Raw genomic sequence first — 72,089 nt, 5'->3', positions numbered from 1 at the left:
GTCACCTCATTCAGATTCAGAACCATAATCAAGAAAATAATTTGCTGTGTGTGTGTGTGTGTGTGTGTGTGTGTGTGTGTGTGTGTGTGTGTGTGTGTGTGTGTGTGTGTGTGTGTGTGTGTGTGTGTGTGTGTGTGTGTGTGTGTGTGTGTGTGATCAGCACTAACATGGCTTCATTACCTTGAATGGGTTACATTATGTGAAATGAATGCCACGATTAATGCTAATGCGCAGTCTTGACCTGTAGTTAATGTGTTTGGTGTATTGTGACCACCATGTAGAAAATAGTGAAGGTCATCCCCCTACACACCATTTACACTAATGCATCCCTGGAGCTGAGCGTGAGACTTTAATCCAGCTCCAGGTTGAGCCTCTCCAGCGCTAAAACAGCACCGGGGGCTTTACAAGCATTAAATGATGCACATTGGCACCATTTCTCTTAAATAACACGGCGATATTTCATCAGAATGTGGTACAAACGAGAACCTCGATTGTCCTCCTGTCGTCGTTTTATTGTTTTGTTTCTGATTAATTTAATCTTCCGGACAAGCCGGGCAGCCTTGAGTCGCACTCCAGCTGAAAGGTTTGACGATTCTTCTCGTCCTTGTGCTCTGACGCAACCGAGGCTGTGAACGGGTGAATGAAACGGAGAAGAGTGAAATGATTTGAGACCCACTGAGGTGCGATGATGAAATACACTCTTGAGTCCAGCTCTTGTACCAGAGGGTAGATTTGAATTTATTTATTTAGTTTGACGAGTGAATGAAATCTACTGCTGCTCAAGTGGACTCAAACATTCCTGGACTATCGATTACAGCTTTTGAAAAAAAATAAACTTAAATATATATAGTTCACTAGTGATGCACTGATACCGATACTAGTATTGGTATCACTTTGTTCAGTAACAAGTAATGTAAGGCGTCCCTAATGACTGTTTCCCCCCTACTTCTTCTTCTTCTTCTTCTTCTTCTTCTTCTTCTTCTTCTTCTTCTTCTTCTTCTTCTTCTTCTTCTTCTTCTTCTTCGCTTGGGTTCAACGGCAGTTGGCATCCGTGAAGTTGCACTACCACCATCTGCTGGTTCCAGCGAGTCCACACTATTGCCACTGCTCAATAAAAGAAAGCTACATCACTGTGAAACACTGAGCAGTAGCGTCTCCATGGCAACAGACGCTGATCTCCTTTGATCTCCTCCATGAGGTGCCTCTCTCACCCGCTTTACATGGGACATTTTTTTTGCAGTTTTTTTTTAGGATTTATTCGGAAACGGTTCGTTGTTAACGTCCCAAAATCTAATGGATTGGTCCTTGGATGTTGACAAATCATCCCTGAAGATTTCATGCAATTTGGGTTAATAGTTTTTCTGAAAAGTTGGTAAAATACAAACATACAAACCAATAAATAAATAAAAATGCGCAGACGAAAACATAACCTTCTTGGCCAACTTCTTTGGTCGCCCAACTCAGAAAAAAGAAAACTGATATTGACCCGCGATGACAACAACCTGACAAAGTGTCTGAGGAGGTAGAAAAATAAACTTTACTTTCAGAAAGTGTGTTTACAGCATCTGCTGTACAACTCTGCAGTTGACTTACTATTTATGTGCCTCTTGATGTCATTATCAAGACAGAAAGGTAAAGATCAATACGCTCTATTTTCTGCCCTATCAAAGGATGCATGTATCTCCAAAAAAGCGATCACAGGCTCTGTTGATCTCGGTTCGTTATAGTGAACAAATGCCTTTTAGACTATTGTCGTACTCTGTGATCCTGCAAAGTCACTGAGAAAGGCTCCAGAGTTTCAGAACAAGCAAAACAATAAGAAAGGCTCTGCACTGATCAAAGCAACACACTCATAAATAATGCATATCGTTGTGCAAGGAGGCACTAAAATAGTTGTAATAAATCTGTCATTTGGGGAAAATGACACGAAACAGACACGTCAGGTTTAATAATGGATTTTTCTTTTGTTGTTGAATAAAATGGTTCTGATGTTTCTTTCCCTTAATTAAGTACAAGTGAGAAGTGACGGAGCGTACTCAATTAAAGCAGAGCGGAGTTCTTTTGTTGTAGTTTGTTTTATTAATTTGAGTTGGAGGTCACCTGCAGTCACACTTTTGTCATCGTCACACTAAAAGCCTTTTTCCTCCTCTTTTTTATTTGGTTTGAGGGAAGTGCAGGGTGTGACGGCTACAGGGTGTGACGGCTACAGGGTGTGACGGCTACAGGGTGTGACGGCTACAGGGTGTGACGGCTACAGGGTGTGACGGCTACAGGGTGTGACGGCCACAGGGTGTGACGGCCACAGGGTGTGACGGCCACAGGGTGTGACGGCTACAGGGTGTGACGGCCACAGGGTGTGACGGCCACAGGGTGTGACGGCTACAGGGTGTGACGGCCACAGGGTGTGACGGCTACAGGGTGTGACGGCTACAGGGTGTGACGGCCACAGGGTGTGACGGCTACAGGGTGTGACAGCTACAGGGTGTGACGGCCACGTCGTGGTTGGCCCTGCGCTGACCTCTGTTTTGTTCCTCGTGGCCGGAGTCTCCACCTCTTTTTGTTTTACATTATTAACTTTTCTTTGCTACTTTTTCCACCCAAAGCCAGAGAATATAAGATTTACTGTCTTGGCAAACCTGAATGTCTCGTGTGGTGTCCTTTTATATGTTCTGGTCTCATCTAGCCCAGACAGTTTTTCTGAGGGGTCATATTTTATAAAAATTCACTTCCTAAAGGTTCTCCAGCAGTACTAATCGTCCCCATACCTGGAACGACACCCCAGAAGTGAAGACAGTCTGTCCTCTCTCTCCCTGGCTTGTTTCAGGTTTTAAAAAGTGTGTTGCTCCAACCAGCCAATCAGAAATCAAACCCTATATAGTGTCATCGGGGGTTTAGCCAATCCCAATCAAGGTAGGCCCTCCCTTTGACTCCTCCTACAATTAGGCAGCTCTGCTCTGGCACATGGCACCACGAGAGGAAGTACTTCCTCCTCTTCCCAAGATGGGCATGTGTGGGCGGAGCCAGTCCAGCTCACACAGACACAGCAGATTCCGAATGCAGCTCCTATGATCCAATATTCAAATGGAGGAAAATCCAGAAACTTTGAATACGAGGTTTCTGGACCAACCAGACCAAGAGAAACTGCAGCACGTGCATGTGGTTTTATTACTTTATTAAAAACAAACAGCACCCACTAGTGGCCCTACATAAGAACTACATGATTTCAACCTTTCTGCCCTCTCTGTATAAAGGGACATTTTTTTCAAAAAAGGCCAGAGGTCGGCCCAGGACCCAAACCTGTTGGTCTGGGAGCAGCTTGGGGGTCTCCACAGAGCTGGAGGAAGCTGTGGGTAAAGGAACCTGCAGACTCCCAGAAGAACAAGAAGAACAGGAAGAAAAGTTTTGCCGTGACGTCGGTAGGGGAGTTCATACTCCGAGAAGAAGCTGCTGACCTTGCAGGCCACGCCCCCTTCGCGGCCAGCACACTTCTGTGACGGGCCGATTTCACTTTTCAACTGCATTCACTGCATTTCTCGCTTCAAATGTTTTCACAAATACGTTTTGCTGAACTGTTTCAGTAATAAAAGAGAAAGTTATTGTCCGAGGCGCCATGTTAGTCCGGTTCTAACCGCAGGAGCTGAGTGATGCGTTCAGGTGCATTACGTAAACCCGCCCGCCCACATGTTAATGAGCTGCGGGGCTCATACAGTAGGGAGGGTACATGCTAAATATGATTAAAATATGACCGATAGTCATTAGTGAGCTGGAAAGTGCACGTGCAGGGCGGCACCAACATACTTCGGCCCAGATGGCTGCCACAGCCGAACGTAATTTTGTTCGGCAAGACCGCAGAGTGCCAAATTTTCTTTTTGTTCTTATGGAGGATGAATCTGCTTTAACAGGCGACGTCTTTCAAAACCGCCAGCGTAAAGCAATGTGGACTGAGCTGCAGAGAAGATTGATGAAAATGAACAAAACGAGGTGCTGTGATGCTTCAACTTGGACCTGGATATAAAACACAAACACTTTATTACTGCATTGGAAAGTTGATGGCGATGCCCTGAATTGTTTACTCTTCCTCAACAGTTACATCACGGGAGGAATGTGACTCGTGGTTTATGAAACGACGTCTCTGCTGGGAAATCAGCGTCGGAGTAAAAACAATGAAACAGCCTTCTGGCCGAGTAGCTGCCGGGTATCAGGCTCCAAACTGGAACTCCGCTCCGGTCAATCAAATGTATTCCGCTCATTCAAAGGTTTTGTTCAAGGAAGTCTAGTTGTTTGGGCTGGACTAAAATCAATCTGTAAAGTTAAAGGTAATTTAGGTGTGTATTCCTCTCTCTGTCACACACACACACACACACACACACACACACACACACACACACACACACACACACACACACACACACACACACGCTCAGAGTTAAGAGTATAAACTTATTTTACGAGAGTTGTGCTTGATGCGGTGTCATCTGAAATGCCACCCGCTGCAGCTGACACATCACTCTCAGTGTAAAGAAGAAATGCTGTTGGAGGGTAAAAAGAAAAGAAAAAATAAGTATTGGTGGAAATATCTGCCCACCGGTAATATCTGCCCACCGGTAATATCTGCCCAGCAGGATTTAGGACGTGTCCTCTTCAATAATGCAGCAGGAACTCTGCTTTGACGCCGATCATTGGACATTTGTCATATTCGTACAGGTTGTTCCTATTGTTCTAGTGCAGGATCACAGTTTTCATGCATAATGTAGACCGGTGAAAAGAGAGAGAGAGAAAAAAAAACTAGATGGAGTGAAGTTTTTGACGGAAAAAATCATGAGGGAAAGTATTTTTCTGATTGACGACAAAGTGCTGACCCGTGCCTCCCTCTGGACCTCGTACAGGACAGAAACTCTGGCTGACATATTGCAGCATGGAGCTCAAACACACTGCTGAGTTTGCATGTTTCCTCATGCGCTTTTTCTCTGGGTGGTCCTGCCTTCGTACAAGTTGGACCAGGCGAGATAGAAGACGTATGGATGATGGCACACGCTACAAATGCATATTTTAAATCTCTTTATTCGTATTTTTATTTAATTGTTTGGATGAGAACATGTATATTGGGAAGGGGTACACAGTCTGTATGAATGTGTATGAATGCAATACTTTACCGTATATAATTATTTATAGATGTATTTATGTCTTCATATATATATATCTGTGTGTATATATATATTTAATACATCTTCGACATTATATGATATTCTTACTGTATACCTATTGATATATAACACTATATTTTTAAATACAGGAAGATAAATAAGAGTATTGAATATTGTAGAAGAGGTAGAATTATAGAAGTTTTACTTCTGTCTTCCCCTTTTCAGGCATATATATATATATATATATATATATAGAGAGAGAGAGAGAGAGAGAGAGAGAGAGAGAGAGAGCGAGAGAGAGATAGATATAGATAGATAGATAGATAGATAGATAGATAGATAGATAGATAGATAGATAGATAGATAGATAGATAGATAGATAGATAGATAGATATGATATTTAGATATAGATATAGAGATATATTTTAGATGTAGATGTAGATGTAGATATAATATAATATATAAAATCCAAACTTATTTATTTGTATTATTTTTTGTATTATCAATAAGGATTTATTTAATTATTTATTTTACATTTCTGTCGCATGACAACGCTAAAACGATGCGTTTTCAATGGTAACGTTGTGTAAACGGACCTAAACTCGTTGTTTTTCATTGTTTTAATTGTGAGCATCTTTATACAACAGTAGTTAAAAACAACCATAGTGGCTCAGGAAGTTTATGCTTCGTAATTCATGACCTCAGTTTGGATTGTTTGAGATTAAGCCCAAACATTCTTCCGATCAAGACCAGATGTTCTGGTTTTTTAAGGCAGTGAAACTGAGTCTGTGCCACATTTCTAGTCCTGCTTACTGCAAGTCAGAATACAGCAATATATTCTGAATAGTTAAAATGTGATTTTTCTTACCCGCTCTGTGAATCCAGGCAGTAATCGTTCATAACGATGCCCTATCTCGCCCAGGGCAACTGCAACCCGTTGCTTAATAGCTGGTGGCTAATGTGATCGCATTCTACTTTGCTTCATTCCGGTCAGCAGAAAAGTTGGGACTGTGGATCCCCCTGAGAAACGGTTGACAGCCCTCCGCCATAGTGTGAAAAACAAATCCCTACTGGGATAATCCAAACCTGATCCTCAATCTTTGGGGGCCAAATATGCAGGTTATGTCATTATACACCGTAATGGGTTTTAATTTCTATTTCCATCACTGTATTTGTTCTTGAGGGGCATTTCAATGAAGACCGATTTAAAGTATGGATATACTGAATGCATAAAAGAAATATCATCTATATGTTTATTCCACAATAATATTTGTATTTGCATCTGTATTTGGAAATCTTTCGAATTTATAATTTCTGATATCCATTGTTTAATTTATAACAGGAAAACAGAATGGATTATTTCTATTATTGATAAAACTAATATTCTGTGCATATTACTTGCACTTTCGTCTTTTATTGGGCACTAAGACAATCCTGAATTCTAATTGGCCGAAGTCAAAGAAGCTCCGCCCCTTTCAGGTAGCTCTTTTAGATTTTTAGATAAAAACCAGAAACAAAACAATCATCGTTGCAGCCATGTTGGTGGGTCTCCGCTTTGCCTCATTTCTATTGAGGAAGGAGGTCTTTACACTATTAATTAATTGTAACTCACTGAATTTTCAACATGGTTTCTTTTGTTAAAAAGTAGACACGTAGTTATGATACAAAATACAGTAAATAAATTTGCTTTTGATATGCAGTTTCATTGATATATAAACTATACTATATATTATTTATAGTATATAGTATCTCCTGCCTCTTTTTAACATTTCATTTCATTTTTCTCTTTTTGTTGTCTTTATTTGTCTTTATTTCCTCTTATTACTTGTTATATTGTAACATAGTTCTTTACTTTTTTACTATATGGTGGCAAGTATTTTGTTAATGTTTTTTCCCTGGAATATTTTAGAAAAATAAAACAGTTTAATGTTTGGGGAAAGCATCCTATGTTAGAATTCAACCAACTCAAAGCATTTTCTTTCCGAGTCCAACCTGTCCAAAACAAACTGGCAACCTGCAGAATCTGGCAACACAGTAACTTAAGGAGACTCATCCAATATGGCGGCTCCGGCTGTCAATGAAATGGCGAACGACGGTGTTTAAATGGAGAAGTTGAATAAAATTCAAAGTAGGAAAGTTATTCAGCCTTTGGAGAAGGTTAAACATGCGTTGGGCCGACAGGTTAGAAGTTGCTAAGCCCCGCGGCGGGATAACCTGCGGTTACTTCCGGGACTGGACGTCATGATGGGTGAGTACATGTACTAGTCTGTGAATATTATAACAATAATAGTTGGTTTTTCGACAATAAACAAAGGATAAATCTACAAAAACTATCATATATATGTAAATGGTTTGATAAACTATTTTAATAATTGGTTAGTTTTCTTGTTTTTATTTTTAGGTAAACATTACATTGTTTTGAATTCAGCAGAATAATATTTAACCAATGTTTTGTTTTTTGTTTTTTAATATGGCCTCAAATAAATACTGGAAAACTCTGTCCCACACACACACACACACACACACACACACACACACACACACACACACACACACACACACACACACGCACACACACTCTTTTGGGGTTTTTGCGTTCCAACATAATCCTTGTTAAAGTTAAGTTTGCTTTCTCTCTTGCATGAAATAGGATGTGGAACCTTGGTTGAGGCTGATCTCCCCTCCAGTGTGAGGATGAAACCATCCAGCCCCTCGTTTCCATGACTCTTGAGCACCAACATGGTAGGTCTTTCAAACACCAGGTCTTATTTCTGACTTCTCACATTATTTAATGATTGTTGCTGCACGTTATAGTCACTGTTTATCTTATTTTCTTCTGTTTGAGGCTGATGAAAGTGCTTGATAAACTGCTGAGGAGCTTGTTTAGATATATCTCCTAGAATTTCTCAATATACCTCACATGTTTATAAAGAGATGACCTCATGAGGGGTTTTTTGTAATCATTTCCAGGATGTTTATCTTTTATGCTGACATCCAGAGATAGACGGTGTTGTTATTCCAGCAGTGTGTGCCAGTTATTGACTCTGAGAAAAAGCTCTGTTTGGATTTTCTGTTTCACCGCCTGCTCATATTAGAATGAGATATTTGCTTTCAGTGTCAGAGCTGCACATTAAGAGGACACCTCGCATGAAATAACAAATAACCTGCAGCTTCAGCTTTGAACTAAACAAACTTTACTTTGTGCTTCTTCTGACTGAGTCCCTGTTTCACGTGACAACACAATGGCAGTTTAAAAAAAAAAAAAGTATTGCATTTACACTGCAGCAGCCGACACACCGACAACGATGTAGTTAGTATGCCGGGCCTCCAGGGGGCACTGTTGCCTGTTTTCGAAATGAAACCGGACAGACGTGTGCAGAGAACAATACGCTAAAAACGTGAACAAATTCACGAGAAGTCGACATTTGAATGGACAGATGACAAACTGGATGGTATCAGGGGCGAGTATCAATACGTAATAATCATGATTTGTACATCATTCTAATCAGATGCTTTTCAGCAGATTCTCGACATTTTGGTGTTAATCTCATTGTATCTTGACTTTATTCCTGACATTTAAACTTGATTTCCAACATCATATGTCGACTATATTCTCAGATCATTTTTCAATGTTTTTTCAGGCATTTTGTCATTTTTTTCTCAACATTTGGACGTCATCCTTGATATTATTTCAACTTTATTCGCACTATTATATTTCACCCTCAGTCGCGAGATTTTGACTTAATTTCTAACGTTATATTTCTACCTTATTCTCGACATTTAGACTTTCCCCTCAACCTTATATTTCGACTTTTTTCTCCACGTTATGTTTCTGTTTTTTTCTCAACATCATATTTCGACTTTTTTCTCAAAGTGCATGATGTAAGAATAATCCACCTCCTATCTTTCTTTTTTTTTCTTTTTCCAATGAGTGGCCCTAATACCATTCCTCTACATCTCTGGATGAGAGTGCTCTGTAATGACTGGAGTAGTGAGGTATTCCGCGTATCCATAGCAAAGATGGTAGAGAACAATCACAGCATGTTCAGTCTCCTTTATTTAGCCACGGCCCCTTTTTAAAAGCCCACTGTGAAGAATCCTCCATGAGTGTGTTTGTGTGAAGTATCTCTCCTGCCTGTAGATGCTCCAGCAGGCTTTTCCTCTTCATCAGCAGAGATATAGCTTCTCATCCTCATAAATTATACAACTGTGTCTTCGGCTACACTCGACCAATAAATGAATTCCTCAGCCCCCCCCCCCCCCCCCCCTCCCGCCTCTGGAGCAGCGTGGTAACCACGGGAGTCCGGGTTCATATTGTTTCTGAAAATGTTGACGATAAAACTGCAGGTAACGCCGTCGTGGGTACGCTCCACGGTCCTCCAAGCTTCTGTTCTGATTAGATCTGAAGCGTTGCCCAGACGATTGGCCGCAATATTTGGGCTAATGTAGTCGGTTCCCGTCAGAGCGTTCGCTAAATGTGCTGCTTTTTATTAGTCATAAGCTCGACAGAGAAGTTCCAGGAGGCCGAGGCAGGTGGTGTTTCACAACCCAGATGGAGCTTCCTGTTCTGGCTCCGGTCGTGCTGCTTGTGTAATTGGTTTAATTTCTAATCAGGCCTTTAACACATGTTGGCTCTATCCTCTTGCTCATTTAGCCATTTATGAGGCGAACACATCAGCAAGCATCCGTTTTTTGGTTTGTTTGTTTGTTTGTTTTTTTGACAAGAGACAGTTATTTTTCTCTCGGAGCCCATCTGCCCTCAACGGGGGATCGCTGAAACTTAAATATCCACGTGGGTCCAGTTTGAGCCCATCAGCCCATCATTTCTCGGGCAGTGCAATAAGCAGCGGTCGTAGGAGCTCGCCGACCTGCTCGCACCACATCAGGAGCTTTGGCCTCCGTTGACACGACAACGATTCAAGTTTCGGTTTCGTAAATGTTTCGCGTTTTACGTTTGGAAACATGTTGAAAATGTTGTCTGTTTATGCAGCAGTTGTCACGAGTCATAATGAGTCATTTTCATGTTGGGCCACTAGTGGGCGCTGTTGTCACCTTCGCCAATGAACGTTGGAGGAAGGTTATTGTTTTTGTCTGTGTATTTATTTATTTATTAGTTTGTATGGATGGATTTTACCAACTTTTCACAAAAACTATTGACCTGAATTGCATGAATGCTTCAGGGATGATTTGTCGTCATCCAAGGACCAATCCATTAGATTTCGGGACGTTAACGGTTAACTGTAATGAGATGCACACAGAGAACAATACATGATAAACATTAACAACAGGACAACAAGGACATTTTAGTGGACAGACCACCAAGTTGGATGGTTATCACGGTGACTGTCAAAATAAAAGTACGAAGTCCCAGGAGAATCTGGACGGGGAGTCATGATACTCTGGAGGAAACGCTGTTCTTAGTGTCCAGCTACTGAGCATGTGCAGAACAACAATTTACTACAGTCGGTGTGTACACGTGTAGTCGCATCATTTTCAAAAAGTTACGACAGAATTGGACTATTTTCAAAAAGTTCCACCTTGGGAACCTTTTTCAAAAAGTTCCACCTTGGGAACCTTTTTCAAAAACGTTGCATTTTCAGTTGCAGTAGTACTGCCGGCAGAATTCTATAAAAGTACTGAATTCAGTACTGGACTACCCAGGATTATTTGTCCTGTTCGGTCCGACAGAATCCAATTATCTTTTGACGCTCTTCCCGGATCAATCAGCGCGGCCGAATCGTTTATCGTCAGAGCGGGACGGATCATAATCACACAGGCAAACAAATTACACGCTGCTGTTTATCTGCGAGCACATCAGCCCGCTTCCAATTTAGCAATTCATACGAGGTGAAGGTGTCGCCGTCTGATAATGAGATTGACGGAGCTTTTTACAAACGTTGCTGAGCTCAAGTCCTGCTATTTACCTCTTCTGTCCATTTGTGCAGATTTCTTTTGAAGTAGTGCTTCGATTGTTTACTTTCCTGAGACGGGTGAACCGATCTGACATCGCTGCAGATGCACCCACACACCCACACACACACACACACACACACACACACACACACACACACACACACACACACACACACACACACACACACACACACACACACACACACACACACACACACTCGTGGTGTGAGTTACGGCGCTAAGTGACTCCATCGCAGCTATTTACTGTTGAATATCCGGCGGACCTACTTGATCCCTCCTCTCAGCTGTAATTTGGACGCCGCATTAATTCACATCCTCCACCGCAGCTGCGACTATGATTTCCACACTGATTCATCCCCCCGACTCGATTTGAAGAGCCGAAATGTAGGAAGTGTTAATTTAATTACATGGCTGGTTGTGTAAGTGAAGTGCAGCGGTACGTTACGTGAAGTGTGAAGCCGTAGTGGCCAATCAGATTGGAGGAGCATCGAACCACTGAAGGTATTTTATTTTTACTTTGTTTATTAAAACTTGGCGGCTTCGTTACTTTTACAACACATTGATCCCTCTTTGAAGTGTATTTATTCGTTTATCATCATATATATTTAAGGTTATCTAGTACCGAGGAATTATTACCTCCAAACAATGTACTTCTTCTCAATGTGAAAACTGTAAACTCTTTGAAAAAGAGGCTTTTCTCTATTGTGAGTAATCTTGTTGCCTCCAAGGACAATGATACGTGTCGACTGTGTATTTTAATAAGCTGCTTGAATGGAAATATAATAAATGGAGGTTAATTAGGCTGCACGGTGTATACAGTCATTTGAAATGACGGCTACAAGAATTATAAAGTAACACTGTGATTCTAAAAAAGCTTTATTTCACGACTGCGGCACACGTTGACGAGGTTTCTGAGTCTCAGGCGAGTTCCGGTTGGCCGACAATAAATCAAATACTGTGATTTCCGCTGAGTCTAATATTTAGAGGAAGGCATTATGAGGCAATCCATCTGTCTTCTTTCCTGCTCAGTCCGTGTGGAACGTCGGCGGAAGTTCAGAACGCAAAGAGATCCAGACGTCTCCTCCTCCAGTTCGTCCTGTTGGACCACAAGTCTGTCCCGGACCAAACCAGCACCAGACCCAGAGGTTTTGTCTCATTCCTGGAGTCCGTTTGCACGACAGTGGTGCCCGGAGATGCTGAAAAACACAACTCCACGAGGGTGGAACTTTTTGGAAAACGCTCGGGCTGCGTTGCCGTGGAGACCGCAGTAACGCCACACCACTGCCGTGGTGAAGAGCTTCCTGATATTCTAGTTTTATTGTCCTTGTTGGTAGTTTATAGTTGACAGTCACCTGTAGTAGCATATAATTCATCAACTGTCTCCCGTTGTTAATGTTTAGAGCGTTTGGTCCTCTGCCTGCATGAAAAACAAAAACACAAAAACGATGCGAACGGAACAATGAAACGGTAGAAACAAGGAAAATTCATCGAATTCAAATTCAACTATAAACATCTTGCATACAACGAAAAAAAACCCAAACGAAAACACCTCAATTATGGAAAATCTGCCTTGTGACATTATGATCGGTTGGCTTCCAACGAAAAGTTTTACAACTAACTTTCTGAATATCGGCGTTCAGAAATCATGAAGATGTAAATATAAACAAAGGTTGAGAGAAACAAGAAACTAAATCAATCCAACAATAAATGCTCGTCGCCTCAATAAGACCACATGTTGGATTAGTCGATTTCTCCGTGTTTTCATGCTTTTCTGTGGCAGCGTTACAGCGCCACCTACTGGCCTGGCACATGTACCACGCCATTTTGAGCAGTTTTCATGATGTTGTGTGGACGCAGGCTAGGCAAGGCCAGGCAAGGCAAGGCCAGGCAAGACAAGGCCAGGCAAGGCAAGGCCAGGCAAGGCAAGGCCAGGCAAGACAAGGCAAGGCAAGGCAAATGTATTTATAGAGCACTATTCAAACACAGGGCAATTCACACTGCTTTACAAAGACATAGAATAAATGAAAAAAATGCAGAGAAGCTTGACAAAGAAATAAAAGACGTACATTAAAGCTTTAAAAGAAAAACATTAAACATTAAACCTACAACATTTCAATCAGAAGAGAAACCCAGCTGCTCTATCACGGCCAGAAAAGACGATTATTCACCAGCTGGACATCCTGTATTCATGCCTCATGCATTTAAGCGTCTATATCTTGGGGTTGAGCTGCTTGATGGGTTAATATTTGAAAGACAACGTCACGATTCCCTGCTGCGAGTCACGATCTTCCCCTCATCTCGGTCCTTGTGCCGTCACCTTGGCCTCTCGTGCATCGGCCATTCAGCACCGTCTCATTTGACATTTCAACTGGATTCCATTCCTCACTTCTCTCCCGCCGTCCTGTCAGAGGGTAATTACATGAAGTGTTCATGAGGACCGGAGCTCCTGGAGGAGGTGCAGCGTGGTGTCTCGCTCTCCCACCTGAGGGAAAGACGACGGAGTTACTCTCAGAAACCGTTTAAACAAGCCAGGGAGAGAGGGGACAGACTTTCTTCACTTCTGGGCGACATTCCAGATATGGCTTGGTTTCAGGCAGCGAGCCGTCCAGCCGTCATGGAGGCGGTCAGTTTTAGGAAAAGACGGCCGAAATAATAGCGTCCGTGTTGCTGAAAGCCTCTGAAATCTGTGAATAACGTCCATCACTATTTGTCACCGTCTATTTTTGCCTGAATTCGTCTTCTTTCGCTGAAATATCGTGAATTATCGGCTGCTGTACACAACGCACAACTGACTTCCTGTTTGTATGACACCCAGTAACGAGCAACGGGATTGGCCAATTGATACCATGTGGTTTACACCTTTTGAAAGGCGGCCTCTGGTTGGTTCGTAATTCTCTGACAAATTCTGGTGCGTTCAAATGCTGAAGCAGAGAGGAGGAATTCCCTTTCCAAGATGCTGAGGAATTATATCTTCAGAATCCACACAGGTGGTGTTAATTCTATAGACCTATGTTCTATCTTATTTTTCAAAATGAAATATAGGAAATATATTACTCTCAAGAATCTACAGATTCACACAGAAAAAGCTCTCGCTGGTTCTCCGATAGAAGTTGAGCATCAGTTCCTGGGGTATGAAGGTGTGACGAAAGCTGTTTGCAGCACCAGCTGTGGTGGGAATACTGTAAAACTAACCTTTAGGTGATACTGGAGCGATTCGGGGCGTCTATCAAGGTGAAGCCAAGGGCTTTAGGGAGTGCCTATTTCATCTTAGTCAACTTCAGTCGATTTCACATGCTGCAGGTAATTACTCCTGAAAGGTATTATCTGCCGTCCCCCACACCGCACCCAGGAGGAGGCGACTGTCAGCAGTCATTCTCATCCGTCGCCACATCTTAAATAACAGCACAACCCTTCGCTGTGCTCCTCTGAGGCGGATTAATGCCATCGTGAATGGACATAAATATCCCCGGCCCTGTCGCTTATACGGCACTCATCGTCAGAATGACCTTCCTCGGGAAACATTAGCACACTTTAGCAGTTGATGGCAGTGTTAAAATGAAACTAACACAACATCTGCGGCCATCCTTTACACTGGGAGCCGTCTATCTCATGGCGAGGCCGAGTAATTTAATCTGGAACGCGTCTCAGCTCAGCCTTCTGTGTTATTCTCATTTGGTCATCATAGCTGTTACAGGATGGGATGGGAATTACAATAACAGTCAATAACTGTCACATTGAAACGTCTAAAGCGACTTTTTATATGAAGCGTTCGCTTTAAAAGAAAATGATCACAATCAACTGACTGAAGCCAACTGCTTGTCCTTTCAGAACGAGGAGACGAGACGTCAGAACAGTTTTAATTCACGTGATTCTGACGTTAGATTTATCTTTAACTTTACTCATAAGTTGTAAGTAGAAGTACAGGTAATATGATTTATATTAGGTTGACTATAAATTGAAACGGGCTCGTTTATATTGAATAAATAAAAAGTATAAAAAAAAGAATTAGTTTTAGAAAAGAAAAATACACAAATCTCAAATACACAAAGTATATGCAAGTATAGATAATGGCAATCTATTGGCCAAAATAAACGTTTTGATGACAATCAAGATAAAATGACTATTTCTCTACGTCTTCACCAGTTTATTCTAATGAGACGGCCGAGCCTTCCTTTCTCTCTTTTACATCCCCTCTGCTGTAACCGTTCAGGTCATCTAAAAACACTGTAAACTATTTTTTTCTCCACAGAGCCATTTTACCAACACTGATCTTGTCTGGGGCAAATTTATTCCGACCGTCTCCAGCAGAATAACCACATTAATAATATAGATACAGCGGGGGGGCTCGTATCAGACAAACAAAATGGAGGCAGAAAAAAGAAGATCTTTGATAACTGGCCGCGTGCGATGTTTGTGTTTGTCAGAGCACAGCGCTGACTCCTGATTCATCCGGCGCTTCAGATCACGACCCGTCATGATCTGGATCTTTTTAATAAAGGCTGAAGGTGATGAGATGCAGGAGCTGCAGTTAATTATCATCGGAGTGAGGAAGGTTTCCTTTTATGAGACGGAGCGCGCAGAAGAAAAACAACATTTTCTATTCGATGGCCAGGACGATGTCAAAGTATGACATTTGGCAGGCAGGAAAGACCTAATACACACAGTGAGTTTGATGCCAATGTTTTTCTTTACCCCCTCCATATGTACAGCTGCCCTGATTTAGCATAAAGTAACGAGACTCTCGCTTCTTAACAGAATTACAGGGATTCGTTCAAACCTCCATTTGTTCAGTTGCTGCAGAATTAAAGTCGCAGCGCGTTGAGTCAATGATCAGTTGACCTGAACGTGTTGGAAATGCGAAAAGGTTTTCAGGTTAGTGGGGATGAAATTCAAAAGGTAACCGATCCGGTTCCTTTTATTCATTTTCTTAGACTGAAGTCATGGGCCGGGGTATTACTCACATGATATACAGGCTATACTGTATTTGTGTCATCATGAACATACTATATACTGCAAGATTTACTAAGAGAAACATTGCATGTTTTTGTGCCAACAGAATGGTCTGTTCTGTCTTTAGTTTGGTTTTTGTCTCGATCAAACAACCAGTCGTAAAAAAAACAGCTGCAACTTCCCGTTCAGCCACTAGGTGGTGATGCTGTGCTCTAACCGCAGCCATTTCTTTTAAAGAAGAAGTCCGTGAGGAATTCAATGGCGTGTACATTTACATATTTGTCTTTTTTTGTTTTGTTTATTTTAATCTTTTTATTTAGTTTAATCCTTGATGGATGGACTGAGTGCCTTACATGGCAGCCGCCGTGTGAATGTTTGAATGTGATTAACAATACAAAGTGCTTTGAAATCTGTTCACCATTTACCATTGAGTTATGATCCTAATAATTATAATAAACTTGTATGTATAACGCACTTTACATTTAAACACATCTCAAAGTGCAACAGGAAATTTTTTTTAAAGGTAAGTCAAAGAAAACCAATTAAAGTTTAAAAGGAACATAAAACACAATACTTTTTATTAAAAAGTTTGTTTTTTAGTTTGTGTTTAAAACATCTGTAGTATGTGGGGGTGGAGATTTATTTACCCTTCGTTTAAAATAAAACGTTTACATTATAACAGAAATCTATATGCATTTGTTTGTTTTTACAAAAATATATGAGCACGATATTTATCCTTGAATAGAAATAGAGACGAACTGCATCGTTTTCATGGGATGACAGAAATGCTGAAAATGGTGTAGTTAGTATGTTGGTCCACTAGTGGGTGCTGTTGTTGGTTTTTGTAATGAAAGCACTCACACATACAGCAGAGAACAAAACGCTCTAAACATTAAGAACGGGAGAACACGGACGTTCTGGTAGACGGCTGCCGGTCTGGTCTCTAATGTAACTCACTCCTACGTTTTCCACCTCCAGAGCGACCCAAAGCTTTTCCCACACGGTGCAGCCACATTCTGCTTTTCCCCCCAAATCAAACCCTCGGCGCTCCTATTTTACATTGTAGACTCTCGACAGGAACTGAGAGTTTTGTTAAAGCCCTCAGAACTTAGTGCGACTGGTTTTTCTCGTGTCCTTCAGGTCCCGGAGTTCTTTAAGTCGAGGCGGCAAAAGCAACAGCAAGTTAAATGTGAAGCAACGTGGCGTCGCTGCTGCATAGAGGAGAGGCTACAGGCCGTTCTTCTTCCCCTCAAACAAATTAATCACACTGACGTCTTTTCAAAGCAATAACCTGGAAAGAGCCTGAACATCTTTCTTACGCCGCTTGAAAGAGTCCATTGGCGTCAGGTGAAGCTTTTTCCCTGCCGGCGGACTCTAAATTAACAAATGGCTCGTATGAGCTGATTTTAAATATGGTAGACAAAGAGAATAATGAGACATTTAGCTTTTATTCACTGTCAGGAAGTACAAAGTTGCTGGGGTTTTTTTCTATTTCGGCATGCATGCTTTAAATGCACACAAAAATAGAACAATTAAAACAATCCAGCAGCCGATAGATGCATCAAAAGACTGTTAATGGAATTTATTTATTTATTTATTTCAGGAAAACGCTATTCCACAGTGGAGCACAAGGGAGACAAAGTCATGATATGGTTCGTGACATGTCATATCAACATTTAACGTAAAAGGTAAGAAAGCTCCAATTCTGCCTGAAAGGAAGCAGGAAGAAGAAAACGTATTTAATCCCACCACCATGTTCAATTACTATTCTACACAACGAGCTTCACTGTTCTGTTTCTGTAAACTCTGGACTATGAAATCATCTATACAACAGTGTTAAATAACTCATACAGCATTTGAATAAAACATACCAACAATGGTAATAAACAATATACCAACAATGGTAATAAACAGTATACCAACAATGATAATAAACAATATACCAACAATGGTAATAAACTGTATACCAACAATGGTAATAAACAATATACCAACAATGATAATAAACAATATACCAACAATGGTAATAAACAGTATACCAACAATGGTAATAAACAGTATACCAACAATGGTAATAAACAATATACCAACAATGGTAATAAACTGTATACCAACAATGGTAATAAACAATATACCAACAATGGTAATAAACAGTATACCAACAATGGTAATAAACAGTATACCAACAATGGTAATAAACATACCAACAATGGTAATAAACAACATACCATTAATGGTAATAAACAACATACCAACAATGGTAATAAACAGTATACCAACAATGGTAATAAACAGTATACCAACAATGGTAATAAACAGTATACCAACAATGGTAATAAACAGTATACCAACAATGGTAATCAAACAAAAGCTCTTATCCACACTAGTGGACAGAGGATTGATATCAAATTAAGACCAACTCTCTATATATTGTGACCAGACTTGATGTTTGTATAAAAGTTTAAATATGTGAATAGTTTGACTTTGCTTGATTTGTATTTCCAGTGTGTTCCAACATTTCGATCGAGCTATCAGCAATGTAAAATCTCCACATACTCTCAAGTTACGAACTCTCTCTTGACTTGTAAAGAAACGTACGTTAGTCAGTAATAATTTGTTGAACGCTTTATATTAAAATATTGCCCCCCCCACCACCACCACCTTAATGTAGTGTTCAGATAAAGTCTAATCTACGCCTAACGGAGCTCTCGTGAATGCTGAAGCAGGAGCATTCTGCTGCCAGTGACCTATGAAAGACACATGGATAATCTGAACCTCCATTTCTTCCCTGATCGGGGTTGTAATGATTCATCATCTTTCCAACTCCAGACTCCGACCTCAGCGATCCATCATGCCATCGATAGTTAATCTCTCCTTACCGGAGGCGGGGAAAGGATTGTGAGAATCCAATACGCTTACAATTCCCTCTTTTTCTCCACTGCAAAGGACAGCTGTTAAAAAACCCCCCAAAAAAGCTTACTTTCAGTTTGATCTTGAAAATAAATGATTAAAATGGCCACTTTCCTTCCAATCTACTGTAAAAAGCTGTGAGAGGAAGCCGACCCACCAGGGTGAGCCCATCGGTCTGCTGGAGGGCCCGGGAGCGATAACACCACACCGTCTCCACACTGTGGCCACTGATTCTCTGACCCTCACACTCATGACTAATGGTGCTTTTCCACTCAGCCCCACTCGGCCCCACTCGGCCCCACTCGGTCCCACTCGGCCTTACTCGGTCCTACTCGGTCCTACTCGGTCCTACTCGGCCCCACTCGGTCCTACTCGGCCCCACTCGGCCCCACTCGGCCCCACTCGGCCCCACTCGGTCCCACTCGGCCCCACTCGGTCCTACTCGGCCCCACTCGGCCCCACTCGGCCCCACTCGGCCCCACTCGGCCCCACTCGGCCCCACTCGGCCTTACTCGGTCCCACTCGGCCCTACTCGGCCTTACTCGGCCCCACTCGGTCCCACTCGGCCCCACTCGGCCCCACTCGGCCCCACTCGGCCCCACTCGGCCCCACTCGGCCTTACTCGGTCCTACTCGGCCCTACTCGGCCTTACTCGGTCCTACTCGGCCCTACTCGGCCCCACTCGGTCCTACTCGGTCCCACTCAGCCTTACTTGGTCCTACTCGGCCGTACTCGGTCCTACTCGCTAATAACGTTTTTCCAGTACGTGATGGTACCAGGTACTTCCCTGGTTCCTCCTCCAGGTTCCCAGCGAGCTGAGGCCAGTAGACGATGTGACGTCGGCAGACGGCGGTCGCCGATTGGCCGACACTTCACGACACAGATGACACATTTTTCAAAACTGATCACAACAATAACGCTCACAGAGAGAGAGACGCACAGAAACGTGCACCAATTTAAAAGACAATTTAAATGGACAACAATTAAAATCCTATGAGCCATAATAATTAAGTTAAATGTTAAATCGTTAAATGTGACTGATTTTGCTGAAATATGATTTGTCTGTGAACTGCAGATAATATATATATATATATATATATTTTTTTTTATATATACAGTATATGTATTTATCTTTTGTACGCTATGAGCTAAAATAAGTTACTGCAGGATCAAATCAAGGTTGCATGTAAGTACATGGTTTGCATCTGTGTGACTGAAGTGAATATTCTGTAAATCGCACGTCAGTCCATTTTGTATATATTTTTTTTTCTGTTATTGTGTTTTGAAGAATGGAGCACCCACGTTCCGTTTTCTCTTCTTTGTGCTCCTTTTCAATCATGTAAACACTCGATAGAATGAGCTTCGTGAAAGCTGAGAAAAAGAAAATCACATGATTGAAATGAATGGAAAAAAAAGCAACCCCGGTCTCCAAGTCGCAGATAACACCGGTGTTTCGGGTTACCTGGTTTCCCTGCTAACTGTTGACCGGATTCCTCCCTTGTCCTCTTTTCACAGCAGATGTAACTCTTGACTAAACCCAGTAGCTGTCCTGGAGAACGCTGTTAAACCGCATCTCCAATAAAGTTTAAAGTATCGCAGCGTTTGTTTGTCTTTTTTTAACATCAGCTGCTGCTAAAGGCTGGTGGCAGAAGTCACCAGTTAACAGGGGCACCAGTGAAACCGAAACACCTGGACAGTGAAGCACCATCTTAACAATCCACATTTTGTAATATTATTATTAATAAATATAAAAATATATACTATTTAATGTATTATATGAGCTGATATCCAATGGATGTTTGCTTCGCATCTTATCAGGGGTATTACCTGTGCACGACGGGTAAAACGATGACTCCGCCCACGCCGTGGTGGTGCTATATTATAATGGGAAATGACGGAGGCCGAGTCGGTACTCGTGGAAAAGCCCCATAACAGATGAAAATGCTCTAAATGACTCCAAAAGCTTCAGTTACTGACTTTTGTTTGAAACCTGACTGTGTCCACGTCATCCTCCGTTATAACATGAATGTGTATTTAGATGATTCCTCCCAGTAATAGTGTCATTAGGGAGGTGGTGATGTGATTATTCTCTGGTGTTTTCCTCTGGCAGAAATAATTGGTTGTTTCCAGAGAAGTCGGTTTTCTGTGAAATTACTTCTCCCTCCCACAATAGTTCTCCACTTTCACATCAATCTCTGTGACGTACTTTTTTTTAAAAGCAGAACGTCAAAGGGGATTTCTTGTATTTTTAATATTTATGTGGCTGTTTGGTTTTGTTTCTTTCACTCACTCCTCCATGTAAAATCGCTGTGCTGTATTAATAATTGCTGACATTCCCCACACGGAACTCGGAAGGTTAGCTTTGGAAAGAGCCTTCAGCGAAACTCGTGCTTTTATCTTTAAAACAAGAAGGTTTGAATATTTCACAGGAGGAGGTCAGGGTGGAGGGACGGGTCAGCAAAACTTTTGAAAAATGATGTGGTTCTCATAGAACTTCATAGTTAATCCAATGATCCAAGGACATTCGCAAGTCTAAACTTGAAAACTTTCTGCTCCCAGCCACGGATAATGTAGCTTTTTGAAAACGGTTCCCAAGGTGAAACTATTTGAAAATGCCCCGAGGCCACCTCCATGGAAAATGGATGGAAAACACAATATTTTGAGAATGCTCTGATTCTGTCTCCGTGAAAACAGGAAAAAGCTTTTCGAAAATGCCCCCAACTCCATGTAAGTGGCGAAAACACAACTTTAAGGAAATGCCTCAACTCCGTCTCTGTGGAAAACGCAACTTTTTGAAAATGATCCGGCTGTGTAAGGTGGCGGAAAACATAACTTTTGGAAAACGGCTCCCAAGGTGGAAGTTTTCAAAAATGCCCTCACTTCACCTCCATGGAAATGGGGGAGAAGCACGACTTTTTGAAATTGGGGAAAGACGGAAAACAAAACATCATGAAAATGCTTTGACTCCGTCACCTTGGAAACGGGGTAAAACGCAACTATTTGAAACAGCAACGATTCCATCTCCGTGGAAACGGGGGGAAAACCCAACTTTCCGAAACAGCTCAGACTCTGTGTAGACGGCAGAAAACACAACTTTTTTGAAAACAGCTCCTAAGGTGGAAGTTTTTGAAAATGCCCCAGCACCACCTCTGTGAAAATGGGGAAAACACAACCTTTCAAAAATGATGGTTGACGGAGTTAACAACTTTATGAAAACGCAACTATTTGAAACAGCAACAAATCCATTGCTGTGGAAACAGGGCACAACGCAACTTTTTGAAACAGCTCAGACTCCGTGTCGACAGCGAAAAACACCGTTATTTGACGATGCTATATCTCCGTTGCTATAACTCCTTTTTTATCAAGAAACTTAGAATCAGGTCGTTTTAAATTCAACCAATACGGCAGATTCACATTCACATTATTGCTTCATGACTAAAAAGTTCAGTAATCTCTCTCCGAAGGATTTACATAAATGGACCTAACTGAATGATAAAACATCTCAAGACATTCAGATTGGATGTCTTCTCACTAGTAACAAAATAAATAAAGCTACACCTCTTTATAGTTTTTGTTGATCGCAATATGAAGCAGAGAACATTATGAACACAATTCTTCAAGTACTTTTCTATTTTACTTGGTATTATTGACTTTTTTTTTGTATTTTCACAAAACAAATCTCTTTTCTTTCAGAGGTATGTTTATCGTTAACGTTTCAGGCGATTGAAAAACTATTTCTTCTCTCTAAAAAAATCCATTTCTGGACCAATTTGGAAGTTTTATGTTTTTCTTGTGCAAAGAAAAAAAAAAAAAAAAAAAAAAAAAAGCATTTCATCTTTTCATTCACGCATTCTGTTTTTGATGGGAATTTGCCAGCAGGTGATTATTTTTCGCCGCAGGAAACATTTAAATATATTTTGAAAGGAGTTGCAGCGTTTTGGAGGAGAAAGTGGGAACCCATTACAGCGCGGAGGCAGCCCCTCCTCCTGAGATGGTATTCAACAGGAGGTGACCCTGAGAGCAGCACAGACGTATTACTCATCCGCGGAACGGTGAAACAATTCGAGGGGAGGACAGGAAGCCCGCGCTGTCGCAGATATTGCTCCATTACACTCGAGAGTTTTTAAAACTTTAAAACGGGTTCTTTGAGCGGTTCGAATCTCTTGAGGTGAAATGGAAGCAGTCCAGTAAGACTCCTGCCAGGGTCGTCATGACGATGGGTACCATCAGTATCATCAGTGTCACTCTGATACTTTTCCACAAAGGCCAAGTTACACACAAAAATGGACCAACGTATTGAATTCATGTGTCCCATCCATATGTGTCTTTTGATTCAGGATGATCTTCCCACCAAGACTGAAACTCTGACAATAAACTTTATCATCTTGGTGTTGCCCTGTGACGGAGCAGACTGACCTTCACTGTAGTGAAGGAGGAGCGGTGTAATCCCTTTAAAGCTCCATTAGTGAATGGGTTCTTGTTTTTCCCGATCGGGTGCCTTGTCCCTGCCCTCCTCCTGCTTTAGAGCGACGAAAAAACACAAGGTACGGTGACAAACTTGTATTTGACTTTTAAAAAGGCGCATTGGTGTCGTTTCCCTTAAAGCCCGGGGCTGAGGAGAGCTTGTTTCTCTAATGGAACATTAAAGAGATTGAAAGAACGGTTAACGCTGTAAATATATATATATACGTGTTCCCAAGAAAGTGTGACGGACCTGGTTCGTCTTTGAAGCTTGTCTTGCAGAAGTTTGAACTGAAGAGGTACTGATGGGGAAAGTACCTGAACCTGCAGTATTTGCATGGAGAATGACGCCCCGTGTGAAAATCCTTAGTTTTCCAGGGACAAACACATTTTCAATCCACATCAGCAGTCGCGTTCAATCTGGCTTTTACCAGCGTAGTTGCTCCTTCGCTGCATATTTATATAGAAAGTTTGTTTTTGTCTCTGCTCCAGGTGATCGTCGAGGCTGGGAGGTTTTCCCCTCTGGCCCCGTTTATCTGAAAAAACTTTCTTGCCACGGGGAAAATGCGAATTTTTGAAAGCGCGCCGACTCCGTCGCCCCGTAGGCAGCGAACAGTGCAACTTTTTTTTTTGAAACCGTGTTACTGCACATGTGCACCACGGCCAGAGCAACTAGTTCTTCTGCTCAGTCGATGGACAATAAGTCGTGTCATTGAGCTTCCATTACAACAACAACCAACAGCACCAACTAGTGGCCCAACATGAAAACTACATTTTCATGGTTCCTGCCTTTCCCGTTTAAACGGACATGGCTTTCGAAACGTTGCCATGTTGACGCAAAACTTTGCGGAAACGAAAACACTAAAATGAAACTGTTGTCGCGTAGACGAGGGCGCTGTCTCTACTGAACCGTCATGGAGGACAAATCTCAAGATCTCAGGGTGGGACTGGTTGTAATACGCTACCTCAACTTAACACTTTTAACTGTTTTCCAACACATACTTTAAAGTTACTCTACCAGAAACAATCTTTCAAATCTATTTCCCATAAAATGTCAACAAAGCCGATATGTTTACAAACAAAACGGAATTTGTGTCCATCAAACTGTTTTGTTTCCTGCCTGACGCCATCTTAGGGAACCTGCCCCAAGGGATTGTGGGAAATCAAAGATGGCGGCGCGGCAGCTTCAGTCAGAATATCAACATTTGACTGATTTAGCCTGGGAAAAAAAATCCAAACTTTCTTCAAAGAAAGAGTCTTCAAGCCTCGAGAAAAGTCTGGAATGTTGTGGAAAAGATCGTAGATCATTCTTCCAGTGGGAATCCAGATCTGGTGAGATCCGGTGAACAAACGGGATCTTGCTCGTCGTGTTTCTGTGACGCTGAGACGTAAACAAACCCGGGTTTCTTTTGCTAAATTAAAATGCTGGAAATGCGTGTTTGTCTGAGTGCGATGAGGAATTTCCTTCAGAAAAGGTTTTTGACAACGTATTAGAGATGTACGTCAACAACTAAAACTGGATCCTGCGTTTTAATTCTTCCCGTGTGGATTCTGGTGGAAGAACTTTAAATTTGATTCTGCTTCTGACGAACAGCGTACAACAGCTTGTGGTAATTTAATCTTTTCAACATAAAGTTGTTGTTATTTCACTGCAGCAAAGTCGATCTTCACCAAGACAAAGTATTTCCTGCTCAGAGGAAGCGACCGCTGACATGTCAGTCAGATATTCATGTGTATTCCAGTACACAAGTAGCAGCTGATGTGATTGTTCTCCTGCCCTCGTGCCTCCGGGCCTCTTGCACGTTCACACGATGTTGCACTCGCAGCGAGTGGGAGGAAAGAGACGGTCTTCGGCACAGCTGTAACAGCTGCATCCACAATCCAGGCCTCGCTCTTTCTGCTCGCGTGACGCAGATGAAGTCCGATGAGCATTTAGTGGATCACACATTAGAAACCAGCAGCTGGACTCTAACACCACTGCTCTGGGCCGTAAGTAACTAGTAGCTTTAGTGTTGCCCCATGATCTCAAAATAAGAGCAGTTTGGTTACTATTTTACTCAACCCCAGTTTGCTCAAGTCTCCGTCTAAACATTTGACTAACTTAGCCCTCGAATATGAAGCTTTTTGAAAACTGCTCCCAAGGTGGAACTTTTTGAAAACGTAACTTTTTGAATACGCTCCGAGTCTGTGGCGGTGTCGACGGCGGAAACGCTGCCACTGCACGTCTGTAGTAACTAGTTCTTCTGCACATGCTCAGTAGAGACAATCGGAACAGTGTTTCCTCCGTAGTGTCGTGACTCCCAGTCCAGATTCTCCTGGGACTTGGTAGTTTTATTTTGACAGTCACCGTTATAACGATCCAACTTGGTAGTTTTATTTTGACAGTCACTGTAATAACAATCCAACTTGGTAGTTTTAGTTTGACAGTCACCGTAATAACAATCCAACTTGGTAGTTTTATTTTGACAGTCACCGTAATAACAATCCAACTTGGTAGTTTTATTTTGACAGTCGCCGTAATAACAATCCAACTTGGTAGTTTTATTTTGACAGTCGCCGTAATAACAATCCAACTTGGTAGTTTTATTTTGACAGTCGCCGTAATAACAATCCAACTTGGTAGTTTTATTTTGACAGTCGCCGTAATAACAATCCAACTTGGTAGTTTTATTTTGACAGTCACCGTAATAACAATCCAACTTGGTAGTTTTGTTTTGACAGTCACCGTAATAACAATCCACCTTGGTCGTCGGTCCACTAGAATGTCCGTGTCCTCCATTGTTAAGTCAGGTCAAGTCCTTTATTTATCTCACACAACAATTATACTTAGTATAATGTGCAGGGAAATACTTTGAGTACATTTTCCGCAGCAAAACAACAGTTGGTTTTTTTATAGAATAGAAGAATAAAAAAAGTAAAGAAAAATTACAATTTAGAACACAAATAAAGAGAATGGCACACTATATTACAATATTGATAATAATAAAGGAAATTAAGGCACACGAACGATAGAAGATAAATACAGGTTGACCCGTGTCAATAGTGCAAGTACACAATATATAAATATATGTAAGGCAGATTGTGGGGTTTCTCTCATGTTGTTCTCTGCTGCGTTGGGAGCAGTTTGGGGTTCAGTGTCTCGCTCAAGGACACTTCGACATGTGGACAGGAAGAGATGGGGAATCGAACCTGTAAACCAATTACATGTGTGAGATTGAAAGACGACTACTTTACCAACCGAGCCCTGGCCGCCCCAAACGTCGGAGATCGTTTTCAAAACCTTGACCTGTGAACGCGAAACTTTTCTGAAACGGAAACACAGAAAACGATCATCACTCGAAAGCACCGTTGTGTAACCCGGGGGTCTAAGAAGTCGAGATGCACCAACATCCAGAATATCTTCATTCCGTTTAGTGAGTGAATCGGTCATTAGGCTGACCCTCGCTGTGCTGACAGCTGAGCTGCTCCACAACAAGAAAACTTCACGCGTCATTAAGACGGACCTCATTAGGCTCCCGAATTAAACTCAATTCACCGAGTTTGTTTCCCCAATGTAAGTACTCCCTTTTTTTTTTTTTTATTAGCAGTAACTTCTAATCTGCATCCTGTTTTTAAAAAGCGTGCAGGACGTGTCACCGGTTTGCGACACGGTTTAATGAATATAATTATAATACATTACCACTGCAGAACTTTTTGTTTTTTCTACGTGGAGTTAAGTTTGGAACAATATGTGACAGAGCTGGTTTTAACGAAAACAATGAGCATTCGCACCAACGAGGGTCTCGTCTGTGAATCGTATGGAGCCAAACACATCAGAGTTCGTTGGCGCGGAGCCCGGTTGGATTTGACCGCCGCCTGCTTCTCGTCCGGTAGTTAGCCGGGAGTCTCCACGCGTCCTTGAGCGGCGCCGCTCTTTCATCCCGACGGCAGATTTACAGGATCGGCTGAGGGCGTGTGAGGCCAGGACGCTAAAAGCTCAAGAGGTCTGCTCCCACTCACACAAACACACTCGCCCGTGACTCCGCGCTTCTCTCTGCGGCGGGGCTCGTAAAAAGAACATTGAATTTAATTATTAAAAAAAAAACGAGGCACAGCTTGTAGAGGCGGGGAAACGGCAGGACCGCCATGTGGGGATTACTCACCCTTTGCGGACTCGGCTGTATCTTAGCAGAGGGAAGAAATGAGATAGGAAGTCAGCCGAGATTGAAAGTGTTGACATTTTGCTCTCTATTACACTTTAATGTCTGTTGGTTTTTTTCAGGGGTTTTTTTCTCTCGTTGCTGTGACTGCAGGGTGAACAGAACCTCTGAGGGCTCGGCTCCTTTTACTCTGTGTCAGTGTCAGTGTGGGATTCTGTCTGTAGTTCTTCCAGGAAACCTTTTCAATCAAGGCTTTCACTGAGCATGAGCCACATCACCCCGGGCCTCCTGGTTAACATTTGACAGGCACCGTAATAACAATCCAACTTGGTAGTTTTATTTTGACAGTCGCCGTAATAACAATCCAACTTGGTAGTTTTATTTTGACAGTCGCCGTAATAACAATCCAACTTGGTAGTTTTATTTTGACAGTCGCCGTAATAACAATCCAACTTGGTAGTTTTATTTTGACAGTCGCCGTAATAACAATCCAACTTGGTAGTTTTATTTTGACAGTCGCCGTAATAACAATCCAACTTGGTAGTTTTATTTTGACAGTCGCCGTAATAACAATCCAACTTGGTAGTTTTATTTTGACAGTCGCCGTAATAACAATCCAACTTGGTAGTTTTATTTTGACAGTCGCCGTAATAACAATCCAACTTGGTAGTTTTATTTTGACAGGCACCGTAATAACAATCCAACTTGGTAGTTTTATTTTGACAGTCACCGTAATAACAATCCAACTTGGTAGTTTTATTTTGACAGTCGCCGTAATAACAATCCAACTTGGTAGTTTTATTTTGACAGTCACCGTAATAACAATCCAACTTGGTAGTTTTATTTTGACAGGCACCGTAATAACAATCCAACTTGGTAGTTTTATTTTGACAGTCACCGTAATAACAATCCAACTTGGTAGTTTTATTTTGACAGTCACCGTAATAACAATCCAACTTGGTAGTTTTATTTTGACAGTCACCGTAATAACAATCCAACTTGGTAGTTTTATTTTGACAGTCACCGTAATAACAATCCAACTTGGTAGTTTTATTTTGACAGTCACCGTAATAACAATCCAACTTGGTAGTTTTATTTTGACAGTCACCGTAATAACAATCCAACTTGGTAGTTTTATTTTGACAGTCACCATAATAACAATCCAACTTGGTAGTTTTATTTTGACAGGCACCGTCATAACAATCCAACTTGGTAGTTTTATTTTGACAGGCACCGTCATAACAATCCAACTTGGTAGTTTTATTTTGACAGTCGCCGTAATAACAATCTGTCGTTTGAGGCTCAGTGTTTTGCTCAAGGACCTGAAGGACATTGGAACCGTGGGGATTGGGAATCAAACCTACGACCTTCGGATCGAAGGACGGTGACTCTACCGATTGAGCCGTTTCTGTAAAACTGGAAAAAATGCAACTTTCTCAAAACGCTCAACTCCCATTCCGGGAAAACGGGGGAAAAAAAACATAAACGCTACTTTTATTCTGAAATGCTGCTACTGAGCAGGTACACTACACCTGTAGTAAATCGTTCTTCATGGTCATTCAGTTATTCTAAAAACAATTAACAGCACCCACTAGTGGCCCGACATGCCAACGACATTGTTTTCAGCAGTTCTTCCATCGCCGCGTAAACTGACATCATTTTCAAAGCCTTGCTATTTATGCAAAACTTTTCTAAAAGGAAAAAGCAAAAAAACGAAGCGTTTTCACTTGAAACGTCGTCGTAATGAGGCCCTGGAGTCTTTACAGTTCATCTGCCGTTGATGCGCCTGTTAAAGAAAAACTTGAAGCTTTATCATAAAGCCTTTTTTTTTCAACTTGGACTGTTTCAATAATAGTTTAATTCTCCATTGTTTTCCTTTTTTAAATCGTATTTTTTAATAAATAAGACGAATAGAGAAAAACAATCCCTCCCCGACCCTCATGTTCTCTCTGCTGCTGCAGCCTCACGTTTGAAAACTAACCCCATAAACTGCATCCATATCATGCAGGGCGTCTGAAAAGCTGCCGGAGCCTGCGAGAGGTACCTCTTGACACTGTGCCGTTATTGACAAGCATTAAATAAATCTCTGGCCGCTTCAGGCTCTTCACTGCAGGTTGGCTCAGCCTCGAGTTGAACTCTCACACTCGCCTCTTCACACAAACACAAAGTAGTACTCAATAAAACCGAATTGACAAAGTGCTGCGTTTGAGCTCCTCGACGCTCTCCTCTGGAGAGGCGTCAGTAAAACAGTCCAAGGCAAAAATCTGCAAATATAAAAAAACGCACACAAGTGGTGCATTTTACCAGAAGCTAGAAATATTTTGTCAGTTGTCGTTGGGCTTTAAAGGTTAGGCTGCTGAGGGTACAGATTATATTCAGCAGCCCGACAACACGGACTCCTGCTACAGCAACTTATTGTTTGTTGTTTTAGACTGACTTTTTGTGCAGACGTGTTTATTCAGACGTCTTAAACTACAGTTATGCGTCTTGGCAATCGAAGGAGTGATCGCTGATCGGTTCCTTCCACTTCACATCGCTGTGAAGTGAAAACAACAACGGTGTTGTGGGTCAGTGGATTGACGCACAGAGTGCACCGATTTCCAGTTCCTGTCAAAACGTTGCCGCCTGAACGAGAAGGTTTACCGAAAAACGTGTAAATGTTCGTGTAAATACGGCCATAAACAACAAGCCTATCATCAGTTGTACTAGGAAATACTTGAAAATGGAACATCCTGAGTTTGTGAAGAATAGAAAATGTAAATCTATGAAAAGCACCAAACTGATGGTTAATGAACGCAAAAGTCCAAATCCTTGCCAACTTTAGATTCACGAGTCTTAAATTAAATCCACTTCCTAAAGATTCTCCAGCAGTACTAATCGTCCCCATACCTGGACTGACGTCCCAGAAGTGAAGACAGTCTGTCCTCTCTCTCCCTGGCTTGTTTCAGGTTTTAAAAAGTGCGTTGCTCCAACCAGCCAATCAGAAATCAAACCCTATATAGTGTCATCGGGGGTTTGCACGTCACTACGAACACAGCTCAACACGATGCCTAAGGGATGTAGTACATATGCCAGGCCTTTAGCAGGGGCTGTGACTCACCAAATACACCAAAAACACAGAAGACGACATGCAGAACATAGAAATATAGAAGTAGATTCCTGCTCATAGACTTGACTGTATAACTCAGAGTTATATATTTATCACTGAGGCTGATAACCTCTACTTTGATTTTCAAAGATATATTCCCATTGATTTGTCCATAGATAATGACGTGGTGATCGTTACTCACGGAACGGATGTAGTGACCTCCCCCCCCTGCCAGCACATCAGGTTGAATGGGGGGGACCTCGGTTCGATTCCCAGTCCCAGAAGGAACGGGATTAAATCTAACCTTCTGTGATGGAAGGTGCAAAGCTTGGCTGTGAAAGGCTGAATAGACGATTATCCTACCAGATAGTATGTGAGGAAGACTTGTGTAGGATTATGTGGCACCGAAGACGAGCACGCTGCTGTTTGCATGGGAAACTCTTCATCTTTGTTCATTCGCAGTGATTCCCTTCGTGATGCCAGAGATTGAGAGACACATGAATGCACCAGTGATTTTCATCATTGGGGGATTTTCACGGCGTGATATTGATCAGCTTTCCCTCCTCACCTGGATGAATAGATGGAGGAATATCAGCGCCCACCTGAAAACACTCCTGTTAAGACCCATTTATGTTCTGGTTTGTTGTGAAGTGGAAGCTTCTTCAATGAATTCTGAACTGGGCTTTACTTTTACTGAAGGTTACAAGTGAGCATTCCAAGAAAAAGAAAAAAGATCATTACCAGAAACGCAGAACTGCACTTCCTGTGTTTCAACAAAATAAAAGCACCTGTAAAATATGTACTTCCGATTGCCGCCCACAGGTACGTGAGAAAACACAAGCGACATCTGCAGTTTGGAGATTCTTTAATATTAATAAAAGCATTTGGACCAGCAGAGTTAGCCCGACGTCGCTCAGTAGTTTGACTGCTCAGCATGTAACTCTGAGCCCTGCTACATGCTACATGCTACATGCTAAAGAGTTTCAGGCTCACACATCAGCAATGCTACATGCTAAACATGAATAAAGTGACTGATACACTCGTTAACAGTGAAGAGTTGTGCAACCTTTTTAACCAAAAGAGCCGTTTCCACCAAATAAAATGTATCTGGCGCCGTAAAACATGGTAATTATCTGAAATGAAATTTTTTTTAAAAAAGCATGATACAAATTGTTATACAAAGAAAATCTATGTCGAATTCTTATTGTTTTGGGTTTAACAACAGTTTGCATCCATAAAGTTGCATTACCGCCATCTGCTGGTTCTATCTATCTGCATCATTTCCCGGCGCTCTCCTCGTCCCTGATGACTGTTTCCCTCTCTCTTATCAGCAGCTTTTTCGTCCCTGACGACTGTTTCCCTTCTTCTTCTTCTCCACCTGAGTTTGCAGAGCTGCACTACCGCCATCTGCTGGATCCAGTTAGTCTATACCATTCCCACCGCTCTACACTTTCCCCAATAGTCCCGTCGCCTTTAGAAACCCGTTTAAAAAATCTTCTGCCCCTTCCTCTTCCTTCCCACCCCAGGATCTCCTTCACTCCTCCTCCTTCCATTCCTTCGCTCCTCAATCACTCCATCATATTCCTTCTTTCACTTCCATTCTTCCGGCAGCCCACAAGCGCATGCTCCAGTCATAAAGTGTCAAAGGTACAATTCAGATATATTTGATCACATTTTTAGCTGTTGTGGCCATTTCTAGAGATTTCTCCTCTTTTTTATGGATTTTACCTCTTTACCTATTTTATGCTCCTTGGCTGTTTTGGCCACTTCAGCTATTTAACTATTTATAGCCGCTGTGCGTTTCCTCAAGGTGAGAACATTTTTAGTTTTATTATATATATATATATATTTTCCCCTCCTTTTTCTTCCTTCTTGACAAACTTGAGGTTCATTGTTTTGCCTAATGACACTCCACCACTTTTAAAGATATGCTGCTCCATCAGCTGAGCTACTGTATGTCTTTGTCACCTTCACAAATAATACGGGATTATTCCTATGCCACATGAATAATATATCAATCTTTCAGTTATATTTTATTTATTCCCCCCACAAAAGCCGGCCTCTTGGTTCCGGTCAATGCTCACGTCCCATCGTGCATTGGGAATGTGAGAGCGGAAGGCCTGACATTTCCTAATGTCAGAGATCACTGTGAAGAAGCACTGAAATATTGAGCAGGTGTAACCTGGCGTCCAGCCGGCTCCTCATCGTCTGTTAAGCGCCAGGGTTTTATGGAAATACTGACACCTTTTATTATTGATATGACAGCCTCCTGTCAGGCTTGTCAATTACCCAGCACGGTTCTAAAATGTGAAAAGCCCTCTGATGAAAACCCGCACCGCCGGGGAATATTAACGCCACATGCAGCATTTCTCCGGGGTCAGATTACTAAGATCTGTTTCAGAAAACACACCTGCCACTCAGCTTTACTGAGACAATGCAGGCGGTTTTTCTTTGTCTTTAAGGTGATCAGAGCGGATTTGTCCTCATCCGGATATTTTCCGTGTCATTTTGTGGAGGAGATACAGAAATGATCCTTTATGGGAGCGGAACAACAGCAGAGACTCGGACTGTGTTTCAGTCTTTCTTCTTCAGACGACTTTTTCTTTAGCTTCACTGCTCAAACCAGAGAAAGAAACTTTTCAAAGGAGCTGAATAGATATTCTGTACATATTGGGAAGGGGAGCAATAATGCAAACTTCAAGTTTAGTGTATATATATATATATATGTGTGTGGGTTTGTTTGTTTGTGTGTGTATTGGCTGCAAATGTGAATGCACAAAATGTTTGAAATGTCAAGTGCCTGAAATGAATGAATTAATTTTCTATTTTTTTTTTAAGTCACTGCTACTCTACAAAAACAAACGATGACCATCAATGTCACCCGGTCTAAGTTTTAATCAATTAAAATGTCTGACGAACGGCGGAGGAAACCCCCTGGAAAGACTCATCTGATACTGTCGTCATGAAATCAGCAAAAGTCACACGTAGATCATTAAAAAAGTTTTTTTTATTTCCACCATGTCCTCTACTCTCATGAGGAATTGCTGGTTTCTCCCTGCGCTGCATTTCGGAATTAAAATGGGATTTAAGTATTTTGTAGTGCACCATATAGTCAGTTCACCTTATCTTCATGTTTTTACTAAATATCTTTATTTTAGCTGAATTATATTCATAATTACATGCTGTATTTCTCTCTCAGTATCATCCTCCTCCCTTGTTATATTATTGCATTATTCACACCTTTCAGACATTATTGTTCGTATTTTAAATGCCGCTCGTAATTAAAATTGTGAAATGTATTCTTTACCCTTTGTTCACTCATTCAACATCCGTGTTGAGAAAAAATACTGAATTAGTGGGCATAAATCCTCACTGTGCTGGCGAATGCTTCCTTTTCTGCTGTGCGAACAATAATCACCTCAGTGTGGCGGCGAAGCCAACAAACCTGACTCGCTCTGTTTTTGCTTGCAGCTCCATTCCAGCTTTGATCGGTTCTCCATTTAATTTAAACCCAGGATAGATTGAATGCTATTCAGCCGAGTCTATTCCACTTATCAGGCCTGGCACCGTCCCTCGAAGTAATATGAGTATGCTAAGGTGGAAATGATGAAGCGGCTGAAAGAAATCCATAAATTCAACTTCTTTAAAGAAGACGGTGAGCCCATTAATCAGAGAGATGGAGTGCGTCATACGAGGCCTCTGTTTTAACCACTGCCAAAGTCCACAGCCGCTTCGTCTGACTCATCAAACAGCCATTTTATTTTTGCACAAGCCGGCATGTGACCCCAACTCATAAGTCAACAGCAAGTATCTCTTGGTACTGATCATAAAGTCTGTTCATAACTCACCTTTTATAGCAGAATCAACGATCGTGGGGGAGAAGAGCCAGATGGGCAAGAACTTCAGGACCAGCAATGTCGGATGACTTCGGCTTTTCAGTTTGAAAGTCATCAGTTGATGAAATAACATCCGTACAGGGGAGTCGCTTATTAAGGCCAAAAGTGTTGACAAGTTTTCGTTTTGTTGACTAAAACCTCGTTTACACAGCAAGTTTTTACAAGTGAAAGTTCGTCGTCTTTGCGCTTTTGTTTTGTGTTTAATGTGTGAACTTTGTCAAAACCAGGTCTGTTTTTATGGAAACGGCAGAAATGCTGAAAATGATGTAGTCGGCATGTTGAGCCACTAGTGGGAGCTGTTGGTTTTTTTAATAGGAAACCAGGCACACATGCTCAGAGTATGGAAGTATTATTGGTGAAAAAGGTTTGAACACGGTAGTTGTATACCGTAAATTTATAGTTGTGTACCATGAATTTGTAGTTGTGTCCCTGCAGAATATTTATATATTTATATAAGTACAACACCACACTTACCGATTAAAAAAAGTGACACGCTCACATTTTTCCTACAATGAAAAATATTTTTGTGCTCCTGAATCATCGTGAAGTTCTTCCCCACAAGTCAAATTTTATTTTCTTCAACTACAAATCACACTCTGCTGCACTCTGGTGAGATATCTGGTGGAAAAACTACCTGTGTCTTCAGCCAATGGCGAAAAAGGGGACAAAAGCCCCCTCTCCTCTGATTGGCTGAGAAATTGGTTCAATCTCAGATAAGCACCGCCTTTGTTGCTGGGCAGTGATGAGACTTTAACTCTGATCTTAACTCACACAACCTTCTGTGGGGACTGAAATATCGATCTGTAAATTGTTCCGGCTTTAACTGCACCACGATCTGTATCCTGGTGTTTTAATGTTTGCAGCTTCATCATTTTTAAATCCGTTTGACAAGTCAAAGAGGTAAAATGACGAGAGTGTTTTAAAAACTTAATTGTGGTTGAATTTGATATACGCCAGCTCGGGGGTAGTTTCATGGTGTCTCACTGTGGGAACGGCTTCTTCTATAGCCTATTGATTAGACAGTGAAGTTCAATCACAATGAAGAGACACAGTTTGATACGCCGAACCCACAAAGTTGCCGACTCAAAGTGAACGTGAACCCGTATGGTCGCCACCATTTCATTAAGAAGTTTTCTCTTCGCAGCATTACAAAGCCCATTAAGCCTCACGGTCTCCACTTTTCAAGGTTGCCTGTAACGGCAGCTTTCATTTACCGTACAGAGTGTGGCGGTCTAACAGCAGCTATAAAACGACGACGAGACAAGGCCTTGACGTGAAGCGTTATATAATCTTGACTCACAGGATTTTGGCAGCACTGCGTGCGATCATCACCATCATAAAAACTGTAGTTTAATGCTGGTTAGGGGCTGCCTGCTATAGTGTCTATTGATATGTTATTTATTGCTTCGACAGCAACATCACCTGCCTCGCCGTGTTTTTCTTTTAATCTTGTTTAAATCTTCTATAATGCTAAAAGTGATCGTAACATGCCCTCTTTCATTCGATCCTGAAGAATATAAAGACCCTCGAGGTTTTCAGGGCTGGATTTTCTTTGAAGGTCACACGGAGGTCGAAGAAGTAGTAAGCGCTTCTGTTGTTTTGTTTCAGAAAAGTTTTCTGTTTGAAAATGATGTCCATTTATACGAAGATATGCAGAAACACTGAAAACAGTGTAGTTGGCATGCCAGGCCACGGGTGGGCGCTGTTGGTTGTTTTTGTAATGAAACCACACTCGGCAGAAGACAATACACTGTAAACATTAACAAAGGAAGAGCGCGGACATTCTAGTGGACAAACAACCAAGTTGAGTTGTTCTTGCAGTGACTGTCAAAATAAAAGCACCAAGTCCCAGGAGAATATGAGACGAGAACTTGAGCTACACTCGGCAGAGCGCAGCCCTTCGCCAACGCCACAATTGTTTGTGGAATCGAGTTAGCATCGTGAGCATGATAGCCGTTAGCTCATATCGATGCTAACTAGCTGGGTCACTGTGTGAAACACCGAGCAGGAAGCGTCTCCATGGCAACAGATGCTGATCTCCTCCATGAGGGGGCTCTCTCATCCACTTTGTATGGGAAATTTTCTCCGCAGCTTTTTCGGATTTAATCGGAAACAGTTTTCCGCTAACGTCCCAGAATCTAATGGATTGGTCCTTGGATGAGGACAAATCATCTCTGAAGATTTCATGCAATTCTGGTGGATAGTTTTTGCAAAACGTTTGTAACATGCATACATACATACCAATAAATAAATAAATACATGCAGACGAAAACAGTACCATCTCACCCAACTTTCGTTGGCAAAGGTAACAACAGCGCCAACTCCTGGCCTGTCGTGCTAACTACGCCGTTTTCAGCGTGTTTGCCCTTTCCGTGTAAACGAAAATCATCTAAACGCAAAACTTTTTTGAAAAAAACCCCGCAAAATTTACTCTTTTTCACTTATAATGTCGTCTAAACAAGACTTCAGATCTTGTAGTCTTTTCTCCGCTGTTGCTTGTCTTTTTCTCAGCGCTCACAGCTTTGACTTTTTGACTAATAATCTTACAAATTTCTCCCCCTCCCTTTTCTTTTTTATTGCAAAAACCTACAGAAAAAAACATCTTGTACCAAATATGCTTGTTTGAAAAGCCTGCTCCTGTTTGTACATTCTAATCTAAACATACCAAGAGAAAGTACAATGTACATTATTTGCATTCAGTTTAGCACAGGTTGCTATTTCCCTTCAAACACATACAGCAGCTCATTGGAATACGGAAATTGAAGGGCAAAGACTGAGATAAAGTGATTTTTAAAACGAGTGAGAAAATGCAGCTCTGTTCTCGTTATAATCACCCCCGTTGAAAGCCGTACGAACTGCAGAGATTCCAGCAACCTTGACAGTTTCTATGTCTCAGTATGGAGCAAAGACAGGGAGACAAGTGAAAGTGGAGCTTTAACACCAGTCTGACATGTTTGCGTTCCACTCAGTTCCTTCTCCGTTGACCTTATCAAGTATATATGGCCGCCGTCCGTCTCGGTGCGGGTTGTGAGATTCACACTCTGCCGCATGCACGCCGTCTCCTTGCGAAGCAAACCATTAAACATTGATGCCATCGACTGTTGTTGCGGCCCGGTGACGAGCCGGAGCTCTCAGTGGCCCCTGCTTGATGTTGTACCGTCGGGCCTTGTGGGAATTGGTGACGCTCCGCTGCGCACTCCCATCGGACTTCCTCCCTCTCTTCCCACCTCGTGCCCATCAAAAGATTGCGAGCAGCAGCAAGGGGGTGGTGGGGGTGGGGGTGGGGGTGGGGGGGGGGGTGCAGCCTCCAGGCGCCGTACGGGCAGGAGATTTTCTCACCACATCTCCAGATTTGGATCGGCGTCCATATTTTACGCCGCGTGCTGCCAGAAGCAACAACAAGGACAATTGCATAATTAGCATTCCTGGTGCCAAGTAGTTTGATGGTGTGTGTGTGGAATCCCTGATGGGCAGATTTCATATACAGTACTGACGAAAGACTTCGTGTTTGCGTCCTTAATCATTCAAGACTGTGTAGTGAGACTGACTCGCGGTTGTACTCCGGTAACGGATGTACGTGGCATATGACTGTGTCACCCAGGGAGGGTCACACAGTGGCAGCATATCCTCGTAGTCACGCCGCAGAAGGTCACAACTAAAGCTAATGAACTGTAATATGTGTGTGTGTGTGTGTCTTTCTGAGTCAGTGTTTGTGTGTATGTGAGTCACTCAAACACTGAAGTGTTTTGCCATGCGCCTGCTCTGCACTGCCCTACACTTCTCGTCACCCGCCACGACAGGCGAGGGTTTCATGAAAACTCCAAGTTCTGAATGTTGATAAAGGAACAAGGTATTTTATTTGAAATAAGGAGTTGGGCTTTCATTTATCCAACACAACAGCAGACAACGTGTCGGTTAAGACCCCGGTGTAGCATCTCAGCATTCGCTGGGCCTCTACACCTACATTTCAGTGATTCTCAATCGGAGGACCCGAAAGTCGGAAGCCAACTTGGATTCTGTGGATGATGTTCAAACTCAGGCCCCGTTTCCACGACAAAGTTTCATGTGACGACGCCTAATCCGTTAAAGAAAACACCCAAAAAACTGGTGCATTTATACTGCAACAGTGGACACGGTGACAATGATGTAGTTAGTCTGCCGGGCCACCGGAGGGCACTGTCGCTTGTTTCTTGTAATGAAATCACTCAGACATGTGTGCAGAGAACAATACGCTATAAAAGTGAACAAAATGGAGAGAACCTGACGTCCGTATGGACTGGTGAGGCATCAGATGCTATCAGAGGAGCGTCTCAACTATAAAACTAGAATATATACCACGAGTCATACCACTACGGGTCGGCCATGTTTGTTTACAGGCACATGAGCAGAAGGAAGTTTGTACAGTGACAAGAGAGTGAGGGATCCGGATGATGGATGGATGGATGGATGGATGGATGGATGGATGGATGGATGGATGCTTTGCTGGTCCTTTACAGGAAATTGTGCTTCCAAAAAACAATTAATGATACACATGAAAAGACACAGAGTACATATCTGAAACAGGAAGTTCGTTTTGCTTAAATTTTTTCCTTAAAGGAGCTAAAATTCTCCTTAATGATCAGCATTTCTACAAATAGTTAAACAACTTCTAAATCAATATGGAGGTTGTCCAACTGAACCAACAGCATGCCACAGTGAATATTGCCAAGATGCTATTTAAATATCAGCAGCCAAACATGTGGCGTTGGTGAAGGTCTGCGCTCTACCGAGTGTAGCTCTAGTTTGAAATGGACCAAACCTGACGAGAATGGACACATCCCTAATGTCATACGGTGAAAACGCGCTCCGATAAAGCTGTAGCGATCTGATACTCGTGGATATGGCCGCGTGTTTCTATCTCGTCTCTCGTCTCGGCTGCTTATTTGTTGTTTCTGGATGCAGAGTGTCTGACTGACACAACTTCAAGTCTGCCGGGTTAATTGAAGCTTTTGCAATCAGCCCGAGTGCAGTCGAAGTGTAAATAAATCATTTGCATACATTTGCATTCGCCTTCACTTCTAATTCAATATGACAATTGTGTGTCGTTGCCTCCAGCTCACAGCAGAGTGAAGTGGGAATGTACAAGTGTACGTCAATACGATGACTGTAATGAAGAGGAACGCAGCATCAGGAATACAAATAACAGCAGCGCAGGGTCGCCAATGAAAATGCACTCTGCGGCGTGCTTTATGTGCTCTTTAACTCTTAAATCTGAAATAACTTGTCTCTGCTTCCCATAAAGCAGCAATTCTTCACGTGGCTTTCGGTTTCAGTGGAGGTGCTGCGCGGGGTGAGAAAACAGTCGAACAATTTCCAAGATATTAAACAGATATTGGTGAAAAGTATGTGAAAGCCACCCTGTGGTAATATAAAGAGGATTCTGTGTTTTTCATCTTCTTTTGCGAGTTGAAACTTTGTCAAAACATCTTTTCAGAGAGGAGCTCGACGTGAGGCGTGATCGAGTCGTGTTGTGATTCTGTATATCCAACTTGGTGGTTTTATTTTGACAGTCACCGTAATAACAATCCAACTTGGTGGTTTTATTTTGACAGTCACCGTAATAACAATCCAACTTGGTGGTTTTATTTTGACAGTCACCGTAATAACAATCCAACTTGGTGGTTTTATTTTGACAGTCACAGTAATAACAATCCAACTTGGTGGTTTTATTTTGACAGTCACCGTAATAACAATCCAACTTGGTGGTTTTATTTTGACAGTCACAGTAATAACAATCCAACTTGGTGGTTTTATTTTGACAGTCACCGTAATAACAATCCAACTTGGTGGTTTTATTTTGACAGTCACAGTAATAACAATCCAACTTGGTGGTTTTATTTTGACAGTCACAGTAATAACAATCCAATTTGGTGGTTTTATTTTGACAATCACAGTAATAACAATCCAATTTGGTGGTTTTATTTTGACAATCACAGTAATAACAATCCAATTTGGTGGTTCTATTTTGACAATCACAGTAATAACAATCCAATTTGGTGGTTTTATTTTGACAGTCACCGTAATAACAATCCAACTTGGTTGTCTGTCCACTAGAATGTCAGCGTTCTCCCATTGTGCTCTGCAGCATGTGTGTAGTTTCATTACATAAACAGCCAACAGCGCCACCTTGAGGCCTGGCACGCTAACAACATCGATTTCCCAGTTTAGGCTGTCTCCTTGTAAACCGACATCATTTTCAGAAAGTTGCCGTGTCAATGTGAATGTTTTCTGAAAAAGAAAATGTCCAAACGATGCGTTTTCACTTGAAGCATTGTGTAATTGAGGACCGAGTTAAACACCTGGAGACAAACATCTGGAACAATGGACAATGTAAGAGGAATAAGACAGGACGAAGTGGACGGAGACGAGTGTTGGACCTGATGTGTGACCGGAGGACTGAATGGAAAAGTGAAGATTGTTTCTGGAAACAGTGACGCTGTGGAGGAGATGGGAGGCCGAGGAGAAACGGTGTGTATGCTGCACGGAGGTCGTTGGAGGAAGAGGAAGAGGAAGACCTCGGAGGAGATTCATGACGCCGTAACCCAGGACATGGAGTCGGTTGGCGTAACAATGGGGGGGTTCGGGGGACGAAGTGAGATGAGAGCAGAAGATCGGCTGTGGCGACCCCTGAAGGGACTCGGCTGAAGAGGAAGAATTAATTATCTTTGTTCCAGCCAGGCTGAGCGGCTGTAGCTGCCAGGGCAAAATTAATGGAAGTGAAAAAAGAATAATAATGAAGAATGAATGAAATCAATTCTCTTTGTCAGTGGTGAACAAAGAAGCATCCGACAGCTTTCTCACTCCTTAAGTCTCAGGTTTTGTACCAATTTGGAAAGAATAAAACTCATTCATGTTACATTTTGGATTGTAGTTAAACGGTGTGAGTCGAGTTTCTGAAACCTGAAGGTCTGAACACTATAATCATCCTGTTTTCAAACAAATCACCAAAACTTCCCCGTCTCCATTACAAGATTAATTTAATGAAATTTGCTGTCGAGTTGACTCTGATCTATGCAATAACTCTCAACAGCTGATCCTTTATTAAAACCTCACCTCAGGTCAGAGCCGGCAGCAGGTGATGGGCTTTACTTTAGCCCATGAAAGCATTCGTCTGAGGCCATACCTCCAGCCTATATTTATTATTATTATTTCTCATTAAATCCGCTTTCCTCTGCTTCTATTCTATCCAGTGTCATTCGTCGTATTTCTGCCATGTTTCTCGTAGTTACCAAGCAACACTTTATGAAAGGTCCAGTCCGATACTGTTCGTAGTGAGAGAAAAAGGGATCAAAATTCTATATGACTTGAAGTGTCTTTTGAAAATTAAATCTTAACAGTCATTTTCTTTTTCATTTTAATTAAGTCACAGAAAAAAACAGCCTTGGCAGAGAAAAGGAAGATTCAGTTTGGATGATTTATTAGTGATTTTCATTAACGAGTCAGAATATCTGAAAATGAAGAAGCATTTCTGTAAATACATTTCAAATAGATTTTTGAGCCAAATTCGCTTCCACAGAGGAAACTAAACAGGAAGAGGAAGTTAAAACACCAAACATGAGTGACGCGACAACGTTTCAAGTGAAAAATGCAGCGTTTTGCCGTTTTCGTTTGAGGCGAGTTCATGTTTACACTGCAGCGGCAGAAAAGCAGAAAAGGATGTAGTTAGCATGCCAGGCCACCAGGCGGCACTGTTGGTTGTTTTTGTAATAAAAGCTCACACACACACACACATGCAGCAGAGAACAATGAGCTATAAACTTCGACAACGGGAGAACACTGACATCCTAGTGGACAGACCACTAAGTTGGATTGTTATTACGGTGACTGTCAAAATAAAACTACCATTTAACTAGCATAGCATTTTGTCCTCGGTTTCCATGGAGACAGAGTCGGAGCGAAAAAGTTCCACCTTGGCTGCTGTTTCCAAACAAGTTGTGTTTTCAGTAGCTCTGTTGTCGCGTAAACAAACTGCAAATGTTTTTTGCGTTTGGTTTATTTTTATTTCAAACGTTTACAAATAAAAGACAATAAAACAGCTATGCTAGTACTCACAAAAATATGAGAAAATAATATCAATGATAACAACAACAATGATATTTAGTTTTTAAGTGTTCTCTTCAGAACACTTCAGTTCAAAAGACACTGAGGATTTCACTGCGTGCAGGAATATTTATTTATTTATGTTTATTCACCATTATGTGTTCTGAGGGCCTCGCAAACTACACATGTTTTCAAACAAAAACTGAAAACCTACACTTTAAAATAAAAGCCTTCTCTTAAATGTTTTTTATCTGTTTCTTTTGAACCCAATAACACCTACAATTGTAACAGTTTAGTTTTTTTTACTTTTAAATTTTTTTCCTGTAGCTTATTATTATATTATTATTATTATTATTATTATTATTACCTAGTAGTAATAGTTTATTCGTTCAACCAGATACACAATTCAACATCTTTTCTCCTAATGTGAGATCGAGGGGTTCAACCTGAAGTTAAACTGATCTTGCTTAACCCTCGACATAATATCAGTAAAGCTTCTACAATAGAAGAAACAAATGCAAATTATTTCTCAAAGCTGGTCAATTTCAGAGAAGACTCGCATTTTCTTTACCATTCCTGAACAAAATAAATTTAATCTGTCTTTTAAGAGAACACAGTGAGTCTAATCTGTCCTTTAAGGGAACACAGTGAATTTAATCTCGTCCTTTAAGGGAACACAGTGATTTTAATCTTGTCCTTTAAGGGAACACAGTGAATCTAATCTGTCCTTTAAGGGAACACAGTGAATTTAATCTCGTCCTTTAAGGGAACACAGTGATTTTAATCTCGTCCTTTAAGGGAACACAGTGAATCTAATCTCGTCCTTTAAGGGAACACAGTGAATTTAATCTCGTCCTTTAAGGGAACACAGTAAATCTAATCTGTCCTTTAAGGGAACACAGTGAATTTAATCTCGTCCTTTAAGGGAACACAGTGGATCTAATCTGTCCTTTAAGGGAACACAGTGATTTTAATCTGTCCTTTAAGGGAACACAGTGAATTTAATCTCGTCCTTTAAGGGAACACAGTGAATTTAATCTCGTCCTTTAAGGGAACACAGTTAATTTAATCTCGTCCTTTAAGGGAACACAATGAATCTAATCTGTCCTTTAAGGGAACACAGTGAATTTAATCTCGTCCTTCAAGGGAACACAGTGAATTTAATCTCGTCCTTTAAGGGAACCTAGTGAATTTAATCTCGTCCTTCCTGAGCTTGATATTTTTCAAAGATAGTGAACTTCATGAATTCTCAAGTAATACTTCAATATCCTTTACAAGCGCAGCTCTTTGTTCATGAAATGAACCACAATATAACACTGCTAAGTGGAGTTTCTGGTAGAAATTCTTACTCTAAGTTGTAAATCAGCAGAACGATTTCCTAATGCTGCAGAAATCTGCAGGCCGGGGGAATATTTAAGTGGAGTGATGAACGGTTGGATGAGCCGAAACGTTTCCACGGTGGAAAGCGGCTCCACGAGCACCTGAGCATTCACAGCAGATGAAAACCCGACGCCTTATCAAGTCATTAGAACCCAGTCGCTCACGTTCGGGTAACTGTAATGGATGGATAGAAGAAGAGAAGAACGATTTTCATGACCTGCCTGAGGAGATCAGATTGCAGGAATCCAGGGATCGTCGAAAAGAGTTTCCTGTGAAGTCTGGTAGCACTTCATTATCCTGAGTGTGAAACAGACTGAAGATTAAATCCACAGTGCTGCTGGCGGCGTCCGATACAATATGAACCCGCGAATCGTTCTCATTATCGAGGGAATCCAGGATTATTTTCTCATTTGTTTCTTCTTTTTTTTTTCTGGTTTTAAAAATGTCAAAGAAAAAGCTGAACTGAAATGTTTGTGACGTCCAGGAGTGAAGATCTAAAACGCTGAAGCTCCTCAACACAAGACAAGACGCAGCACATGGAGGACGAGACGCAATGAAAGAAAAACATTAAATGAAATAAAATGTGACGCCACCTGGGATTGAACCTTCTTTCATGACAGGTAAGACTCCGATCAACTCGATCAACGATGCACGTGTGCTTATGTTAATGCTGACACACTCACTTCTTTTAAATCAGGACTTAAAGCATGTTAATACATTTGTACAGGCTTTTGAATAAACAATAGGTTTTACTTACTTTATTAGATTTATCCTAATAAATCTCTTACCTTATTTATTCTACTTTTTATGCTGTTTTTAAATCCTCTGAACTGACGACAACCACTGACTATCGCCAGAGAATGTATTCCAAATGTAAATAGTCACTTTTGGGACGATTCTAATTTAATCCTAAACGTGCCAGAGAAGGTAGATTAATACTTCGGTTTCTTGTATCAAGTTCACAGTTTTGCTCTTTGTACTTAACAAAAGAAACTAAATTCCAAGTAGTATTCACGGGGTTTTATTTTCCTCGTTACCCCCTACGAGGGAATGGGAGCAGAGACTTTGACTGGAGTCCCAGAAAGGTTAAAGGTCATAGAACAGGAGGTTCACCTGATCGTCCTCTGGCCAGATTATAATCCTGGTTATAATCCTTCATTATTTGTTTTAATGTATTTTGCTTCATTTCCTTTAAAGCTTTAATGTAGTTCTTTAATTTCTTTGTAAAGCACTGGGAATTGCCCTGTTTGAATGGCGCTCTATAAATAAACTTGCCTCGCCTCGTCTCGCCTCGTCTCGCCTCGCCTCGCCTCGCCTCGCCTCGCCTCGCCTCGCCTGACATTAAGTTTGTAAGCATGTCACTTATATATATGTGACGGCTCAAAAAAGTAGATAACATCCATTCATGCTACTTTTTTAAGCTTTTAAGTTTGTCGACCCTGATTACTGTTCAGCTCAGAGTCGTGCTACATGCTACACGCTACATGCTACATGCTAAAGCATTTCAGTACTGGTATGGGCAAATAGTTAGAGGTTAATGCTTGTATATTAAAAAAGTGTGGCCGGTGCGTCCTTGGCGTAAGGTTTCCCCTCCTGAACAACGGCGGAGCAGAAATACTTTGTGATTCGCTGCAGCGTCTCATTAACGAGTGAAGGAACTCTCTGAAGTCGTACTGTACGTCTTCGTCCAGCAGGAGAATGAGCTGTAATGTAATTCCTCCTTTCAGCAGATCAGAGCTTTTGTTTCTCTCACACCGACTCAGAAGCTTTATGCTGGTCCTGCTTTGTTGTTTCTTTTGTTTGTGGGGATCGGTTCAGCCTCGCCTGTGACAAATTGTGGATTTACCAACGCAAAACACAACGGCAAGCGGAGGCCGAACAAAGCACAATGTAAAGAGTCGGCCTGCTGAGTGGACAGGAAATAGCCGTTCTCCCCGCTGCCTGGAGTGTTTGTGTGTTTAGAAGCTGAAGACAAAGCCGGCTTATATCAGGCTTCAGTTTGGATCCAGCAGCGAATCGGATTCCTGCTGTGAAGAAACGTCTCATCGTCAAGCTGCAGTTTGGCATTTTGACCACTAGATGGAGTAATGACACAAAGATGAGTGTTAGAGGAGCTCCAGCTTGAGGTGTGTGTGTTGTTTGGTCATTCTATACTGGCGGTGTGATTTCAACACTGACCCCCTGAAGGGTCAGGTCACCGTGGGGTGAGGGTGGGGGGGGTCATGACCGACCTCCACGTGCAGAACATCATTAAATATTTAAGGAGAGGTTGTGTTTTAGGGCAGAGGTGTCAAACACATTTTACTACAGGGGTCACTCACAGCTTCCTCTTGAGTAGACCGGACTGATAAAATAGTGCCATAATTACCTTTAAGATTAAACTTTAAAGTTTCTCTTTGTCGTGGTGCAGAGTGTACGTGATGGACTTGTCTATATATTCCTAAAGCCAAACAAGTACTACTGAAAATCACTACAATCTCAAAATAAAGCTCATTTTAATGGAAATTTCCAGGTGAAATGTGCCGATAACTGGTTTGGTCAATGATGGGAAGTGTTGGGGTCAGACTGGGCGACCCGGATGGATTCCTTTTGAAAGCACGAGTACTAACCTATTGGTAATGTTCATAGCGTGTTCTCTGTATGTATGTGTGTGTGGTTTCATTACAAAAAACAACCAACAGCGCCAACTAGTGGCCTTGGAATGCCAACTGCATCATTTTCAGTGTTTTCTGCCGTTGCCTTTGTGAACGAACATCGTTTTCAGAATGTCACCGCATTAATGCAAAATTTCTGAGACAAAACCAAGACGCTGTTGCGTAAAGCTGAACGCCGCGCTGTCAGGGCGTGTTTTGTTAAAACACCCAGAATGCAACAGCTCCAGGAGACGTCTTCTGGACATTTCACTGGCTTTCTGAACACCAGACGGTCTCATTAACATGAACGATTACGCTGAGATGTTTGCATTTCCAAAAATATAGACGGTTTCATCACATACTCTGAACCGTCACAAAGAAAACCTTTCAGTTTAAAGTTTATCGAGGCACTTTCCCACCGGCTCGGCCCACTCAAGATAAATGAGCCTCGGAATGAAAACGTGTTGTGAGGCGCTCAGAGCTTCTACTGCCACCAGAGGGCGCTCTCTACTCTACTAATACAGCTGGAATTCAACAGCCTGTGACTCTGAAAGCTCCATCCAGGTCAGTCTGAGCGCCTCAGTGTGATGCGAATCAGCTGTGTGACATTGAAATATGCAGTTGTTTGAAATGTGTGTTTAAAAACTAAACAAAGGATTTAAAGGTTGGACAGCAGGTCCCAATGAGCTCCGTCTCTGTGATGCCATCTGCGCTCCAGCAGCGCGTCGTTTACACGGAGGGCGAACGGCGTCGGGACAAAAGGAGCGGTGAAAAAACAGAGAGAGAAAAACTGGTTTGAACCGGTTGCCACGGCGATGTCAGCAGTAATCTCATCCACGCCACCGGCTGCAGGTAGTAAACAGCACGGAGATGATCTCTCATCTGTCACACACAGAGAGAGAGAGAGAGAGAGAAACAAACACAGCTGATCGCCGCGCCCGTGAAAGTCACAGTGGCGAGAGGACAAAGGTCACGGGGCCACAAAACCTCAGACGAGGACAAACTCTGACCTGGAGGGTGACATAACTTTAACTAAACGAGCCCAGATAAATCAGCTGCAGGTAGAAGCAACTCGCTCCACCCTTCGTCTCTACTTCTGCTTTATTCGCAGTCAAATTCTCTTAAAAACAAAAAGCCGGAGTCCGTCTCTTGTTTTGTGTCCCGATGACAGCTGATCTGCTTATAGGCTTTACTGGAGGTGCCAGGCTGTGGTGCTCTCTCTCTCTCTCTCTCTCTCTCTCTCTCTCTCTCTCTCTCTCTCTCTCTCTCTCTCTCTCTCTCTCTCTCTCTCTCTCTCTCTCTCTCTCTCTCCCTGAACAGATTTCAAACCGGTTTCGGGGGACACATGAAGACAGACGCTGTCTATCCAGCATTGAGACTTTCTATTTGACTTTCTACCGATTACTTCCTGTTTGTTTCTTTCACAGTGAAAACGTCACTGTACCTCCTTCCAGCATGTACTTATACACCCGTCATCACACTTTCTACTCATTTTATACATTTTCTGGTGGTTTGCCTTCGTCTAAGCTGCATGTCCACTAGTGGAAATTATATAAACTCTATTTTATTCTGATCAGGGGTGTGACATACGCCTTAGGTCTCGTTTACACGACAACATTTCAAGTTTTTACGTTTTCAAGACAGAAAACTTTCAGGTTTACGCAGACACAATGCCCGGCCACAAGGTGGCGCTGTCTCGGACTCTCTAGTGGACAGACGACCAGTGTTGGTCACTTGTAAATCGTGAGGGAAGTAATCGGTAGAAAAGCAATCGACCTTCCAGCCTCATTCTACTGGTTCTGCACAATCCATCATATGAGACTGAATCAAATTAAACTGATTTTTAAAAGCTGTTTTTGTTTGTTTAAATCTTTTAACTTTAAGCGCGTTGCATCAAGCGGAACTTAAATTCAATGCAAACGCTCTGATTTGAAAGAAATAGTTCATCGATTAAACCTTTTGTTTTTGCACGTTGCACCATATTTGAGTAAAATAAATGATTTCTTCTGTTAATTTTTTTTTTCATATTCCAGAATACAAAATAAACTTTTTGTGTTTGTATTCCATCATTCGAATCGATTAATGAAAGAAACAACAAAAACAAATTTTTATTTTATTTTATTTTATTTTATTTTATTTTATTTTATTTTATTTTATTTTATTTTATTTTATTTTATTTTATTTTATTTTATTTTTTATTGATTTTATTTTTTATTCATGTTATTGTATTTATTTGAAAAATTATTTTCTTTATTTAATTTTTTTAATCTGACATTTTTTCCTGAGGGCAGTGGGTGTGTAGGGTGTTGACAGTCAGATGTGACTATCTATGTGTATTTCACACTGTCTGTCTATAATGTTCAACATGTTGGATGAATAAAGTTGTAAAGTAAAATGTTATTTTAAAAACTTTATTTCTCACCTTTTGCTATTCTTTTACTTGCATATTTAGATGTGACGTCGCCCTCCCACTCAGACTGGGAGCAGATGTGATTCCACTCAACAGAACAGTGTGTGTCTTTGTGTTGAATCTGTTCGTGAGGCTTTCGCTCTTTCTTTCTTTTGTATTTGCAGTGTCACAAAGGACTTAGAAATAAATGGCCACCTGTCTGGGGCGTCGCCTGCTTTTCTCCCCGGTATTGGCTGAGGTCTCCTCCAGCTGGATGGAGCAGGTGGAGAGGACGGACGGATGGATGGAGTACGATGAAGACAAACGATCCAATGAAAGGCGACAGCACTTCATCTCATTAAGGTGAAAATACCCAGAAAAGAAAACTACCGAATCAGAGAGTCTCACACACACAAAAACACACCAAGCAGATTCTATATAATGTTGTGAAGTTGGCCTCAAAACTAAACACTTGGACCAGAAACATACGACTAGAAATGAAAACCTCAGTCGTGATTTCAGCACCGGGTGTCGAACATCCAGCCTGTGGGAGAAAAACGATCCTGCAAGAGGCTCCAATCCGGCCGACCACCGAGGGAATGGGCAGAACCGCAATAAAACAAGCACCTTTTTAACATTTTTAACTGGGAGGCTCCGTTTACAGGAAAATGTTTCAAGTGAACGTTTTGCATTTTCATTTCGGTTTTACGCTTACACGGCAAAGTTCTGAAAGGGGTTCTATTATCCTCCTGTTCTCCTCCTCCTGTTCTCCTCCTCCTCCTGTTCTCCTCCTCCTCCTGTTCACCTCCTCCTCCTGTTCTCCTCCTCCTCCTGTCCTCCTCCTCCTCCTCCTCCTGTTCACCTCCTCCTCCTGTCCTCCTCCTCCTCCTGTTCTCCTCCTCCTCCTGTCCTCCTCCTCCTCCTGTCCTCCTCCTCCTCCTGGTCTAGTCGGTCCAGAAACCTTCAGTATTCTAAGGTTCTAGCTCCTCCTTGATTTTCCTCATTTGAATATTGGATCATAGGAGCTGCATTCAGAATCTGCTGTGTCTGTGTGAGCTGGACTGGCTCCGCCCACACATGCCCATCTTGGGAAGAGGAGGAAGTACTTCCTCTCGTGGTGCCATGTGCCAGAGCAGAGCTGCCTAATTGTGGGCAGAGTCAAAGGGAGGGCCTACCTTGATTGGGATTGGCTAAACCCCCGATGACACTATATAGGGTTTGATTTCTGATTGGCTGGTTGGAGCAACACACTTTTTAAAACCTGAAACAAGCCAGGGAGAGAGAGGACAGACTGTCTTCACTTCTGGGACGTCAGTCCACGTATGGGGACGATTTCTACTGCTGGAGAACATGTAGGAAGTGAATTTTTGCGTAATATGACTGCTTGAAGACGATGTAGTTAGCACGTCAGGCCACAAGTTGGCGCTGCGGTTTGTTTTAGGAATGAAACCAGACTGACTCAATGTTCTGCTGTCAGGTTGAGTTTTTGTTCACTTGCAATGCAAATGGCTGAAGAATATAACTTTTATATATATATTTTTAGACGTTTCGCTGCATCTTGCACCAGAAGATGTTTGAGATCGTAGTTTTTCAGGTAGTAATTGCAAAACGTTTGTGCAAAAATATACACCCAAAACTTTTACTTTGCGCAACAACATAGAAAATCTTTTAAGTTTAAATTTAAAGCTTCTTAAGATGAATGTCTTATCTTTATTTATGCTAAATTACATTTTATGTTTGTTTTTTTTTCTTCATGTCGTATCTGTTTGTTTCTTCCTTTTACTCTCTTAGACAGGCTAATAATATACTTAAACTATATCTGTGACGTGTAAAAATTTTTTAAATATTATGTTAAAACAAATAAAAATGTAACTAACAAAGTTTTATTTTAAAAGTTATTATGGCACTATTTAACTAGTCCAGCTCCTCCAACATAGAAATCAGACTGAAGTGATCTAAAGTGAGTTTAACACAAAGTCACACTAATATTTATACTTATGTAAAGAATTCAGTTACTTACTGGTGATCAGGGGGGAAATGCTCAATTTGACTTGAAGTAAAATGAAAGAATTATGGAAGAACTGAAAGTGTATCTTTGTTTCACTAAAAAAATATTTTATAATAAACATCTTTTCATAAAAGCAAAACAAGTTGAAACTGTAGAAGAAAAATCTGCGACTTTTAGACGTGAATCTTCACGGCTGCTTGAATACACAAAGTCGTTGTAATGAAGGCCTTCTGAAGGAAAGATCTTTAAATAGAAATCCCAATATGTAGGTTTTTTTTTTTCTTCTGCTGTTGGAAGACACATCAATGACAGATTATCACCAAGAATTATTCTTCAAATAGTTTGTTTAATAATCAAGTCTGGAGCAAAAGGCTTGTTATGATTATCTCTGGCGTGGCCGTATAATCACAGTATTTCTCTTTAACTGAAGTGGCGTTCGCATTATTTACATTTGGATAAGAACTAGTGGGAAACATTTTACCAGCTGTTTCAAAAAGCTCCGCGCGGCTGCCAGGATTTCATTCTTCTAGTAAGAAAGCAGCTATTTCATCTCCGCAAACACTCGTCTAATGGTTTGTTTATTGTCTGAACTCAGCGGTCCGTTTTCCACTCTTTCTATTTTATTCAAGCTTGTTTTTTTAAAAACTTAAATGATCCCGCACTGCAGGAAACACTCTCGATTGGGTTCCGTGTTCCTGCTCACCGTTGCTGGAACCCCTGAAGTTTAAGTACATGATGTGGAATTATAATAAAAAGACATATAAAGGATCAGGCTTGGACAAACTGCGCTCCTTTAATATTTTGTGGACAGATGAAAGAAAACTAGAGCTTTTTGACAGAGCACACGCCAGGAAAACAAGACTCGGCCTACAGTTCAGCATGGTGGAGGAACCATCATGCTGCATCTGGTACTGGAGGATTTCAAATCCAAGAATCTGAGAGTTTAAGACATTTCAGAGAGAAACGTCCGACCCAGTGGAAGAAAACTTGGTCTGAGTTGAAGATCATGAGTCCTCCAGCGAGACAAAGACCCAAAGAAAGAAATGGACCTTTTTAAAAATGGACAGCGATGAGTTCTGATTTCAATCCGACTGAAAGTCTTTGGTTTGAGCTGAAATCTGCTATTGGAGGGGGAAATCCTGCAAACCCGCTTGAACAAACAAAGGAAGAGTTGGAGAAAATACCAGCAGTTCAAGAAGCTTTAGAAACTTTAGGAGGAACAAAGGGAGTGAAACCAAATATTAATGGTCCAATAGTGTATTTTTCAACATTTCCACATCTGCATCAGAGGTCCACCAATGTTGTATTCAAAGTGTTTTTCCCCGAGCATTGATCCTCAATTCCAGTCTAAAAGTCCCTCCAGTGACTCTACTGAGAACAGGCCGTTTCGTGTCTGTACCTTTAAATGCTAATGAGCTGGGAGTGTCCACGCTGACTTCATGTCTGCTGTCCAATAGTATTTATGAAGATGAAAAACTGGGACCCGCTCGCAATTCTCGAGGTTAACGCTCATCTACCTGTGGGAGGGTCACAGTGTGTATCCACTACCAGAGGGAGGGGTTACTTCCCCTCATGATGTCATGAAGGGAAAAACTCTGCGTGGCCTGTAGGAGCACATGTTCACTAAAAAACGGAGTGAGTGAAGGAGATGACAGACTTTCTTCACTCCTGCAGCTTCACACAGGCTGCGGAGACGCATCACGACTAGAAAACCATGAGAAAGTGAATTTTGCATAATACGACACCTTTAAAGATGGCTGCCATTGTTACTGCACATCGTTTCTGTTTCTACTTAGAAACTACAATTTGTCAGTCAATAAAAAACAAGTTAAATAACTTTGGACCTCCATTTAAAAGAAGATTTAAATTAGCTACATTTCCACTAGTTTCTGAAGATATTGTTGAGGTTAAGATCAAAAATGAAACTTCGGTGGGAAGTCAGTGAATTCTTTTTCACCGCCGCAGTCATACTCTCATCACATGACTTGGCCCAAACCCTTCATCTCCTCCTCGGCACTGAGCCGACATCAGGGGCCAGATTAAGAGCGCTGGTCGCCCACCAACCAGCGGCTGATTACAGGCCCAGATAAATACAGCCTCTCACATCGGAGCTGAAGAGGGAGGAGGAAATCCGGCCGGAGCTGGTTGAGCAGCAAACCTCATGGTTAGACCTTCGTTTCTTTTCTTTTTAAGTGACAAAGGATAAGAGGAAACTGCACTGGTATCACAGAGGAGACCACGAATATGGCTGTGGACCGTGTTGATAACTGGTGTTTTACCAAAGCAGGATGAAACTAGATGATGGTTTCATCCTGCTGCTTGTTTGATCTCCGACATCAAACCAGACAATGTGAACTCTCTCTCACAGCTTTGACTGGCACTTCGCTCCATTAGAGACCCGTCTCATCCAGTCCTTCCAGTTGGAGTCAATCTCATACCTTCGCCAACAAAAGTTGGCCGAGAAGGTTATGTTTTCATCTGTGTGTATTTATTTTTTTGGTTTTTAATTTTTTATGTGTAGTTCCCCAACTTTTTGCAAAAACTCCTCTCCCCGAATTGCATGAAATTTAGATTTAGATTTGATTTTGGGACGTTAACGGCAAACTGCTAAAAAAAATTCCCAGACAAAGAGGATGAGAGAGGCACCTCATGGAGGAGATCAAAGGAGATCAGCGTCTGTTGCCATGGAGACGCTCCCTGCTCAGTGTTTCACAGTGATGTAGCTACCTGACGGGCGAGTTAGCATCGGTATGAGCTAACGGCTATCATGCTAGCATTGCTATCTGCAAAACAAATGTGGCGCTGATGAAGGTCTGCGCTCTACCGAGTGTAGCTCTAGTTTACCGCGTGTCTTACTTTTGTCATCTTAGTTAATGAATACACATTTCTCTCTCTTTAAATCATTACTCACTCCTCTTCTCCCTGGCTGTAAACATGGCTGCTTATCCTAACATAATGGCAAATAAAGCATGAAGTGTGATGTCAGGATGGCGTGAGACTGTGTACAAGAGAAAAACGCTGGAAACCAAAACGTCTGAACTCAAACTCCCGAGTTTGACATTTTCTGTAAGTGTGTGGATTTCGACGAGTTCATGTCGGATTCCTTCATCTATAATCACGTCTCAGACGCAGGAGCAGCGATGTGATCCACCGTGTCGATTAAAGCTGCGTGTTGACATTCACAGCGACGACTTCAAGATAAAAAAGACCAATTAGAATCAAATTCAGGGTTTGAGGGACCTCTTGAGCAGAAAGAAGCTGAAACGGCTTGTTTTAATCAGACTTTTTGGGGGACAATTATGGTTCATTTTTAAAAAACACATGATTATAAAGCAATGATGGTAAAACACATGAAAAGAACTTGTTCGACTGACTTGTGGATGTAGAATTTCATGCTGACTCAGGTTGAGGTCTTGTCTGTTTTCTCAAAGCTGCACACCTCCTCTGTTATCGTCCCCGGATTCCCTTCGACTCAGACGGTTAATTAGTGTTTATATCACAGAATATCCATTGTTCAAAAGTACAGCGAGCTTTGATCTGCAGGATCAAAAGGAGCAGGATGAGTGTCAGGCAGGTAAGGCCAGGGCGTGTAAAGGTTTGTCCTCGCAGTGTGTTATGAGTGTTTATAGTCTGACTTTACTGCACAATAACAAAATGTCCACGTGTTGGAACAGGAACAACAAGTGCAGAAAACATTAGTCAGCAGTATTGACTAGAAACATTCCTGTTTTGAAGCTTGTATTGCTTTTTTTTTTAAGTGTTCTTATTGATTTTATTGCTGTTTCTTTAATGTTTCATATTGCTGCTTTTAGCCTATATTGTTGTTTTTTAACAGATTCACAGATGTAAAGTGCAATAAAAATAAAATGCATTATTATTATTATTATTATTATTATTATTATTGTTATTGTTATTATCATTCTCTCATGTTGTTTGACCTAAAACACATTTTTAAATTTAAAAAAATAACAAAAATATGTAGTCATAACTACTGTTGGAGCCAAAATCCTTTGTTCACTCACCCTCATGAGGAAGGGGGGGGGGGGCGAGGAGGGGGGTGAGCCACGTTTCTTTGAGAACAAAGAAACCATGTGCTCAACCCTGGAAAATTCGCCATTGATCACATGACCCCCCCCTGGGGGGCCCCCGGGTCCCCCCTCCTCTAGCTGCGGCACTGCAGCTCGACGGCAGGGGGACCCAAAATCCCGTCATCACCGGGTCACCGGCCCGGTGACGCGCAAGCCAACCCCGCGTGGATTGGCTGAACCACGGCCAACGCCGCGGGGAGCCCGGAAGACATCATAACGGTATAAATTCAGGCCCGGGAAGAGATCCAGCCTCTTCCAAAACGAAATCGCGTCAACCCAGACGCACCTTTTCGTAAGGAGACAAAGCGCCTCGTGTTAACGCACCTGGACCGGGCCTGAATTTTCTTCACCTCGCTGGACGAGCTCAAGAAAAGCGGGAATTCCCTTTATTTTTGGTTTCCCCTTCTTTTTTTTTCTTCCCTTTTTTTGTTTGCATCATCCGGACCCCGAGCGCGCGCTGCAACCGCACGCTCGTCTGCAGACCGACCTGAGCATCGCTTCTTCACTCCCCCCCTCATCGCAAGAAGCTGCTGATCGCCCCTCGGATCACACTACGGGTTTCCCCTCCGTAGTCCACGTCAGGTCTCTATTTTCTGGGACGCCAGAGAACCGCCCGCGGCCACAAATCGACGGATTTCACCTGGCCACGGAAGCACGTTTCCCCCTCGTCCAACCAAGTAAGGCTTAGAGTCTGGGCAGGAATTAGAATAACGTGATATTATTATTGCTGTGTGTTTATTGTTGGTACTTGTAACTTTGGGACGCCGATCCCTGTTTCTGAGTACTTTTGTGTCTACGCGTGGACGGCCATCCACGCGAATCATCGCACGCACGCGCGAGCCTCCTCATCCTCAGCTCACGCTTCTGCTCCCAGAGTCCATATCTGCCTGAACAGCCGTTTTTGGACTCTGTACGTGTAAGCTGAGGCGGTCGCGTCAGTGTACACAGTCAGACACCCCCTCCTCTCTCCTCTCTCTCTCTCCTCTTCTCCTCTGTTTCCCTGTTCACTAACCAGCGCACGGTACGGCCGCCGCTGCCTCCAAGCGCCTCCTTTCAGTGCGTCCCTGGGACCGTGTGTAGTTCACTGCGGCTCGGATTTCTCGGCCACAAGGAATCCGGCGCGCTCCCGACGGCTACGGCCCGTGCGGAGCTCAGTGACGTCACGCTATCCCAGGCAGAGCACGCCGAGCGCCTCTGGTGACCGGGTGGGTAATCACATCGATTTCCTCGCCGGGTCGCCGAGCCGTTTGGCGCCCTCTGGTAGTCGCGTGGGTAATTGCAACCGCTCGTACCGCCATCTGGTGGTTGCATTAAGTCATCACAACTGCCCCGCGCGCCGACGCGCACCTAGTGGCCAGATCGGGTGATTACACCGGACCGCCGACGTCTACCTCCCTCTGGTGGACGTTCGTGGTCATTACCCTCTCACCAAGTCACGCCCCTTTCGCTCCACAAACCCGCACACACACACACACACATCGCTCCCCACACTCGAACACACACACACCCACTCACACACATCGCTCCCCCACACTCGAACACACACACACACACACACACACACTCACACACACACACACACACTTTATTAGCTGGCTTTGTTTTGTATTGTGTTGTTTTATGAGATCTTGCTTGATGTGATTCATAGATTGATGATTTAGGAATAGACGTTTGTTAATAAACACTTAATAGTTGAATTGAACGATTCTTGGTGGTTTTTGTGTGCTTTTCAGCGACAACTGCTGGTTGTAACAGTCAGTGCTCGGATTTACAGCCTTCCTTTCCTGCTTCAGTTAAATTGCGATTATCATTTCAATCAGAAATAATAATTTAAACATTTTAATTGAACTTTCTTTTTTAAGACTGATGTTTCGTTTAAGACCCTAACTTCAGCTGGTGCCCCGACTTTGATTAAGTAACGGTAATATTCAATTGATTAATAGTTTGAATGGTTTAAATCAATTTCAATGATTTTAACGCTTTGGGTAATTTAACACACCTAGGAGGCGTTGGCGAATGAATGCAGGTTTTCCACGGGAATAACCCGCATTGCTTTTAAATAATTTTAAGTGTTTCATCGCATTTTCTGTGGTTAATTACCCGCACTATTATTGATTGATCTGTTACCCAGTTAACCTAATCACAACTTGAATTGTCTCTAAGCTATTGTTCATTTATTTTTGTTGCAGATAGATAATTTGTATGCTTTATTAATTAATAAATTAGTCAATTTATTCAATTAATACTCAAGAGTGCTTTTAATCATTTTTAAGTGGTTTTCGTGCATCTCAGCATCCAATTATCCAGTATTATTAATTCATAAAGCGCAAGTTTATCCAATTAATAATCCTAACTGCATTTAATTCAATTTCAATGGTTTAGCTCATTCAAATAACTCATTGTATTTAATTAGTAAACCCCGACTTTACTTAATTAATTCCAACTCCTCCTTGATTACTCCCGATTGTTATTAGATAAATAACCAAACTTGTTTGATTAACAATCCATTCTAAATTACTTGCAGATCACCTTCGGTGGTCCACTCCACCGAAGTAATTCAGCCTCCCCTCAGTTATTGACTTACAAATCGCAGGTTTGTTTCATTGATAACTTGAATCATAGGTTGCTCTCCGTAATTTAATCATCACTCGTAATCAAGTACCGTTGTTCATTGATAGGTCAATAGCCATTTGTGACGCCTTCGCAGCTTGAGCTTTTCCCCGGTTACTCCAGCGAGTCGCCTCCTGTGGGTCCACAGGCGCTTCGGTAGGTCACGCCACTGACCCGCAGTTGTCAACAAAGGAGTGACCCGTCACGCCTGTTGACCGGTCGTGCCACTGGTGGACCGCCTTCGCGATTGGACCCCGTGGAGGTTCCTCCCGTCAGGCGACCCTTTTTAGCTCAAAGCTGTTGGCCGATAACTGACTATTTACTCCAATCAACCTTTATAGCTTTGCATAACTTACACTTGGTACATTACCTTAGTAATCTATTACTCCAGTAATCCATTACTTTGGTGGCCTACCGCTAGTGATCAGTAATTGTCAACCCGTAAATAACAATTTACTTCTGTTTGGCGATTCGTTTATATGTAAATTACCTCTGACAGGGTAGAACCTTCCGGTAGCCTACCACTAGGGTAATTTGCATATTCTGATCACACGCTGACCCCAACATAATGGTGCCCCGTGTGAGGGTGTTGTAAACCAGCATTGTTACGAATAACTGCACAAAATAATCCTGAATCGTTCACTTAAGGTGTAGCCGTTAACTTTATTCTCCCAGAATTGGTTTTCAAGATACACTTTTTCAGCACTGTCGAACAAAGTCACTTGTGGTGTGAAATCAGTTGTGAAGTGGTTAGTGCCTTGCTTTCCCTGCATTCTACGCATGATTAACACGCTGTGTTAAGATTTCTGACTACGATTAATAGACACTAACAATATTGCTCGCCAAGGTGTTAGACGCATCTGACTAACTTGGATAGGGTGCAGCTCGAGCAATTAACGAAACCGAGAGGTTTGTAAGACACAGGTACAGCCGTTACCTGTGCAGTAGCAAAGCTAATTTGCCGTTAACCACAGCTAACGTTGTTGACTTCGGGCGTAAATCTCAACCACTCAATGGAGGGTAAGAGTTCCCGGGCACAGGGAGCCGAGGCTCCGCCGGTGCTAACTGAGCCGGCCATACGAGACGTGGTGTCCCACCTCGTCCGTCTCTCCTTGGAGGAGAAAGCAAATCTCGAACGCTACAGCGTTGAGATTTGCGAAGAAAAGATCCGAGAGCTGGTAAGTTTTGTCAACAACCCAGGGGACAAGCCGGCACGTACAGTGCCGGACGTCCTGGGCCAGATCAGCCTGCTCTACCAGCGTAGAGCAGAGCTACAGTCAAAGGAGGCGGAGGAGCGTACGGATCGGCTGCGTCTGGACAACCAGAGGCTATCCAAGGACAACGCTCGCCTCCGACAGGAGCTGGACGCCTCCAAGGACGAGGATCAGCCTTCAGAGCCCGAGAAGCAACGGGCTCTGCCTCCTCATAAGGAGACGAAGGTCGATGAGTGCACACTAGAGAGTGAGCCTCAGATCCAGGAGTTAAAGGAAAACCTAGAAGAAGCTCAGTCGCTAATCGCGATGGGCATGGAGAGGGAAGAAAATCTCCGACACCAGCTTTACACTGCCACCCTAGGTGCGCAACGTGACCCTAATTGGGGTCGTCGTAATCTGGCTTCGCCAGAGAGGTCTGGCACTATCGACTCCTCATGCGCCACAACGCAGAGGTATGACGCCTCATATAGCTTAGATGGTGATTCTTTTCAGCCCACGCGCAGCCGCAGCACGGTGCGCTTCGACGACTCCGCCACTCCTTCCCATCTGCAGCCCCCACGCGACGCTAGCAGTCGGGAGCAGGGGTCCAGGAGGGTGCCTCTACACCCCAGTAGACCTCCCTTGTATGGCCCTAGCGGCCCCGACCCGCGTCAGACAGCAGTCCACGGGGAACTGTCGTCAGAGGACTCTGACGGCCCCAGTCCCGTGAGGGGGTGGGATGTCCGGACCCGCCAGCTCGAATCCCTCGCAAAGGACATCGAACGCTTTGACCCGAGCAACAAGGACGCGAGTATCGAGGACTACCTCCGTGAGGTTGAACGCTGCCTCCTCGACATCGCACGTCCTTCCATGCGGGAGAAGCTAAAGCTTCTCTGGAAAACAACGTCCAGAACAGTCCATGTTTTCATGGAATCCCTGCCGCCAGACACCCGAGACCGGTACTCCACCCTCTGCCAGGCTCTCCGGGAAGAGTATTCATTGTACAATGACCCTGCTTCGGCAACGTTTGGTGCATTCGCGATCACCCAACGGAAGTCTGAACCTCCAAAGGAGTATTACAGGCGCCTACGAGTGGCCTACTTCCAAGGCCGCAATGCACCGGGGTTGGAGGAAGATCACGCCTTCAAGTCTCTGTTTGTCAACAACCTCCACGACAGTGGGAGGTTCGATGTGGCTCTATTTTGCAGGACCGCCAAACCCACCATGAAGGAACTGCGCCAGCACGCGCAGATGGTGTGGGAATTGCGTCAATGCCCGGGTAAGAAGCCTGACATTGACCAGAGGGTCCTGGAAATGGAGCCAAGGGAAAACACGGATTTGAGGCTTGAGGGCGATGAGTTGCCGACACCCAGAACGAATGCTGGAGGAGGGTCTGGTACACCCTCTCCGTCTGAGCAGAAAGGCGCACAACCAAATCAAAAGGGGGGACAACAGAGCCAGAAGGGTATTCCACCGAATCAAAAGGGTGGAAAATGGGCCAGGTCAGAACAAAACTTCCAACCGAAGAAAGGGCCCGACCCGAATTCAAAGTGGAAAATGAAAGGTTCGGAAAGGGACCACGGTCGCTACAGAGCTGACCAGTTAAAGACTGAGCTACAGCAGTGGGTTCAAACCTGCATCAAAGAGGCTGTACAGAACTTGGACCTGTCCAACCAAAGGGGGCGCCACCCCCCCTCAAGGGGACGGGGACGTAGGCCCCCTCCCTCCTGACTAGAGCGGCGGCCCCGACCCACCACAAACAAGGTTTACCTTGTCGGGTGGGGGGGAGAAACAGGTGAGGCGGGAGAACGTTCAAGAACGACAGCTTCCCAGTCCACCGATTTGCCGTTCCTGACTTTCTTAGGCAATCTCGTGCACCGAGAGAACGCCAACCGCATCTACACATCCGTGGTGGTGGGAGGATGTGTAAACGCCCTCGCGCTGTTAGATTCCGGGTCCGAAATAAGCCTAATGTGTTCAGCCACCTTCGCCGAGCTTGCGAGAGCTCTGCTGTCTCTTGGAAAGCCACTGCAGGTCGAAGCTTGCAGCATTAACATCAGAAGCTTCACTCAGGACACTTCACCCATCACCCAACGCGTCTGGGTGGATGTCACTTTCCAAGAGATGTCTTTGGTGCATCCCATCTATGTCACCACGCTGGACACAGAACCATTACTCATTGGCCAAGATCTCCTTAACCGATTAGCCCCACTGATCGATTGCCGTCGCGGGTACCTTTGGGCCCAAGTACGCAACCCGACTCGAATCGGTCCAGACATGGACCCTCCCTCTTCTGACAGCATGAACGCTGCCATCGAGTCCAGAAGTTCTAATCCCATGTGTACGCCTTCCAAAGAATCTGGCTCAAACACCCCTCTTGTCATGCTCCCTGACGGCCAGCAGTCGCGGCAGTCTAGGAGCTATCAGTCTCTGAGAGAGCATCCATCATTCCTATGCGCACTGGCGAACGATGGATCTCCACTATACAATCCCCACATCGTGGGGGGGGTACACCTGAATGGGACCTTGGTCCCAGAGACACTCTTGGCTCTGTGGTCAGAGAAATCTGCCATTGATGCCGATCTTCTAAAGGATCTGTGCCAACACAACGCACTCCTTGTCCAAGTGCAGCACAGCCATCGCCTGCTTGCTGCAGGGTCGCCGCAGACACTAATCAAAGCAACTGGTGTATGTGCCCTCTCCGTGCAGATAGGGCAGAAGAAAGCCATGCACTATATGAGTGTCGTCCCGCAGCTCCGCCCTCCTTGTCACATAGGAGCGGATCTCCTTGTCAGGCTTGGAGTCCAGCTGGACGCCGTGAACCAGGTTTTGTGGTCACTGGCGAGCGCGGACACGCAGCATCTGACGACCGAGCCGGAGCAAATGGCATCCGGTCAGACGATCCCGCAGGCGTGTCACGCTGCTAGTGAGTTGGAAGCCACAATTCCAGCACGGACAGCCGGGTTCCCAATCCGTCTCGCACTGCTCAAGGGGCAGAGGATGCTTGGCCCACAAGCATTCTTTCAACCCTTACCGTGCTTTTCTGACCTTTGCCTGACAATTTGTGGCACACCCCTTCTAGAGCTAACCAACCGCTCAGCCTACCTGCTAGTCCAGAACCTGACCCACAATCCGGTTCAGGTGAATGCGGGAAAACCACTAGGCGTCTTGGTCGACAGCTCATTTCACGACTTCGAGCTCAGGGTGCCCGTCATTGGCGACCTACCTCCATCCCTCATCAGGGACGAGACACTCGACAAGGTGTTGTACACGTTCCCCACCCGCATGATCACCATTGCTCGTCACGAAGCCCTCGCACAGGAGGCAATCTGTGGTTCAACCCTCAGCACCGAAGGTGACATGATAGTGTACGCGCTGGCGACTCAACCAGAAAGTGCTGAGAACCCCGGTGGGCAGCCAGGGTCTGCACCGGAGGAACCGTACTCTGGTTTTGAGTCAGAGATTGAGCAGCAACTTGAAAAAGCAGATGCTCTCACGACACGGGAACAACGAGAAGCACTCAGAAATGTTTTCCGCGAATTTCAAGCGATCTTTGCTAGGGATGCACATGATTGTGGGGTTACAGACCTTCACCTAGTGCGCATTCCTACCGACCCAATGGCGCCACCATCCTTCGTACGCCAGTACAGAATCCCGCTGGCTGCCTATGAATCCATCCAGGAGATCCTTGACAAACTGCGAGAGAAGAACATTATCCGAGAGTGCAACTCGACGTACAACTCGCCAATCTGGCCAGTATTAAAACCCACTGGTAAATGGCGGCTTACCATCGACTATCGCCCGCTGAACAAACAGGTTCCTCTTTCTCGCTGGCCCATGATCCACCTGGATCAGGAGCTGGCCAAAGTAAAAGGTGCTCGTTTCTTTTCCACAGTCGACGTGGCAAATGGATTTTGGACCATGAAAGTGGATCCATCTGACCAGTACAAACTTGCTTTTTCCTTTGGCAACCGCCAGTACACCTGGAACCGGTGCCCATTCGGCTACTCAAACTCACCATCTGAGTTCAACATCTTCCTCCACAAAGCGATGAGTGACGCCGCCGCCCGAGGCAACCTCATCTATGTGGATGACATCCTCATGAGAAGCTGCACCTTTGAGGAGCATTTAGCCGAGATAAGACACGTCTTGAACCAGCTCCTGGCGGCAGGCGCCAAACTGGCACTTCGCAAAGGTCAGTGGTGCCGTACCAGGGTTGAATACGTGGGGTTAACAGTTGGCGCTGACGGAATCGAACCCCAAGCGGGGAGGATTCGCGCCATCCAAGACATCAAAGCCCCAACTAATGTGTCAGAACTGAGGAGCTTTCTTGGGGTCTGCAACTACTCCCGTCAATTCATCGAGGATTATGCGGACATTGCCAGACCCCTCACAGAACTCCTCCGCAAAGACAAGGCCTTTGAGTGGGGAGCCCCCCAAGAACACTCCTTCCGCCTCATGAAGGAGAAACTCTGCGTGGCACCCTGTCTGGCGTACCCAGATAAGGACAAAGAGTTCCTCCTTGAGGCAGGGTTCTCTGCTCAATGCCTGAGCGCGGCTCTGGCACAGAAGTACGACACAGACAAGAGAGTCGTGGCCTACGCCAGCCGACCTCTTAGCAGTGTAGAGATTAAGTTCTCCGACTGTGAGAAATCTCTCCTCGCCACCGTCTGGGCTGTGGAGCACTTCCGCAGCTACATTGGGGGTCAGAAGGTGACAATCGAAACCTGCCATCAACCAGTCTCTTTCCTGAACAGCCAACGTCTCAGGGAAGGACGCGTGTCCAACAGCCGCATCGCGGCCTGGATGATGGCACTCCAAGGTTATGACATCGAGGTTAAATACGCACAAAACCACAAAATGGCTTTGGGCCAAGGTCTGGCTGCGTGCCAACATTGTGACTGTGAGGGACAGTCCAACATCCAACCTCTCCTGGTCAAGACACAGACCCTCCCTTCCAATCATCATTACCATGATGAAAACATCTGTGACGGCATGCCGAAAGTCTATGTCGATGGTTGCTCTTTCCACCACGACAGCCAAATGAGGGCAGGCGTGGGCATTGTTTGGGTCGGCAGAAGCGAGGTGCCTGATCACTTCCAGCTGGGTCCGAAAACCAGTCAGTACGCCGAAATCGCAGCAGTGGTCATCGCCCTCCAGCAAGCAGCTGGGCAATCCATCAGACAACTGGTGATTTGTTCTGATTCGAACTATGCCCGCCATAGCTTCATTTCGCACTTCCCCACGTGGAAAGCGAATGGCATGAAGAATGCCCGGAACAAAGACGTCAAACACGCCGAGCTGTTTTTGACATGTGACCAGCTCGTCACTGACAAGGGAATGACTGTGTACTGGAAAAAGGTCAAGGGTCATTCCCAAGTTGAAGGACCCGACAAAGCTGGGAATGATGAGGCTGATCGCTTAGCCAAGCTGGGGGCAGAACAGGGTAGGCCTTGGGAATTCCGACACGAGTGGCTCCCTCCTCAACCGTGTGGGGTCAACGCTATCACCCGCAGGCAAGCGCGAGAGAGGCAAGAGGGTGCCGACGCTGACGCACAGACACTTCACCTCGGACGCAAGCCAAGTGATGCAGACCTGATCGCGATGCAGGAACAAGACCCCGTGCTCGTGATTGTCCGACAGCTGGTGGAGGACCTGTACACGGACGGGACCCCACAAGCTCCAGCGGGCAGCCCAACCGAACTGAAAGCCTTCTTCCGCGAGCTGCCACACCTGACGCTAGAGAAGGGCTTGTTGGTTCACACTAAAGGCCAGGGTCCCACCCGTTGGGTGGTTCCCACCGACCACAGGGGAATCATGTTAGCACACGCACATGATTTACCGGTGGGTGGCCACCGCGGCTCCCACGCCACCCTCCAAACCCTCCAGCAGGTGGCATACTGGCCCACCATGGCCCATGACACCAAACTATACGTCCAGAGCTGCCTAGTTTGCTGCCAGTTCCAACCGTCACAACCACTGAACCGAGCCCCACTCCAAAGGAGGGGGGTCACTTTCCCGTGGTCGCACCTGCAAGTAGACTGGGTCGGACCTGTCCCCAAGTCCGCCAGAGGTAACAAATACCTCCTCACAGTCACTTGCTCCTTCACCAAGTGGGTCGAGTGCCTCCCAGCACCCAACGACACAGCCACCACGACCGCTGTGCTCCTTCTGAACCACGTGTTCAGCCGCTGGGGACTTCCCCTTTCCATCGACTCCGACAGAGGTACTCACTTCACGTCCCAAGTCATGACAAACCTGTACCACATCTTAGGAGTGGAGGTAAAATTCCATCTGGCATACCACCCCCAGTCATCTGGTCAAGTTGAACGGGCCAACCGTACCATCACGCACATGCTCAGGAAGTATGTCAGCAGCAATGGTAAGGATTGGGACGTGAAACTCCCCCTGGTGCTCATGGCCATTCGGTCCACCCCGCACCGCTCCACAGGAGTCACTCCCTTTGAGATGATGACCGGCAGGGAAATGACCCTTCCACTCCACTTGTTGTACCACCCCGAAGATGTCAGTGTGGCCACAGCCTACACTGCACATCAATACGTGACCGATTTGCGGGAACACCTTAAAACCACCTTCTCCTGGGCCCAAGGAAACTTGGAAGCCAGCGCTCAGGGGGCAAAGGCCTACTATGATCGCGCTGCATCCCCAAAGGAGTACCAGGTGGGCGACAAGGTGTTCTACTTCAAATATGCTCATCCCGCAGGGACCTCAAGGAAGTTCCTCCCGAGGTGGTCGGGCCCGTTTGAAATCGTGGGGAAACTGTCACCGGTGGCTTACCGGATCAGGATCCCAAAGCCAAGACAACCCCCGGTATACAAATGGGTCCATGCAAATCAGATCAAACCATTCAAGCCATTCAGTCTCCCGGGCCGAGAGGTTGAAACCCCTCCAAGCGAGGGGGGAGAACTTCTCGGCCAAGACCAATAACAAGCTCACTAGTAGGGCCTGGCAACTTGCATGCAAATAACACCCTGCATGCACTAACCCTGCTACCACCATCCACTCCCCAATAGTGATCACATCTCTCCGCTTCATCTGTTCCAGGATGGATCTCCCTTGGATTTTTGGCATCCTGCTCAGCCTCCGAGTCACCTCATCCATGGTGATAGTTGAACCAGGCCCCCCAACGGGCATCATCCTTCAGGGGTCGCCTGGACTTCTCATCACCCGGTGCGGCTTATACACCCAGAGGTTCTACGTGCGCCTAGACCCCTGGGATGTATACCGCAACCACATCCGCAAGCCCCCCCAGCTGACTGAGGGGAGGCTAAGCGGAATCCAGACCACCGACACCATCGAGCATGCGAAACAGGCAACGGTTCACATGCTTGAACAGTTGGACAAATTCATGGTCACTGAGAAAGACCTCAGCGACGGTAAGCGACCCAAGCGGTTCCTCGGTGCACTGCTCTCCGCAGCAGCAGGCATCGGCTCGCTGTTCTCGATTGGCCTCTCCGCAGCCAACTCGGTCAGCCTGAAGGCCCTTCAGAGACATGTCGGGGAACTCGAAGAAGAAATGCCGGAAATCCAACAGAGACTCCTAATACAGAGTGAACAGTTACAAGGCTTGACCAAAACGGTTCAGGGAACCATACTCACTGTAAACTTGCATTCTGCTTTAATCAATAACACCTTGCATGCCTTAACAACCTTGTCAAGTATCGTCAGTGAGGACATAACGTATGTGCGAATAGTCAGGGATCTTATGCAAGATCTCCTTAGAGAAGTCAGTTCCTCCGTGAGTAGCCTCAGTACCGGGAAGATCCCCACGTACTTAGTTCCACTAACACTGGTTGAACAGATTCTCAAGACCACTACCACCACTGTTGTACAACCTTCACAGGTACATCTGGCATATAGTCTCGGCAGTGCTATTCCGATCTCTGTGAACCCACAGAACCTAGAGTTAGGATTTATCCTAAACCTACCAATCATTGAAAAGCAGAATGTGTACCGTTTAAAAACCGTATTGAATGTGGGATTCTGGGAGGGTAACACATACGTACACCTCCGAACGCCACCCACACTCGCCTACCACGACGACAACCCCTCACTCTACCTGGTCCCCAATCTCAGCATGTGCACAAACACCAAAGACATTCACTGGATCTGTCCCAGCAACCCTTTCATTAGAGATGTCACCAACTATCTATGTGGGCTGAGGGCAGACGCCCCGGAGCAGAAATGTCAAGGTAGTTTGTCCATCAAAGATGAAGGAACCGAGACCAGAGTAGAGAGAGCAGGTAGTCGATGGCTCGTCAACACACCTCATTCTGAAGCGACCATGTCCTACGACCGCCATGATATAGCCACCAAGCTCACCCTGCCCAATCAAACAATATTCCTCAATGTCCCACCAGGGGCTACAGTACACATTGACGACATAATCCTCCATCATCTCGATGCCGACCGACACGAGGTGGAGATTGAGATGATGGATGCATTCGTCGGGCACAATTTCACAATTGATGCCACCCTCCAAAGCCAGCTTCTGGCTGAGGGAACCAAATTGATTAAATTCAATTTAAAGCCCACAGGGCTCTCAGCCACTTTCCCTAGGCGGGCAGGTGGACACCCATACCAAGACCATCCCATCAGCATGGCAGCGCTCGGAATGTTGCTCAGTGGCTGGATCATCACGGCCGTAGTGGCGTACGCGATGTACAAGTACATCCAGAAACTACAGGCCCGACTGGATTCCCTGACCCTGGTCTCGCCACGTTTTGTGGGCCCATCCACAAACACACAATAGGCCAGCCCTCACCCAACCAAGAGGTGAAGGCACGGCCTACTAACCCTTTTCCTAACCACCCGTTCCCTTCCTATTTCTCACTCTCCTGTCCCTTTCCTACCTCTTTCATGTTCACTGGTGACGACCCTTAAGAAATGAAATGTATGTGTGCTTAGATAGTTAGAATAGAAATAGTAAGTCTGCCCAGACTAGCCTTAGCCTGCCCAGACTAGCCCAGCCTGCTCAGGAAATAACCTCACATGTGAACTGGTGGACAGAGAAGGACAGTATGTTTCACAGGACATGGGGACGTTCACAGATTCTATGGATTGTTCGGCCCAGGTTTGCTCCAAAGACTGTGACCTGCATCCCACTCTTCGGAACAAAGGGGGGATGTTGGAGCCAAAATCCTTTGTTCACTCACCCTCATGAGGAAGGGGGGGGGGGGCGAGGAGGGGGGTGAGCCACGTTTCTTTGAGAACAAAGAAACCATGTGCTCAACCCTGGAAAATTCGCCATTGATCACATGACCCCCCCCTGGGGGGCCCCCGGGTCCCCCCTCCTCTAGCTGCGGCACTGCAGCTCGACGGCAGGGGGACCCAAAATCCCGTCATCACCGGGTCACCGGCCCGGTGACGCGCAAGCCAACCCCGCGTGGATTGGCTGAACCACGGCCAACGCCGCGGGGAGCCCGGAAGACATCATAACGGTATAAATTCAGGCCCGGGAAGAGATCCAGCCTCTTCCAAAACGAAATCGCGTCAACCCAGACGCACCTTTTCGTAAGGAGACAAAGCGCCTCGTGTTAACGCACCTGGACCGGGCCTGAATTTTCTTCACCTCGCTGGACGAGCTCAAGAAAAGCGGGAATTCCCTTTATTTTTGGTTTCCCCTTCTTTTTTTTTCTTCCCTTTTTTTGTTTGCATCATCCGGACCCCGAGCGCGCGCTGCAACCGCACGCTCGTCTGCAGACCGACCTGAGCATCGCTTCTTCACTCCCCCCCTCATCGCAAGAAGCTGCTGATCGCCCCTCGGATCACACTACGGGTTTCCCCTCCGTAGTCCACGTCAGGTCTCTATTTTCTGGGACGCCAGAGAACCGCCCGCGGCCACAAATCGACGGATTTCACCTGGCCACGGAAGCACGTTTCCCCCTCGTCCAACCAAGTAAGGCTTAGAGTCTGGGCAGGAATTAGAATAACGTGATATTATTATTGCTGTGTGTTTATTGTTGGTACTTGTAACTTTGGGACGCCGATCCCTGTTTCTGAGTACTTTTGTGTCTACGCGTGGACGGCCATCCACGCGAATCATCGCACGCACGCGCGAGCCTCCTCATCCTCAGCTCACGCTTCTGCTCCCAGAGTCCATATCTGCCTGAACAGCCGTTTTTGGACTCTGTACGTGTAAGCTGAGGCGGTCGCGTCAGTGTACACAGTCAGACACCCCCTCCTCTCTCCTCTCTCTCTCTCCTCTTCTCCTCTGTTTCCCTGTTCACTAACCAGCGCACGGTACGGCCGCCGCTGCCTCCAAGCGCCTCCTTTCAGTGCGTCCCTGGGACCGTGTGTAGTTCACTGCGGCTCGGATTTCTCGGCCACAAGGAATCCGGCGCGCTCCCGACGGCTACGGCCCGTGCGGAGCTCAGTGACGTCACGCTATCCCAGGCAGAGCACGCCGAGCGCCTCTGGTGACCGGGTGGGTAATCACATCGATTTCCTCGCCGGGTCGCCGAGCCGTTTGGCGCCCTCTGGTAGTCGCGTGGGTAATTGCAACCGCTCGTACCGCCATCTGGTGGTTGCATTAAGTCATCACAACTGCCCCGCGCGCCGACGCGCACCTAGTGGCCAGATCGGGTGATTACACCGGACCGCCGACGTCTACCTCCCTCTGGTGGACGTTCGTGGTCATTACCCTCTCACCAAGTCACGCCCCTTTCGCTCCACAAACCCGCACACACACACACACACATCGCTCCCCACACTCGAACACACACACACCCACTCACACACATCGCTCCCCCACACTCGAACACACACACACACACACACACACACTCACACACACACACACACACTTTATTAGCTGGCTTTGTTTTGTATTGTGTTGTTTTATGAGATCTTGCTTGATGTGATTCATAGATTGATGATTTAGGAATAGACGTTTGTTAATAAACACTTAATAGTTGAATTGAACGATTCTTGGTGGTTTTTGTGTGCTTTTCAGCGACAACTGCTGGTTGTAACAGTCAGTGCTCGGATTTACAGCCTTCCTTTCCTGCTTCAGTTAAATTGCGATTATCATTTCAATCAGAAATAATAATTTAAACATTTTAATTGAACTTTCTTTTTTAAGACTGATGTTTCGTTTAAGACCCTAACTTCAGCTGGTGCCCCGACTTTGATTAAGTAACGGTAATATTCAATTGATTAATAGTTTGAATGGTTTAAATCAATTTCAATGATTTTAACGCTTTGGGTAATTTAACACACCTAGGAGGCGTTGGCGAATGAATGCAGGTTTTCCACGGGAATAACCCGCATTGCTTTTAAATAATTTTAAGTGTTTCATCGCATTTTCTGTGGTTAATTACCCGCACTATTATTGATTGATCTGTTACCCAGTTAACCTAATCACAACTTGAATTGTCTCTAAGCTATTGTTCATTTATTTTTGTTGCAGATAGATAATTTGTATGCTTTATTAATTAATAAATTAGTCAATTTATTCAATTAATACTCAAGAGTGCTTTTAATCATTTTTAAGTGGTTTTCGTGCATCTCAGCATCCAATTATCCAGTATTATTAATTCATAAAGCGCAAGTTTATCCAATTAATAATCCTAACTGCATTTAATTCAATTTCAATGGTTTAGCTCATTCAAATAACTCATTGTATTTAATTAGTAAACCCCGACTTTACTTAATTAATTCCAACTCCTCCTTGATTACTCCCGATTGTTATTAGATAAATAACCAAACTTGTTTGATTAACAATCCATTCTAAATTACTTGCAGATCACCTTCGGTGGTCCACTCCACCGAAGTAATTCAGCCTCCCCTCAGTTATTGACTTACAAATCGCAGGTTTGTTTCATTGATAACTTGAATCATAGGTTGCTCTCCGTAATTTAATCATCACTCGTAATCAAGTACCGTTGTTCATTGATAGGTCAATAGCCATTTGTGACGCCTTCGCAGCTTGAGCTTTTCCCCGGTTACTCCAGCGAGTCGCCTCCTGTGGGTCCACAGGCGCTTCGGTAGGTCACGCCACTGACCCGCAGTTGTCAACAAAGGAGTGACCCGTCACGCCTGTTGACCGGTCGTGCCACTGGTGGACCGCCTTCGCGATTGGACCCCGTGGAGGTTCCTCCCGTCAGGCGACCCTTTTTAGCTCAAAGCTGTTGGCCGATAACTGACTATTTACTCCAATCAACCTTTATAGCTTTGCATAACTTACACTTGGTACATTACCTTAGTAATCTATTACTCCAGTAATCCATTACTTTGGTGGCCTACCGCTAGTGATCAGTAATTGTCAACCCGTAAATAACAATTTACTTCTGTTTGGCGATTCGTTTATATGTAAATTACCTCTGACAGGGTAGAACCTTCCGGTAGCCTACCACTAGGGTAATTTGCATATTCTGATCACACGCTGACCCCAACACTACTTATGCTATTTTCTTATGACCAAGAGTTGAAAATAATTAAAAAAAAATTAAGATCTGAAGCAGAAGTCTGCAATGTGTGGCTCTTCAGCCTCCCTGTAGTGGCTCCCTGGCATTTTCAGAAACTCATTTGTAAATAAACATGCTTGCGTTTAAGTTTTATTTGCATAGTTCACTGATTTTCAAAATCTCCAGGAGAAAAACAGCTAAATAAAGTAAAACAACTAAAACTGCCAGAATAGCTGGAATTGAAACTAAAATTTGGATAGAATCACTAAAACCAGTCGAATGATAATAATTTAGAAAATTTAAAAAAACAGTAAATATTGTAAAACTAAAATGAGTTTTTATCAGCGCCTCATTGAGCTTTGCAGTTCATTCATTCAATCATTTATTCAGGAGAAGCACATTGAGATTAACAATCTCTTTTACAAGTGTGTCCAGTAAAGACTGAGGCCGGGCGCCACGTTTGTTTACATTCGCACACTTATTCTATATTTCTTTCAACAAACGTTCGTTTTCACAGCTCAGAAACAAAAAAAAAACCAAAAAGAAATCTCAACAATGGCGACGGCGGCCGGCTCGACATCCATCAGCCGTGGCAGGAACCCGATAAGGGAAGAGGAAACTGATGAGGCTCAATTGCTCTGCAGCTGATCCATATCTGAGCGTGCAAACGTCAGGCGCTACGCTAACCGGCGGGGGAGGGGGGCGGATGTGGGGTTGGGCCGCCGCAGTCACGCTCTGGTCGGCAGGCTGATGTGTTGG

This window comes from Lipophrys pholis, assembly GCF_963383615.2.
Source record: "Lipophrys pholis genome assembly, chromosome: 7".
Classification (NCBI taxonomy): Eukaryota; Metazoa; Chordata; class Actinopteri; order Blenniiformes; family Blenniidae; genus Lipophrys; species Lipophrys pholis.
Note: the sequence above shows the minus strand (reverse complement) of the source record.